We start from the raw sequence: 72089 nt of genomic DNA on the forward strand, positions 1-72089 counted from the left end.
TGTAACAGGGTTTGTACTAACAGGAGCAACACGACGGGTGCCACATGTGAAGCAAGATCTGCTTATCCTTCCAGAACACCTAAGATCATCCCCAGTGTTTTGGTGCTCGTGATGCTCAGACTTTAGTTTTCTATGCTTGTGGGTTTTGAGTACTATTGTTTGTCTGTTTGTCTGTTTGTCTTTTTAGCCATGGCGTTATCAATTTATTTTGGACTTAAAAGTTTGAATGTCCCTTTGGTATTTTATGTCCAAGAACACGTGTATTTTTACCTTCACGATTAATTTCTTGTTAAGCTCGTGTACAATCATTTTACTATTGTTGCCTCTAATAATATTTAATGATATATTCTATATTTATTTAATTAAATAGTGGTGGAATGACAAATCTTTGGAAATATATAATATATTATAGTTTATTAATTTAAATATCACATTAGTATTTGATAATATCTTTCTCGCGGTTACACAATTAGAATATGTAATGTAGTCAGACTTAGTCTTAAAGAACTACCACTAATTCCATAAAACAGACTAGTACAAAATGTTAAGTTGCTTCATTATGAATTAAAACATATACCAGGTCAAACAATAATGAAAACAATGATTCTCTATAAATACGAACATTAGTAGATAGGTTGTGGAGGGTATACGTATCCCAATATAAAAATTGTGTAACACCTAAAGATACACGTTTTGAATGTCCACTATGAAAAACATTCAACCGACTAGTCCAGTTCCTATATAATTATTCATTGGGCTGTTTGTGCGATATCCATGGTTAGGATTATTATCCAAATTCTAAGCTAAAGTTTATCCTTATTTAGCAATTTTATTATTCCAATATCAAAATGGGGCAACACCTAAAGATATACGTTTTGAAAGTCCGATGAGAAAAGCATTTAAACGACTAGGGAAAGAACCTTCCAGTTCCCTGAAAACTAATCATTGGACTGATTTTGCTATATTTATGATTAGAACGTCATTCTCATCATAATTCGAAGCTAAAATTTATTGTAATTTAGCAATTTTGTTATTTCAATGTTAAGGATAGAGACAATGTCATGCCAGTGTGACTATCGCGACTACAGCGACAATAAGACACACGAAAAATCCTAATACTACTAAAGGATGTGTGCACTTTTAAAACGTTACAGTTTTCTATTCCATTCATATACATCATGTTCTAACAACTGTTCAAATAAGAATCTGGAACCTTTGTCCGAGAATTCCCTTTTCTTTAGATAGGATCGATGTTTTTTACCAAAAGAATGAGTTACACTTCAACATTTTCAGGTTCTAAGATGATATGATTTGCCTGATAAGATTTTGCAAGTGAAGATGGTGAATCGCCTATACTTTGTTTATCAGTTTCGCCTTCAACTGAAGTTATGTCGCCTTCCACTGTAGATGAAGTAGACAACGTCCTTTGTCTATCATTTGGACGATTATAACCTTCAGTGTCCGATTCGTCAGGTAACGTTATACTTCGACTGCTTCTCAAAGTTCGGTCACCTTTCAGAACTTCGTTGTCGTCTGATGTAAATGCAGAATTAGCATATGTTAACTGATCCGTATCCCAGTCTTTGATATAAGGCATAAATGGGCGTGGTATTCTAAAGGAATATTTCCCACTTGATTGTCTATCAAATGAAACGACGGAGTTTTTGTCACTTGTCATGTCTCGTACCATTACTCTGAAAATAAGAAAGATCGTATACATGTTAGGAACCTACACGCTGCTTATGACAGTCTTCTTTATCATAATTTTCAATCAGACTTCAAACTATTTTTTAACCAAGTAGATAGTACTCGACTTTAACGTCAACCTAAAGAAAAGTTGTCTTATTAAACTGATTTCCAAATATAAGGTTAAGTAACGATAATGTGTATGAGTGCAGTTCATCGGTGTTCTTCGAACAGTGGTATATAACTGTTGCCTTAGTATAAGTTCAGTGACGATGTTAACCTATATGAAAATTTGTAACCGTTTACAGCGATTAAGATGCATTTGTATCCTCTTTAGTCTCATTTTTTTAGTTTTAACGATGAGAGACTTGTAAGAACACTTCGAAGACTTATAAAACAATTAACTTTTGCTGATTATTCTGTTTCAAATACTAACTTTCTCTGATATCTGCAGTAACAAATGCCACCGATTATAGAACAAATAGCCACTACTATACCAGCTATACAACCAAATATTATACCCTGCATTTTCCGGATCCCTGCAATAAGACAATTAGTTGAAACGAAGAGCACACATATTTCTTGTCTATCACATCCACGGTAAGACATTTCTGATCCTGTTTATGAACTTATAATTTTTTAAATATGTTATTATTGAGATTTTGACAATTTTACATAGTTTGTCTCTTTTATTCACGCATCGGTGTAAATATAATGGAATGTGATGTGACCGTCATACAAGTGACAGGTTTAGCGCTATAAAACCAGGTTCAATCCACCATTTTCTAAGTACCAAGTCAGAATACGAAAGTTGTTGTCCATTCGTTTGATGTGTTTTATCAGTTGATTTTGCCATTTGATTAGTGACTTCCCGTTTTGAATTTTCCACAGAGTGCAGTATTTTTGTGATTTTTCTTTTTTCAGTGTATCATAAGTACTATTGTGATTTTTTGTTTCATCATTACAGGTGTGTGGTAGCTCAAACGTTGCTCAATCGATGTTATTCGGAAGAACGACTGAAATCGACACACCACAGGTTTTATGGTAGCAAGCACGGGTTGGTTGTTGAATAACTATTTTGATCTGAGCGTCACTGATGAGTCTTATGTAGACAAAACGCGCGTCTGGCGTATTAAATTATAATCCTGGTACCTTTGATAACTTTCGACAATGTCCTTTAAGTGATGGTCGAGACTAAAATATTTCGAAATGTAAAATGTGTTGATAAACTATTAAAAAAAAAAACAAGGATAGAAAAAAAACATGCCTATTAGCATGTAAAATTCTCCTATTGTAATGTTTATTTGTGTATTTCATTGTCCTGAATGTTCGTGCATTTATTTCATCTGTAGTCCTGTCATGTCATGTTGTCATTTTAATGTTATATTTAACTTTGCCATAAAAGCGCGAGGTTTGGCTAGCCACAACACAATGTTCAACCCACCATTTTTTTCTTAAAATGTCCTGTATCAAGTCAGGAAAATGGCCATTGTTATATAATAGTTCGTTTCTGTGTGTGTTACCTTTTAGTGTTGTGTTTCTGTTGTGTCGTAGTTCTTCTCATATATTTGATGTGTTTCCTCAGTTTTAATTTGTAAACTGGATTTGTTTTTTATCAATCGATTTATGAATTTCGATCAGCGATATATTACTGTTGCCTTCATAAAACTCAGAATAGTATGGCGTTCAGATTCGAGATATTGTTACCGGTAGTAGAACTATTTGCAGTGTGCAAACTTAAATATAGCTATTTTATAAATAGTTATCAAAGGTACCAGGATTATAATCTAATAAGCTAGATTATTGTTTTGTCTACATAAGACTCATCAGTGACGCTCAGATCAAAAAAACATTATACAGCCAAACAAGTATCAAGTTGAAAAGCATTGAGGACCCAAAATTCCAAAAATTGTGCCAAATACGGCTATGGTAATCAGTTTGAAAATTAATACTTACTTTTGATCGCTGTATGGTAAATTGGATCTGAAATATCGTCGTCTGCACCACCACTACAAGCTCTTGGCTCTCGATGACCTATAATGTCAAACATATCAATTAAAATACTGGTCAATTAAACAATGCATTATACTATGTATTCTTTTCATTCAATGCGCCTTTTTGTCGTAGCCTTATTCAAGCAGGAAACGAGCTTTCAAACAAACCTAATTATTTGAACTTTTTATTATTTTGCGTAAAGTAGTATATACCTCACACAGCTCTCATGAAAGTTGATTGGCTTAAGACTTCAAAAATAAAAAGATTTTCATAAAAAATGCCTGTACCAAGTCAGGTATATGACAGTTTTCCATTCGTTTGATGTGTTTTGTCATTTGATTTTGCCATTTGATTAGGGACTTTCCGATTGAATTTTCCTCGGAGTTCAGTATTTTTGTGATTTTACTTTGTATTAACTTGTTTATATTTAGTGTAAATGTATCTATGTATCTTATCTGAATTTGTTCAAAAGTTAAAAAAAAAAAAAAAAAAAAACGGAACTGTCCATTGCGTATTATAGTGTGGAATGGTTGTCATTATATTAAAACGTTAAAAACGTTAACCAATTTTACCACATTTACATTAAAATCAGACTATCAAAACAGTTTGGAAAGGGAAAGTGGAAAGAAACTTTGTAGTCTTTTAAGTGTAACAATGGAGATGGGGAAATCTAAAGATGAAATATTAGAGTCTAACTTACCAAATTCTAAAGAGTCATTTCGGCATTGATGATATGTGTTTGAAGGTACTTGATTATCTTCGTCGGTTGCACTTCGTAAGCCTTTCTTACACTGACACTTGCCTTTTACACACTCCTGTTCCGTGGAATGAAAGCATTCGGCAAAGAAAGAGGAACAACTATCTCCAAGTAAAGGAAATTTGACAAACCACGAAGTTTTATGAGTGCACCACAAACCATTACTACTGGTAACATAATCGTCCTTACATCGACAGGTACCAGCTCTACATACTGTGAATGGCCCCATGCAAGACGCATCTTCTTCACAAACATTGCCTAACTGTCCCACTGTAAGAAACAAAGCATTTGTTTAAACTGTTTCAAATGGCAAGTGAGGTGAATCCATGAAGCCTAGATATTTTCTAAAAACTCATGATTAAACATATTTAAATTTACCGTTGTAAAATTTCGAAATTATTTTAAGTTAAAGAATGTATCTACCTCGTGCATACATATGATTTCTTTGGCATGTTTTTTTTCTATCCTTGTTTTTTTTTATAGTTTATCAACACATTTTACATTTCGAAATATTTTAGTCTCGACCATCACTTAAAGGACATTGTCGAAAGTTATCAAAGGTACCAGGATTATAATTAAATACGCCAGACGCGCGTTTCGTCTACTTAAAACTCATCAGTGACGCTCAGATCAAAATAGTTATAAAGCCAAACAAGTACAAAATTAAAGAGCATTGAGGACCCAAAATGTCTTAAAAGTTGTGCCAAATACGGCTAAGGTAATCTATTCCTGGGATAAGAAAATCCTTAGTTTTTCAAAAAATTCAAAGTTTTGTAAACAGGTAATTTATAAAAATCACCATATATTTGATATTCAATGTTCATATGGTGCAATTAAAAATGTTACCGTTAATGTTATTTTTACTTTAAAATATATATTCAAAACTTTTCATGGACATTAGAATAATATTTTCTTAATCTTTCTTGTTAACTACATATTTTTATAATACTTACATTTCAGATATTGGGACTTGTTCAGATTAGGTACAAACCCCCTCTGACATCGACATCTTCTTTCACCACATAGATCTTCCTCGCAGATACCACCTTTAATACATATGTGAGTAACACTGTTGCACTGTTTACCATCAGATACTGAAAAGTAAAATCACAAAAATACTGAACTTAGAGGAAAATCAATTCGGAAAGTCCATAATCACATGGCAAAATCAAATAACAAAACGCATCAAAAACGAATGGACAAGAACTGTCATATTCCTGACTTGGTACAGGCATTTTCAAATGTAGAAAATGTAAAATATTGTTGGTGTCAAAGATTTAATCTAATAAAAGCGAGATTGCTATACCACAACTATGTCCATCAAACTCATGATCATTATGGTATCCATTTATAAGCAAACAATATGTTGCTTAGTAAAAGTCCATTTAATTCGAAAATGAGAAAAATAGTGTTATTAATTGTTCACAAGACGTTTTTTCCGTGATATATCAATTTTCACAGTTTCTTATTTTTGTGCTACATATTTGCTTTACGGGCATCACAGTTTTTGATTATAATTAAGGAATGACTGTAAGCTTTTTTCTGCTATGCAGAAATAACAGCAAAAATGTGGTGCACACTGAATTACCCGCGTATTTCGAATAGACAGAAACAAATATTACAGTCACTTCTTATAATTTAATTCTAAATTCCATTTTAAACCGGAATAAACAATGAAAAAAACATTGACGACGTCACGGTCACATGACAAAATTATGTCTAAGAGCTGCTAAACAAAACAACGTCAGCCAATCGTCGACGCGTTACATCTAAAATTAAATTATTGAAAAATGCAATCAAATACTCATTTACAGATCGTATCATTCGGATCTTAGTTTGAGAAATATTCTTGCCTGACAAATAGTTTGTGTTTTTTAAGATGTTCATATGGTTGAAATTTATCTTTTAGAGTAACTTAAACGTCTTTAGTGGATACCAGCACCATCATGAGTTTGAATTTCCATTTGTTATTATGTTATTATTTTAAATCTAATTTTTCGAAAAACTGAATATAAAATTGAACATTTGAGGTAACATATGTCATTGTGCTATGTTCAGCATTGCCATAACGTTTTATAGCTTGTGACAAACAGTTGAAAATAAAAATAACATAAATTATCATAATATTCAACACATTTTACAACAATCAGTCCATCAACAGTCCTCAGTTCCGCTGACTGTTTTAAAATGGAAACTTTTCTTTTTACACTGTTGAAAACTTTAAAAGATTGTTTGATTTTAAAACTTTTGCTATTCTAGGCCCAAACGATGTTCTTATCTTGATGACTTTAATTGCATACAATAGCGAGATGGTACAGTATAGAGGGCATATCTTGCTTTTTTCACCCATATAATAAGTTTGGATTTTTAACGATTTATATGATTGTTTGGCATAAAATCGTCCAAAAAATATTACTCGATACGCTCGGCGGATTCAAATTCTTATTCTACAATTACGCCGCCCTATCAAAAATTACCCATACATTCGATACACAAAAATGTTGATATGCTTTACCTTTTGTTAGAGAAACTGTTGTTGTTGTTTCAGTGTTGTCAACAGTAGGCAAATTTTGTGTTGTTGTCTCATTGTTTTCTGCTGTAGGTAAATTTGAACTTGTTGTCTCAGTAGTTTTCCTTGTAGGTAAATTTTGAATTGTTGTTTCTCGGGCACTTGTAACCGTCTGCATAGAAGATGTCATCGAAATAGAAAATGTTGATGCAGGAAGAATATGTGGTCTGTCTGTCGTTGATTGATAACATGTAGTTTTAGATCTTGTAGCTACGACAGAGATTAATGATGGGGTATTGGAGTTGTTCTCCTCTACAGACGAAGAAACTGAGAGTGAATGAGGTGGCTCTAACTTGTAAGAAGTCGTTATTAGGTCTAGGTCAATAGTTTGACGGCTCTGTTTTGAAATCATTGACGATGATAACAAATTAAGAGAAGTTCCTGTGTTTAGAATCGAAACTTGTATCGACGGATGTATTGTCTTCATATGTTTTGACATTAGATGTGTTTCGGTTAGTTTGTAAGTATGATGATCCGACGATCTTTCGTCAATATCTACTGTTTGTGAAATTTGTAAAGATTTACTGGTGAATAGTGCAGCCTCACTTGACTTGGAATAAGACGACGTGATGAGTTCCTTGCTACTTATACTTTTCGTAAACGATTTTATTACTGGTGTACTACTGAAATTATCAGAGTTTGTATGAGTAGATTGTTTCAACAAGCTTGATGTAGGTTGTATAGACGAGTGTTCCAATAAGCCTGGTGTAGTTTGCATAGACGAGTGTTTCAATGAGCCTGATGATTGTTGTATTGACGATGAGGATTCTACATAATACTTTGCAGGAGATGAAGTTGTTGTAAGAGTCTCTTTTGTGATTGGTGGAATAGTCGATATGCTCCCTGTGATATAAGATGGCACTGTCCCTGGGGTTGTTGTGACATAGTGCTGTTTCCTCGTTGACGTCTGAGTACTTGTATTCTGTGATGTTGGTGTTGAGGTAGTGGTATGCGGTGATAATGTAGATTCTGGAAATCCTAAAATGAGATTTATCTTTATTTCAAATATTTTATAAAATGTTCAGGAAAGATTGAATCGGATGACCTACAACAAGCCGTCATTTTACAAGATATTTTAATTTATATTCCTATTTTAGATATTATATGCAAGGTACAGCAGTTTAATCAAGAATAAAACCTTTCTATGGAATTGTAGTCTTATAATTGGTATCCAAAAGAAATGATAACCAGAGAAGCAGAGAAGCAGAAATGACAAAACTGTTGAAATTATAATTGACGTACTTCAGTGTGTGAGGTGTTGTTTAAATAATGTCTTTACAATGACATAATACACGTGTATTGTCGTTTTTGATTTTTGACTTTTTGAATGCATTGTCCAAACAAATTAGCACGAAATTGAAGTTTTGTATACAATAGCACTTCCTTTTTTGTCTTTATATATAATGCCTGCTTTTAATGACACTTCTCGGAAGCATTATATGGTGTAACGCTTTTAGTTAAATAATAAAAAATCTGAATTACAAAATCCTGATGCTAAGATCTAATTTCATTGGCCATGAAAATTGTGTCGGAGGCCATGATGATGGTCATTCGATTCAAAATACTTTCTTTACGAATGTATCAAACCTTGACAATTCAATGATCCGAAATTATATTAAATAGACCTGCGCTAAAACCATCCATTTGGAGGATAACCTTAATATTTAAGCAATTTAAATGAATAAATCACTAGATACTCCAAACATACCTTTCTGGAAACACAGATTACTTGAAACTGGTTTGTCTGAAAACATAATTATAAATGATTAAATAATGCATCGTTCGAGTAATAAGTTGATTGAATGAAAGTATTAAAAATCTTCGAGTCGACGTTCCTCGATATTTAGATTTGGACTTTAATTTTCATAATGCTTAATCGCATGATGACTTATTTTTTTAAGACGATCGCATTATTATTCCTTCAACCACTCTTTCAAAAAAGTACAGATTACATGTTTTCGAGTCAAATGTTTTGAATGAATTTTTTTAAGGAAGGATAGTTAAATCTCACGTTTATAAATAGGTTAATTTTATCCCAGAAACCTACGTGATTTCAAGATCAACGCAGGTCTTTAACACGATTATAGTTTGTTCATGTGTTTCGTTACCTTCACATCATTTGTTTTCACATATTTTGATTTTAATATGCGTTCACGATGAAGGTTAATTCCAGAAAGATGTTTTGGACGCATATAATTTACTTTATATATTCATTTTTCATGTAGAATAATAACAAAACGGCAAATGACAGTACACTTCATTTGTGAGGATCTGGGTTTGAAACTGGTCTGGCATAACTAAAAGCAATTTGAGTCTAATAAACAATAAATTTGACTTGCCGATGCTGAATTCTACAGGTACACACTGTAACAAATGGAACGGATAAGAGTTTATTTCCGGTAGATTGGCAGGACGATATCCATTTATGCATTCACAAACTCCTCGTCTGCATTCTGTTGTCTGAAACCCATCTGCGCAGAAGCTGTTGCCATTATTACCACAACTCTGGCCTAGTAACAGGGGCTTTGTTTGAAAAATTGGTTTCTGTTTGCAGTATGTAATGTTTATTCTAGAAACGACCTCTGTGTAACCTTGGTTACAAACACAGTATCCAGTGTCGTTACAGCGACTATACAGCCCTCGACATCGCGAACTTCTATCACATCTGTCACCAATTTCAGTGACTAAAAGACAACAAAGGTATTAATATTAAGAGAATCTAAGAAAGGAAAAAGTATCATTATTGATTTTACAGAATTAGAAAGGGGAAGCCATTTGAATATTGGCATATTCACAGGAAACAAAGGCTATGTTACAGTTGTTATGCATGAGATGCCGATATTTTTTTATTATTATTAAACTGTGAAATCAATGAAGAGTTTTAAAAAAGATTTAATTTTAATGAAATTCAAAACTGTAATCTGAAATATATTGATACATCAGAAAATTGAGGAAAAACTATATTTTAAACAGCATCTCAAGTTTGTTGCCATAGATAGAGTCATTAAAACTAAGGACAAGTTGGAAAATTTATTTGGTCTGTGCTTGTATTTATTTGACTGCATGTTGTATTTGTATTTTTATATTGCATTTGTATATTTGTCAAAGGCTTATTAATCTCAAGGAATAAATATTTGAACTTGAAATCGTTACAATGTCATTTTTTTCAGGAACCTTTGAATGAATTTGTTTTTGATAAGGCTGTGATACAGTTGTGGTCTGTTTTTATATATTTAGTTCTATAGGAGAGGATATTTTGACAAAAACACTGGTCAAACATTGGATATAAAAGATCCTGTTATTTGTGCTTTTTCGGTATTATGCAAATACATGTAAAATTCGTAGGTATGTTGTGAAATAGAGGTTAACAAAATATACCGCACTGAGAAATGTTCATTCAATATATATGTTGTTTGTGAAGTTTTAGGGAAACATTAGATTTACAATGTCGAAACATTATAAAAGATGTCTTTTGGTGATTCGGAAACAGTTTAATCCTGGTGTTACAGTTGAAACGTCGTGTGTTTTGGTGCAATATGTAGTAAACGTTTTGCCTAGTTTGTCAATAACGGGATTTGAGATTGTGTTCATATTTACATTCCGGGTGTTTGAATTCAGAGAATCTTCCGTTCATTAGCTTGCGTCGCAGTCGAGAGATAACAGATGTACACAAACTTTCAAGGTGAAATTAATCCGCTAATCTATGTCCATCCGGGGCTGTTTAAATGTGGAGTAATTGATTGTTTGTAAATATAAGGGACAAATTCAAAGGTGATTAAAGGTGATTAAAAAGTTACTATTTATTGATAAGTCCTGTCAAAGTGACAGCTTTATGTGAACTAATGTAAGGGTATCTTTCTCATATCTCAAATATTTAAAACAGGAAAGAACATCCGACGTAGCAGATTTGGAATCGGTTTTTCAGTCATTATATAAACTTTTATGTGGGTCCGGTTTATTTGTATTCAGTGCTTTGGTACTTACATCATAAAATTATCAAAAATATATACTGAATAGTCAATTAAATTGATAAAATATTACAGAAATAAAATTGAGAATGGAAATGGGAAATGTGTCAAAGAGACAACAATCCGACCAAAGAATAGACAACAGCCGAATGCCACCAATGGGTCTTCAGTGTAGTGAGAAACTCCCGCACCCGGAGGCGTCTTTCAGCTGGCCCCTAAAAGGCTATATTAAAGCTCAATGAGCTCGGTTTCAGATGCAGACTGTAGGCGTAAGCTTAGTTGTGAAATGAATCGTTGTCGTAGCAATTTGATACAGTTCTATACAGTTCTATAAAAGTTCAAAGCATTTAGTATATGCCAAACTAATTTTGAATTTGAAATATACTGATAATCATTAATATAGATGTTACATGTAATATATTTCAATACTTATAGTGAAAATATAACAATTTTACAAAGAGGAAAACATATAAATGAGTTTTTAATAATGTAAATTAACAACTTTTTAGAGAATTTACTAAATAAATCCTTACAACTTTTAAAACATTCACCATTTCAATGCGTAAAATCCTCGAATATTTTAATGTCCATCCTTCGTTCATGCTCAACATTAATCTTAACTATTCTAGAAAAGGTTACTTTCAAATGTCATTTGGTATTGGCCATGTGTATTCGCACAGTTGAATGTTAGTTATCGTTCAACGTTATCTCACTAGCTAGGACTTTAATTTTGTACATCTATATAAACAATGGAATGATGTACTCTTTGAACTCGCATTTTAAGATGATTATATAGTGGCATTATTCTGCATTGAAGTTGAAATAATTACTGTAGAATAACTCAATCAGTTTGGGAAAAAATGTAGTAACACTTGAGTAAGTTTGGAAATGTGTAGTAAGCGATAGCTTCAACTATGAGGACAGAGTCTATCAAATCTCTATAAAAGTGTTGTTGCAAAGCCAACATGCCTGAGCATGTCAAATTGGTGTTTTGTAGTTTTCAAAATTTGTGTGATCAATTTAACCATTATTTTCCTCTATTTTCAATCTTACTAAAACCAAAATGTCCGGAAAAGGCGAGACATATCTTTGTATTAACAGTTTTCAACGCCAATAGCTCAGTCGTTCGCATTATTGGTAGAGAGTTTAGCTCCAAAAATTGTTACCCAACGTAGCTATATTTCAATGACCGTACCAAGTCTGGCATATGGCAGTTTTCACTTGTTCCGTTGGTTGAAAGCGCATGATTTTGTTAGTTTTTAGTGGCTCCCCCTTATTGAGTTTGCCTTCGGAAGTTCGGTATTTTTGTTATACTTTTTTCGATAAAATTAATTAGTCACGCAACAATGTTTTGACGTCTAAATAACAAAGCTAACAAAGTTCCTGGTTTGCTACGAAGTTAGGTTTTATTTAAATTTCATTAAATAAGATGTATATCCTTTGCTCAAGAATTTAAGTTATTTTCAACATTCAACAAAGGAAAGTGATCATGTAAATAGTATAATTGCTGACACATATTGTTTCATCAATTATTACTTGTTTTTCTCCTTTTTGAACGTCTTACACTTCCTTGTTCCTTGTTCATTGTTATCTGTCATAGGTCTTTAAAAAAACAGCTGATTTCATACGTTTGAAGAACTTTTCTAAGTTAATGAGGAAACATTTGAAAATGAAATCAGTTATTGTAGTTTCTCATTATTAGTCGAAACCTTTATCTATAGGTGAAATAGCAAACTTGCAATCATCTATAATTTAGCTGATCAGTTAATTGTAATGAGTTTTTTCTGTTCAATTTTAATCTAAAAGCACCGGTCCATTTGGAACCAAACTTGCAATTTGGGTGAGATAGTGATGATAGAAGACACGGTTCGTCTGAAATAACAGTCGAGACCAAACTCTGATGATCACGTCGGTTAATAACCAATATATTCTTTCTAAACGAAGAATATGGGTGGAAGGCAGGATAAATAACAATTTTGTAAATTTCTCTGTCGTCATCCTAAATATGACCACCAGTTTTGATTTTTTTTTAAGAATTCAGATATTGTTTAAACACTAGCATAGATAGAACTATTCTGAAAAGCTTGTGTAATTGGGTCTGATAGATTAATTGATTCAGCCAATTTTAATTATCGGTTATATGTTTCTAAGAAGACATTTTCCCCTCAAAATTGGATCATATGACCCTGTATGAATTATGATCGACACCATTGCAGATAGTGGTTTTTATCTAAAATAAGAGGTTTAGTAAAAAATATAATAAGCTAGTCAAGGAATTTATAGTGAGAGTCTCACTATGCAAATCATTGGGCTCGTTTATTAAATACTTCTTCAGCACAAAAATAAAAAAGTCATTTCAAAATAATATATCTAGTAATAAATAATTAAACTTTGTATTTTCATTGATACTACGTTCTCGATATCTTGATATTCATGTAATATTTGCCACTGAACGTCAAACAGATCATCATTGATACTTACTTTTGACACACGTTGGAGTATCACTCTCAGAGGGCATATAAGTGTTTTCACATATACACACTCTGCCATCACATCCACGTTCTTTACAACTAGACTGAGATGGACAGTCCTCGTTACTGGAACATCTCTCTAGCAGTTTTACTAGAATATAAAAATATATGGATTACAGTAAACCGGTAAATTTCATATTTTCATTATATTCAAATTGTTTAAAATCGATTTCTGGTACTCGTTTGATTTCCTTACACATTGAATCCAATGTCCTTGGATTGTCCTGAACATGAATGAAATATTTGTTTATCAATGTAAAAGAATACGTTGAAATTATGAAACAATTTCACGATCTTGTCAGCAATGCTGTGATCTGTTAGGGCATTGAAGCTATAACACTGAGTTATGGACTAATCATCAGAAATTTTTATAAACTTATAACAACAATAAAGCCCAAACGAACCATAAAAGGACATTGAAAACTGTCAAAAGTTTCTTTGCTTGTGTAAGTTTAAATCTTTTAAAATTAAACAGATATAGGAAGATGTGGTATGAGTGCCAATGAGACAACTCTCTATCCAAGTCACAATTTATAAAAGTAAACAATTATAGGTCAATGTACGGTCTTATACACGGAGCCTAGGCTCACACCGAACAGCAAGCTACAAAGAGCCCAAAATCAGCAAAAAATCGTATTTCAATGTTAAGAGTATAACCCAACAGATGTGATGCCTATTTGTAATAAAATTTTAAAATGCACATTCTGTATTAGATAAAATTCAGAGTATGCGATACTAGAATTGAAGTCATGTATTCACTAGCGACTCATAAGTTTGAAAATCCAAATGCTTATAAATCTTATTTAAAAAAACCAGATAAGTATTAACACGAAACCGTATAGGATCACTTGAAACTGAAAGAAAATTAAGTATCAAGATTTTACAATCATGCCGAGAAGCAAGTGTTACTGAATCTGGTTACGATGATTGAGAAGTGATAAAACATTTTAAAACAATATACAATATAAAATCTTCAAGTTTTAAATGCAAAAATAAAGGTATGCTAGAGCAGAGTTATTTCCCTTGAAGATGGAAATATGAAAAGTATAACTAGTATTAGTCTTTCAAAAGCACTTTAATGTTGCTTATAGTGTTTTGGGTTTTATAGTTTGGGTTTTGAAAACTGTTGTTTCACTTTTGATCGTGTTTCGTTTTTTCCGTGGTTTTGCCATTCCCCCCCCCCCCCCCCCCCCCCCCCCCCCCCCGACTATTCAAAGTTTGAATGTCTCGTCCCTTTGGTATTTTTCGCCTCTCTTTTCCCGAAATTTGCTAAAAGATTGTCTGATGGAAATTTATTTTCATTTATTTATCTAATTTTGTCTTGCATTTTTGCTTCCGACTTTAAAACTTTTTACGTCAAAGAAAACTGCAATATTCGTTTTTTAAAGATCTTTTCGCTAAATATACACGTATGAGCAGAATACTTACTCAAAAGATACGAGAGGTTGATCTCATACGAAGATGAAGATGTTTATCAAATGAATGTTTTGATAAGAATTGGCTAATATTGAATTTTGGCCAAAAAGGTTGGCCACTTTAAGTCAAATGTGCCAATTTTAGCATGCTTGTGGTGCTAAAGTGACATCGCATCTCAAATTCCCGTACCGTACAGCCAATTTTCTTTTACATATTGCAGTGTCAATAAAAAGCTAACTTGATTTTGAAAGGGTAAAAGTACTTTCAAATGGGTAATATTAAGATTGCTTTTGTCAAATAATAATTTTATCTCTCTATATATTTTCCTTTTTAAAAATTACTTGTTTGTGTATTATAACAACTTAGTGAGAACTTTTGAAGTGAAAAATAAAATTAAAATAAGCTAAGCTGACAATGAGGCTCGTATTGAAAAGTTTGTTTGTTGTCTATATGCATTGTTGCATTTTTTTAATTACGCGAATTGCTTTGCTTTACGTTGTTTTTCTATTGACATACCTTTGATAGACTGAACAGCTACAAACAATAAACAAAGAATAATAAATAGTTTCATCGCATCCATATCAGTATAGCAAATATATATAATACAAATAATCCTTTTTCGTATCAACACTATTGTTCCATTGATGATGTATTCCTTTGACACAAATTATGATAATAAGGCTCCATGATTTAACATGTTAACATATACCGGTATTATAGACAGGAGTTAAGGAGATGTGATAATCTTCTAGTTTACATAATGTGTATTGCCATCTCGTACTTATATCAAAGAATACCTATGTAGTACAGCATCCAGGTCGCCTAGCAAGCTTCCGTCAAGTACAGTAAAAATGGAATGAAATTTTTACTTTTCGTAGGCTCTACCCAACTTTGTGACCTCAATTTAGTTATAATTGTTTGCTCAAGATGAAATTTAAGGAATGTTAATTTCAAGAATGTTCAAATGAGATTTACATGCGAGAGTTTTGTATGACCAGCTTATAGCCGTATTACAGTTAAGACGGAAATTAGACCAGTAACGTACCACGAAGCATATTGGCGAAAGTTATTTCTGGAAACCTACATTATTCTAAACTGTGGCAATAAAACTTATACCTTAACATATGCATTTTGTCATCTCAGGGCTTTTTTAAGCTTAAAATTTGGTATGCGCAATATGATGACCATATGGTGATATGTTATTCATTATGCATAACTGTCTCTTCTTATTATTACGTTAGCAAAAACACTGAGACTAGAACTTGTTTTGGACACATATATTACTATAAATTCTTATAATATATAAAACATATATTTAAAAAAAAAAGTAAGGCTACGTACCAACACAGATGTCAGTGCATTACTGGAAACATAACTATTAAGTTAGTCTACAGAACCTCTAGTAATCCTATTTATAGATTTATATTAAGTACAATAAGACTGTAATAGTTTCATTTATTCTAAAAGAAAATCCAAATTTGTCTTTGGATATTTGTTAATCATAAAATTTGTCAATCTTAATTGTATTATACAAATGCACTTACTTATTAACAATCACAAAACTTACTAGAAATGGACATTCTAAAGACATGCAAAACTCTCAAAATTAAACAAATCTTAAAAAGTTCATTAGTGCATATTGACATAAACATGGGAACGATTGATTTTTTTTTTTTTATGGTGTGTTTTAAACGCCACTTTTAAAGGGAAACTAGCTCCGAGATATATAAACAAATTTTAGTATGTTTTTTTTTCAAATGTTAATAAAAGTAAAATAGTGAAATCATAATTCGCTTTTAGCAGCCAGTATGGTTCAATTTTGTCAAATTAAGCTAAGAAACATTGATGGTGAATTATTCACTTGCAAGTGAATTTATTCAATCCGTATTCATGTTAAATTCAATTTAATCCCATAGTCAGATATGGATAATACATGCATTGCGCGTGTTCGGTCATTGAAAGGAAAAGAATGTCAACATTGAAAATGAAACAGTGGCGGATCCAGGGGGGGGGGGGCTCCGGGGGTGCGCACCCCCCTTTATTTTTGCCGATCAATGCATTTGTATCGGGACATATGTTTTGCACCCCCCCCCCCCCTTTGCCCTGGGTGCCCTGGGTTAGCACCCCCCTTTCGAAAATTCCTGCATCCGCCCCTGTGAAACAAAGTTTAATCATTTGATTGACTGATTCGATCCACAAAAAAATCATTCTTATACAGGTAAAAATGATGATTAACATATTTTTTTAAATCTGTAATATGAAATTAAACAGACCTAGAACAATCCAAATGTACGAGTTATATTTCTATTTCTATTATGTTTGTGTTTATATCTCTTATATGATCGTCGGAGGTGTTCGGAAGTCAACTCGATATTTAATTAGATTGCGTCAAGACTAAAATACACACGAAACTAAGCTACATATTATCGAGCCCATGCCCGGTAACAAAAATTAAGACTTTTTATACTTTGGATAAATGTTTTACACGGTTTTAAATCAATAATGAGAATTTGAGTTAAATAGGTCAACATGAATTTAACAACTAGTGCCCCTTTAAGCACCACTTTTGGACTACTTCGTGGCGGCTTGTGTTTTTTTTTGGTGGAGGAATCAGGAGTACCTGGAGAAAACCACACAAATTCGATTGGAAAACTGACCACTTGGCTAACACGGGCCTTGAGAACGATTGAGAGCTGTAATTCATTATATGGAAATGTAGTGGTAACCCCGGCCGTATCCTGGTTTGTAAAGTAATGCCATAGAGAAGAATTAAATCTTAAGTCCCATTCTTCCAAAACATTGACAGATGAGATCAAGTTCATACAGTTATAAACCTATATGACCGATTAAATCAAGGTCATTTAGAAATAAACAAATATGACCAATGAGATCAATATCATACAGACATAAATATATATAAAAGGTGAGAACAAGTCAAGGTCATACAGAGTGAGACATTAACATGTATGACAGGTAAGAGGAAAGTCATACAGACATAAAAAAAATTATGATTGATGAGATCAAAGTCGTTCAGAGTGATACATTAACATATAAGATAGATGAGATCAATATCATACAGACATACACTTACACGACACATAACATCAGGGTCATAGAAATAAACATACATGACCGATGAGATCAAGGCCATACAGACATAAACATACATAACCGATGAGATCAAGGTCATACAGACATAAACATACATGACCGATGAGATCTAAGGCATACACACATAACAGATGAGATCAAGGTCATACAGAAAAAAACACACAACAGATGAGATCAAGGTCATACAGAAAAATACATGACCGATGAGATCAAGGTTATACAGACATAAACATACATGACCAATGAGATCAAGATCATACAGACATAAACATACATGACCGATGAGATCAAGGTCATACAGACATAAGCATATATGACAGGTGATATCAAGGTCATACACATGACCATATATGAGAGATAAGATTAAGGTCATACAGACATAAGCATACATGACAGGTGAGATCAAATTCATAGACATAAATATACATGACCGATGATGTCAAGGTCATACAGACATTAACATATATGACCGATGAGATTAAGGTCGTACAGACATTAACATGCATGACAAGTGAGATGAAAGTCATACAGAAATAAAACAAGAATGTGTCCAAAGTACACGGATGCCCCACTCGCACTATCCTTTTCCTTGTTCCATGGACCGTGAAATTGGGTAATAATCTAATTTGGTATTAAAATTAGAAAGATTATACTATAGGGAACATATGTACTAAGTTTCAAGTTGATTGGACTTCAATTTTATCAAAAACTACCTTGACCAAAAACTTTAACCTGAAACTCCCACTTTCATTTTCTATGTTTAGTGGACCGTGAAATTGGGGTCAAAAGTCTAATTTGGCTTCAAAATTAAAAAGATTTTATCATAAGCAACAAGTCTACTAAGTTTCAAGTTGATTGGACTTCAGCTTCACCAAAAACTACCTTGACCAAAAACTTTAACCTGAAACTCCCACTTTCATTTTCTATGTTCAGTGGACCGTGAAATTGGGGTCAAGTCTAATTTGGCTTTAAAATTAGAAAGATCATATCATAAGCAACAAGTCTACTAAGTTTAAAGTTGATTGGACTTCAGCTTCATCAAAAACTACCTTGACCAAAAACTTAAACCAGAACGGACGGACGCACAGACGGACGCAAAGACGAACGGAGACACAGACCAGAAAACATAATGTCCCTCTTCTATCGTAGGTGGGGCATAAAAATATGATCGATGATATCAAGGTCATACAGACATTAACATATATGATCGATACTGGCGGATCTAGAAATTTTCATAAGTGGGGGCCCACTGACTGCGCTAAGAGGGGGCCCGCTCTAGTCACGCTTCAGTGATTCCCTATATAAGCAACCAATTTTTTTCCCAAAAAGGGGGGCCCGGGCCCCCTGCCCCCCTCTAAATCCGCCTCTGATCGATAAGATCAAGGTCGTACAGACATTAACATATATGATCAATGAGATCATGGTCGTACAGAAATTAAACTAGGGGCTCTAAAAAGCCTGTGTCGCTCACCTTGGTCATTGTGCATATTAAACATGAGACACAAATGAATTAATGACTAAATTGTGTTTTGGTGATGGTGATGTGTTTGTAGATCTAATTTTACTGAAACATTATTGCTGCTTATAATTATCTCTATCTAATGAACTTGGCGCCGCAGTTACAGTGGAAAATATTTTGTAAAAATTTACAAAAATTTACAAAATTTATGAATTTTTTTAAATATTGACTATGAAGGGCAATAACTCCTTAAGGGGTCAATTTACCATTTTGATCATGGTGACTCATTTGTAGGTCTTATTTTGCTGTACATTATTGCTGTTTACAGTTTATCTCTATCTATAATAATATTCAAGATAATAACCAAAAGCTGCCAAATTTTCTTAAAATTACCAATTCAGGGGCACCAACCAAACAACGGGTTGCTTGATTGGTCTGAAAATTTCAGGGCAGATAGATCTTGACCTAATGAACAATTTTATCTTGTAAGATTTGCTCTAAATGCTTTGGTTTCAGAAATATGAGCCAAAAACTGCATTTTACCCTATGTACTATTTTTAGCCATGTCGGCCATCTTGGTTTGTGGGAAGGGTCATCGGTAATGCATTTTTTCAACAAAATACCCTAATGATGATTGTGGACAAGTTTGGTTAAATTTGTCTTTATAGTTTCAGAGAAGATTTTTGTAAAAGATAACCAAAATTTATGAAAAATTGTTAAAAATTGACTATAAAGGGCAATAACTCCTTAAGGAGTCAACTGACCATTTTGGTAATGTTGACTTATTTGTAGATCTTACTTTGCTGAAGATAATTGCTGTTTACAGTTTATCTCTATCTATTATAATATTAAAGATAATAGCCAAAAATGGCAAAATTTCCTTAAAATTACCAATTCAGGGGCAGCAACCCAACAATGGATTGTATGATTCATCTGAAAATTTCAGGGCAGATAGATCTTGACCTGATAAACAATTTTACCCCGAAGTCAGATTTGCTCTAAATGCTTTTGTTTCAGAGATATAATTCAAAATCTACATTTTACCCCGATGTTCTATTTTAAGCCATGGCGGCCATCTTGGTTGGTTGGCCTGGTCATCGACACATTTTTTAAACTAAATACCCTAATGATGATTGTGGCCAAGTTTGGTTAAATTTGGCCCAGTTGTTTCAGAGAAGATTTTTGAAAAGGGTAACAGACAACGATGACAACTGATGCAAAGTGATGAGAAAAGCAAAGGGCCAGGTGAGCTAAAAATATGATCGATGAGATCAAGGTCATACAGACATAAACATGTAGGACCGTTAAGAACAAGGTTATGCAGACATTAACATCTAACACCAATTTATTTGGACCAAATCAAAAGTCATTCTATTTCCTTTAATAACCGAGAACATCACGTTGATCACTGAACAAGGAGATATGATTATTAAATATGATTAAATTACAGATCAGGAGTTTAAGCTTGCAAACATGATCTGTATTTGAATTATATTAGATGACGATGATTTGCGTTAAATGTCTAATAGCAAATGCCATATGCTTATCAGAACAAAAAAAAAGAATTTGAAAATGAACCATGTTTTTTTCTAGAGCAACACAGTTTCTGATCGTTAAAATGTTAGTTCAAAAGTAACAGGAAGTAATGTCCCCTTCCTTTTCACCTTATTCTGACTAAGAACCAGACAGACTTTGCACAAAAGCATACATGTCACGCAATTAGAAGAGACAAAGAAAATACTATTTTGGAAGTCTTTGGTTCAATCCTACCAATCATAAAACCCATTAACACCTCTTTAAGATGATGGCAAGACTGGGACAGGGTGTACTGATCAAATTTAGGTGACCTTCCATCAGTAAATAGTGCATATTATCGCTATTTTGTGCATTATTCCTTTGATCTTTTTTTATGATAATTTTCCATATCATGCTACTCGCTGGAGATGGAAAATTATCGCTAGAAACTAAGGAGCCACGTGGCTTTACTAATGAAATTGACATGAAATTGACAACGTTGTCATAGGTAAAATAGCGATAGACAGATTATCATTGGTCATCTCAACTCGATTGTTTCTCTCGCTTGCTGTGACCAGCTCAAGCCAGAACATCAATCTCGTTGAGATAACCAACGATAATCTATAAGTAAATGTTGATCCAGGATGATAACGTGCTTCTAAGTAATGACAATATAATGTTCTACAATAACAACAGGCTAAGAACTAACAAAACAAATTATTCTAACTTTGGCCTAACAGTTCAATGCTTTTTATCTACTTATCTATACACTGTGTGCTGGGCAGAGAACAATCATATACGACCTGTCAGGAATCCAACTGATACCGCAAAGCAGCCAGCAACAGTTAAACTTGACTTGTGAAAAGTATTAAGTTAGGGGGAAGGTTAGGCACTCACGAACTTGTTTAAACTATGTCACATTCTTTATGTGCCTGTCCCAAGCCTGCAGTTCATTGGTTGTTGATTGTTCATGTCTGCAGTCATATTTGTATTCATTAAATTGTTTTGTGATTAATTAGGCTTTTTGTTTTCTTCATTGATTTTTTCCATGTGCTTCATGTCAGGGCTTTATATAGCTGACTATACAGTTCTGTTTTCTCTCATTGTTGAAGGCTGTATGGTTCACAGTTTACGATAATTCCTTATAATCCCTTCATTTGAACTTTGGTGGATAGTTGTCTCATTATCAATCCTATCTCCTTATTTTTATGTCAAGTTTATGTGAAAGTTCAAGTCAATGTTAGAATTAGAAAATTCGTAAGGGTTCCACGGAACCCAGTGTCTTGCCTACTTTTGCTGTTAATCGCAGACTCAACAAAAATGAGGAAAAACATCAATAAAAATTTCCCTCTCGATACTGTCTTTTGATTGAAAGAAGCTTTCAAGTTTGGTAAAAAATCCAGGATAGTTTATGAATCTAATAAATGTTTTATAAACTTTAACTGCAGACTGTATGTATTGTTAACTGGAAGAAAAACTAAGTCCATTTATAAGTAAAATACGGAAAAAGTGATTTTTTTTTTTACAAAATTTACTTCTGAATAATATCTTATGATCAGAAACAAGCTTTTGTCTAAGTTTGGTAGAAATCCAGGATAGTTTAAGAACATTATAAAAATTTTAAAAACTTAAAACACAGAGTGAATGTTTTGTTTCTGGCAAAAAAACTAAGCCCATTTATAAGTAAAATACGGAAAAAAATGGAATTTTATTTTTACAAAATTTACTTCTGGATACTTTTTTATGATCATAAACAAACTTCTGTCCAAGTTTGGTAGAAATTCAGTATAGTTTAAGAAAGTAATTAAAATTTCAACCAGATGCTCCGCAGGGCGTAGCTTTATACGACCGCAGAGGTTGAACCCTGAACGGTTAGGGCAAGTATGGACACAACATTCAAGCTGGATTCAGCTCTAAATTTGGATTGTGATTAAATAGTTGACACAGCATAGGTTTCTGACACAGAATGAATGTGTTCTAATGAACTTAAAATTTTTGTTTCTCTTAGAGCAATTCACTATGCTGTTGAATATTAATCCTCTCAAAAAAATGTTTGAAGAAATTTTCTTTTTTATTTATGAAATTTCAAATGAGAAAAATTGAACCCAATTTTTTTAATCACATCCCCCTTTCCCTTATTCCAAAACTAATCTCAATTAAAATTTCTAATGGAGTTTGCAACAATAACTACTCATTTAAATACATCATAAAATATTAAGATGTAAAAAAACTGCTTGTTATCACTGAATGGTAAAGATTATTTTAATTTATCAGTTGGTAGTAAAAAGTGAATATACATTGTATATTGTATATAACAAAGATTTAAGTTGATTCTGGACAAAGAAAGATAACTCCAATTAAAAAAAAATCTTGCTATTGCACAATATTTTGCAATTAGATATTTCTTGCTTACTATTCTGGACAAAGAAAGATAACTCTAATTAAAAAAAAATTTGATATTTCACAATATTGTGCAATTAGATATTTCTTGCCATTGCGCAATACTGTGCAATTGAAAAGACTTGCTATTGCACAATACTTAATATAATAATTTTAGATCCTGATTTGGACCAACTTGAAAACTGGGCCCATAATAAAAAATCTAAGTACATTTTTGGATTCAGCATATCAAAGAACTTCAAGATTTCAATTTTTGTTAAAATCAGACTAAGTTTAATTTTGGACCCTTTGGACTTTAGTGTAGACCAATTTGAAAACAGGACCAAAAATGAAGAATCTACATACACAGTTAGATTTGGTATATCAAAGAACCCCATTTATTCAATTTTTGATGAAATCAAACAAAGTTTAATTTTGGACCCCGATTTGGACCAACTTGAAAACTGGGCCAATAATCAAGAATCTAAGTACATTTTTAGATTCAGTATATCAAAGAACCTAACTGATTCATTTTTTGTCAAAATCAAACTAAGTTTAATTTTGGACCCTTTGGACCTTAATGTAGACCAATTTGAAAACGGGACCAAAAGTTAAGAATCTACATACACAGTCATGACAGTTAGATTCAGCATATCAAAGAACCCCAATTATTCAATTTTGATGAAATCAAACAAAAGTTTAATTTTGGACCCTTTGGGCCCCTTATTATGTTGGGACCAAAACTCCCAAAATCAAACCCAACCTTTCTTTTATGGTCATAAACCTTGTGTTTAAATTTCATAGATTTCTATTTACTTATACTAACGTTATGGTGCGAAAACCAAGAAAAATGCTTATTTGGGTCCCTTTTTGGCCCCTAATTCCTAAACTGTTGGGACCTAAACTCCCAAAATCAATACCAACCTTCCTTTTGTAGTCATTAACATTGTGTTTAAATTTCATTGATTTCTATTTACTTAAACTAATGTTATTGTGCGAAAACCAAGAATAATGCTTATTTGGGCCCTTTTTTGGCCCCTAATTCCTAAACTGTTGAGACCAAAACTCCCAAAATCAATCCCAACCGTTCTTTTGTGGTCATAAACCTTGTGTCAAAATTTCATAGATTTCTATTAACTTAAACTAAAGTTATAGTGCGAAAACCAAGAAAATGCTTATTTGGGCCCTTTTTGGCCCCTAATTCCTAAAATGTTGGGACCAAAACTCCCAAAATCAATACCAACCTTCCTTTTGTGGTCATAAACCTTGTGTTAAAATTTCATAGATTCCATTCACTTTTACTAAAGTTAGAGTGCGAAAACTAAAAGTATTCGGACGCCGGACGACGACGACGCCGACGCCAACGTGATAGCAATATACGACGAAAATTTTTTTCAAAATTTGCGGTCGTATAAAAACTTTAACCACAGAGTGAATATTTGTGGACGCCGCCGACGACGGAATGTAGGATCGCTTAGTCTCGCTTTTTCGACTAAAGTCGAAGGCTCGACAAAAATGGGCAACTGTTGGAGGCAGAAAATAAATTAACTACTTCGGTTTTTTTTTAACTTCACATATACTGCATTTGAAACTTTATTTAGAACATCATTATAAAGCAATAATGTAAACAAATACCTACACAGACATACATTCATATACTTGCTTCATTTGGTTGATGTCTACCCTACGTATGGTTACCATGAGATTTTAATAATCACAAAAAAATATCACGATGTAGGACGGCCTTCATAACTATTTAACAGAACACAATAATGAAACAGTGTAAAAACTACTATTTAACATGGTTATGAGTTTCTCTGGTATTCATTGAAAGGCACTACAATGTGCTACAAAAGACAATGTCAATGTTTGACTATAAAAACTTGAAATGAAACTGAACTAGGAGATTACAATCCCCAGTAAGTTTATTTTCTTAACTTTAAAAAAAGAACTGATTAGAAAACAATGAAGCTCTTTTATTCCCAAGTTCAAAATATTTCAGAAATGTATTTTAATTACTTTCACCCTTACATTTCAGGCAATTTTTTCTCCTAGTGAATTTTCCTTTTACCTGTATACCTATTTGTTGCATTGCTATAAAATCAAATAATTACTTTTATGTTGATGTTATAAGATGCGCTCAAAATTAGGTTTATTTAATTACAAAAGCAGACAACTGGTACTTCTACAACCGTACAGTTATAACAAGTTATTGATACAACCAGACATGAAACATAAATAGGAAAAAACCAACTCTGCCCAAATGCTGAACATTTTGTTCACTGTCCTGTGTTTTCATAACAATCAATAGATGATGAGAGGAGTTAATGGCTATAAGCATTTTGAAAAATTAGCATGTTTTTATGGCTGTTGTCAAAAATGGTATTCATTTGGGAAACATCATGGAAACATATTAATGGAAATGAATAATAAATTCCAAGAAGTATGCTTACGAATAGGTTGTGTTAAATCCAAAACTGGTCTTATTGAATTTGTGACCATTTGTAATACACATAAACACTTAAAATTTATATAATGATTTTTTTTTTTAATCAAACTGAGAATATATGTTTTCTGACCTGAGGAATACTTCCAACAGATATACTGTTAATTCATGAACAGCAAAATGTTCTAAATATCAATGGTTAAAGTTATAATTTGGACAATAGCATTGTCATTAAAAATCTGACATTTACTGACATCTTCAAAACATGCTATAATTAGCCTAAGTTTTAAGAAAAGGTTTTTATAATTGCACAACAAGTATCTGATAAATTCTAAATCAAACAAATAAAATCATAAACAAGCCCTTTATAAAGCTTTCAACATGTTTATACAAAACTTGCACCATGTCCCTTTTAAAGACTTCTTTAAGGTGGTACCTTACAGGGAGATAACTCTGTAAAATCAACTAAACGGTTTAATCATGTTGTATTGTTAAGGAAATATTAAGCTTCAATGATCAAAATAAGTATTTGTCAAACTGCTATCTATCCAACAATTTTTTTCAGAGAAAGTGATTGGTTCAAGTTTTCTGAAATTTTTATATTTTTTTCAAAGGATCAAAGCAAATATTTTGTGAAAATTTTATGAAAATTAAACGACCCAAATTAATTTTAGTCAAGGTGTTGGGTACCACCTTAAACAACTTAGATTCAAATTTTCAAGTGAACAACAACTTTTAGGTCAATAATGGCTGTTCAAAAAATAATGCTCTGTTATCAAATCTAATCTAATATAATATATGGGATTTTATCATGAAAAACTATTCAAATTTATACACATCAATGAAAATAAACAATTTACTCTAAACTGTTAAATATAACCTGCCAATGAGATACAAATTATTTAGGATTATAAAAATGAATGCTTATGGAATGGTGGAATTATAATAGAGGTATAAATAGGCATCAGTGGCAAACCATGGCTCATAGAATCATATCGGTCAATTGACATTCACCTACAGTTACAGGCTTTAAAGTTGTCAGTATATAATAGCATAAGCTTAATGGGATGTGATGCTGGCATAAAAAAAAGCCAAGATGCAACATTATAGTTTACACATTTCTTTCACCTTACATATGTTTGGTTGTCAGTAAGTAATTCCTCTTAAAATTTACATTTAACTGGAACAATTTGATGCTTAAATTTGGATTTTAAAAAGTAACAATATATTTTCTGCAAAGTACAAAATCCGTAACTTTTTATGTAACGTGTAATAAAATGAATTAAATTTTATCTGCAACTGAGGTAATTCAAAATTACATGCCATTTAAATCAGACAATATCACACTTTCATTTCTTATGGAAGGTTCTAATTTACCACAAACTTTTCCAACAAATTTTTTTTTAAACTATCATCATATTCAGATTTTATGCCAATCCCTCAAATATTATTTTGATTTAGGTAAGTTATATGCTTATGCTTCATTTATGAATTTGGACATCATTCTTGTCATTTTGGTCCTATCTTCAATATTTCAAGATAATTTTTGTAAAAATTTTCCATATATATTGTTATCTTCCATATTTTGTTATACTTTTGGAAATGTCTTATACATGTAATTTATTTTTATTAGCATTCCATTTACATTTTATTAAAATTATTGGTTATATTATTCAAAATTTCACAAAAATTTAGGTTACATTATTGTACGAAGACTTGGGACATATCCATCACATTTTAAATAAATATGGCACATTGAAATATCCTCACACTGTTGGTACTTATAAATCTTTTTTTCAGGACACAGCAGTCTTTGCATCATATATAGTTTTACTTATTCTTAATTAATAAGCCCCTTCTTTAAAACTATTGGTTTTGATGAAACAGCCATATTAACTGATTTTTATTTATGTATATAGAGAACTCGTTACTTTTTTAGTCTAATAACACCCCCTAATCAATTCCCAGTTTGAATTAAGGAAATCTAGCAGAGTTTCTTCATCAGTGTTAACAACCAAAATCAACAGCAATTTCTTTGCTTCACTATAAATTACTTCAACACAACATTTAACACTAACAAAATCATTTTAACATCTTTTTTTTTAAATTATACAATTTTGATAGAAAGTAAAAAACTAAATTCAAAGTTAAAACAAGTACAAAGTTATCTTTCTTTGGACAATGTACAATACTGTATTACTGCAGCAAGGAAAAATCAAACAACAAATCACAGCAGCAAAGGAAACATAGCTATTATTATTAAACAAAGTAAGTTTTCTTCAACTAAATCTTTTTATAACTTAAATAAAACAAATATCAAGGAATGATATTTAACCCTGCCAACATGTAAATCCCTGTGATAGCTTATAAGTTTAACTTATATTAGAAAACATTTTTTTTTAAATATTTTTAATGAACTGACCAATGGCTAAAAAAGAAAAAACTGTAGCGAGTGATGAAAAAATCAAAAATCTAAGTGGGCTGGGATTCAAATGAATTTTTAGATTTTAAAAATATTTCTAAAGTGGTGTAATGAAGAAGATTCCATTCCAAACCACCCCTACATTTTTTTCTTAAATAGCCATGACATCAAATTGATCACAACAATTATATATAACAAAATACTATGTAATAAATATATCTTATACGTAGAATTTCAGCAAACTTTATTCTGCAATAACTTTGTATTCATGACAAAATATGATTAAACAATCAACATATACATACTGAAAAAACATAAAAAAGCTTGAAAAAATATAGAATACAATTGGTTTCATTTTCTGAAGAAGACAAAAACACCAAAAAGATGTAATCTATAATTTTACAAAGGAATACTAGCATTTATTATTAAGTCATCAATGCCTGAATAACATTGCAAATTTATCAAGAAATATAGGCAAATTCATTTCTTTAAAGCTATAATCCTAATTTCAAAAAAGATGAGAAATGTACAATGTATAAATATCAGCAGATAAATGGCTGAGTGTTTTCACTATTACATCTTGTTATCAACTTCCTTGATTAGTTGACCAGATAGAAATTATCGATAAATACAGAAATTGGGTTAATTCCTATTTAAATGCTTCTAAAAAGTTATGACTGTTCCAAAATTTATCATGATGGGTGGAGCCACTCAAATTTATTTATTGTGGTTACCGGTAGTTGCATTTTCTATGAATTTTAAGTTAAATGAGCATTTTATATAATGGATGATTGGAGCCTTAAAACAGTGCCTCCAACGTCCCTGTTCTGGAACAGCTATACTAGTGAGATTCTCTTTAAACAATGTCTTAACTTTTATAGTAAAACCTGATAATCAAACAGACATAAAAAGCTATATTCTGTTAACTTTGGTTTATTCTGAGAACCTTTGCTTTAATCCACATATACCAGGACTTTTTCTATATTTATAAATAATGCTCATAAATACTCTAAGATTAAAAAAAATCAGACTTTTAACATGTCCTAAAGCAAGGCTAAAATCATCATAATTCTATTCCATTCAAAAAGCACACTCAACCTTATAAGGGAGACAACCCTACTTCTAAAAAGAAAGGGAGACAACCGTACACCTATAACTTTTTTATTCTGAGTGAACACTAACAAACGTTATAGTCTCTACAATTGAGTTAAATTTCAAAGGCAGTTAGACATAGAAATAATTCTAATGTGCCTTCATAGAAGTGAGTTATATTGAAATAATTAAATTCAACTCAAGATACTTGTTTTTTTAATAAAAAAAAAATAATTATTTTTGAAAATTAGCAGTTTCTTTTCTTTCTGGAATGGTTATATTATTATATGTGCAAAAGGAGATTTTTAGAACAAATCTTGGGTCATTACAGGTGTCCAATCCAATACCTTTAATTAATACAGGGACCAAGAACAAAACAATGAAGGAACCCAGTACAATACACCTAAATGAGGCAATTTCAAGCCAAATACATTTTGGTTGCTAATATCAAGTACAATATTTTGAGTTGCAGGTACCCAGTACAATAAGTTTTGGTTGCAGGTACCAGCACATTTTATTTGGGTTGCTGGTATCCAGTACAATACATTTGGGTTGCAGGTACCTAGTACAAAACATTTATGGTAATGTCAGATTATTTTTGGCCATTTAGGAGAAACAAGTGTCCAACAAAGACTAGCATCATGACTGTGTCAGCTGGCTAAAGTTAAAGGTTAAGCTGTCATTGCTGCTGCACAGATTATAGATCACAAAGGCAAATAACTCTTCATAATACAAACAGACACAACTCTATCTTGCTCATTTGATTCCAATTACATTCTTTATCTGAAAAACAGAACAAAAATGTTTTTAATGATTCAGCAATTAGAATTTTATAAAAAGTTAAAAATTCATTTTGTAAGTTTCTACACATCTTTCTTTTTTAATTTGTGGTGTAACGTAAATTCAATTGTTTAATGGGTTTCAAATCTGGAAGATGTTTCCCAATCAATTCTTCAAGATTCTGATGTTGCACTAAGAAGGCTTATTTTAAGTCTTTCATTTGTATATATCTGTATCACATGATACTACACATCTCCAAACTCATATTTTTGTTGTTGTCTGTAAACTATAGCAGAACAAAATACCAATAAACATTGTGTTTCTGTGGATACTTCATATTCTAATTCTAACAAATTTTATGAGAATTTCTTTTTTTGTTGTGCTCTGAATTATTTCTTAACAGCAAATGTCAATATGACTCAGATGATCAAGATTTTACGTGATTTCATCATTACCCCAAATTTACAACTAGCGGTAAATCTCTTGAAAAGAAAATATATTGTAGCAGGACCCAAATATTGCTTTTACTCATCAGAGTTTTCGACACACTAGAGTTTGACAAAATGAGGTTCCGACAGTATTTCAAACATAAACAGCAATGTTCTAATACAGAAGTGACATGTACATAGATGTACACTGAGAAAAGATTGTGTGTTTGTGTATTTTTAATTGATTTATACACTAATACAGTCAATATTATACATATCTACTTACATGGTTTACATGTACAACTGTAATAACATTAACTGATATCAGGATAACATATCCAATATATTGTACAAAGTTCAGGAACTCCTATAAAATACAACAATACATAAATACAATATACTGTACAAAGTTCAGGAACTCCTATAAAATACAACAATACATAAATACAATATACTGTACAAAGTTCAGGAACTCCTATAAAATACAACAATACATAAATACAATATACTGTACAAAGTTCAGGAACTCCTATAAAATACATTTATATAAATACAATATATTGTATGGAGTTCAGAAACTCCTACAAAATACAACAATACATAATGTACACATTGTACAAAAATTGAAAGGGACCTTTTCCATGTTATACATGTATGTGACCATTAACATTAATTTGATCATTAACAATCATACCACATCTTATTCTTATATATATTCAAGTATGTTTGCAATCCCATATATTGGGTTTGATTCAGTATGTGAAAACGACTTAGCTGCAGAAACATCTTTTTTAAGGAACTACAATGTATGACCTTGGCCTAAAAATCAAGGTCGTAAATAGATCTTATGTTGTACTGTTATAACACTGGCCCAGGTTAGGAGAGGGTTGGGATCCCGCTAACATGTTTAACCCCAACACATTCTGTCTGTATGTGCCTGTCCCAAGTCAGAGGCCTGTAATTCAGTGGTTGTCGTTTGTTTATGTGTTACATATTTGTTTTTGTTCAATTTTTGTACATAAATTAGGCCGTTAGTTTTCTCGTTTGAATTGTTTTACATTGTTATTTCGGGGCCTTTCAAAGCTGACTATGCAGTATTGGATCTGATTATTGTTGAAGGCCATATGGTGACCTAGAGCTGTTAATTTCTGTGTTATTTTTGGTCTCTTGGGGAGAGTTGTCTCATTGACAATCATACCACATCTTCTTTTTTTTTAAATGATTCCATTGAAAATCATATTTTTTTCTGTAAATAAAAGAATTGAGAAGATGAATCCAACTGATCATCAATACCATACCAAAGTTCTTGATATGTTTTTCCTTGGTGGTTCCTGACTACTACATGTATTTCTCAGGGTCATAATCCTCAGAGCACCATTTTTGAGAACTCTGCAATACAGCTTTACCTTTTATATCAAACTATTTTAATGGCTTTGCTATTTTATATGAAGTAAGTGATATGGTCAATTATATCGATCGATCTCTTCGACTATCATCTTCAATTATGTAAACTATAACTTACCCAAACTTTATCCATAAAAATAACAACCAGGAATACTTGGAAGAGGGACTGTCCATCACACAGTCTCCACATGTACATAACTAACCATGTACTGAAGGAGTGTAACATAGATGTCTGTAAAGTCTGGAAAATATAAAACATATAACTAACCATGTACTGAAGGAGTGTAACATAGATGTCTGTAAAGTCTGGAAAATATAAAACATATAACCAACCATGTACTGAAGGAGTGTAACATAGATGTCTGTAATGTCTGGAAAATATAAAACATATATATACATAACTAACCATGTACTGAAGGAGTGTAACATAGATGTCTGTAAAGTCTGGAAAATATAAAACATATATATACATAACTAACCATGTACTGAAGGAGTGTAACATAGATGTCTGTAAAGTCTGGAAAATATAAAACATATATATACATAACTAACCATGTACTGAAGGAGTGTAACATAGATGTCTGTAAAGTCTGGAAAATATAAAACATATATACATATCCAACCATGTACTGAAGGAGTGTAACATAGATGTCTGTAATGTCTGGAAAATATAAAACATATATACATATCCAACCATGTACTGAAGGAGTGTAACATAGATGTTTGTAATGTCTGAAAAATATAAAACATATATCCAACCATGTACTGAGGTAAAGTAGTAAGAGAAAAGCATCCAAATGTCACTGCTAATTCATATAATTTAGCTGTCAAAGGGCAGTAACTCAAAAAACTTTTTTTTTCTTCAAAACTTTTTTATAGATATTCTTAAGGTGGTACCCAACACTTTCACTAAAATTGATTTGGCTCGTTTAATTTTCATAAAATTTTAAAAGTATTTACTTTGACCCTTTAACAAAAATATAAAAAATTCAAAAAATTTGAACCAAGCGTTTTATCAGAAAAATTACACTGGTTATATCATTGTATATAGCAGTTTGACAAACACTAATTTTGATCATTGAGAAGCTTTATATTGCCTTTAATACAAGGCAACGTAATTAAAACGTTTAACTGATATTACAGAGTTATCTCCCTGTAGTGTTAGGTACCACCTTAAAGAGAGCTTACAATGTTCTTTCCATATACTTGTCGTCTTTCTCTTCTTCTGGGTAAGGAACTTCATCCCATTATTGAATGTCTTAGTTATTAATGTACATGTATCTTATTTCCAAGAGGCATTTACCCCTGTATAATGATTTGGAAGAACCTGCTCATATGAACCTTTGACAAATTCACTAAAATCTGACAAGAAAAATTAAATGTACACAACTTTTTTCCAGACTACTTTAAGTAACAATGACCTTGACTATAGACATGGTCACCTCCTATACAAATAGCTGATCAGATTTGGAATGAGAAATATGTCCTGCTGAAAATCATTTACAAACCATTGTTGGTATACAGTTGTACTTACTGTTTGTGCATCATTTTTAAGGTTGGTTTCCAGTGCTTCTCCCATCTGCTCTGTTCTCTTGTCCCAAGAACCTGAAGCCATAAAAATCTGGAATCCAAAACACCAACACTTCCAGAAGATAAATTTTTTGCTTGGTTTTGTGTATTTTTCTCCATTTCCATTTGTCACACCATTTTCTGTTGGCACAGCTGGTTTACAAAATGGTAAAATGTATTCCTGAGTTTTACTTATCAAAGGTGCTCCTTTGAAAAGAAAGAATACAACTCCGAGATTGAATGCAACTCCCCCTAACACATCCAGTGTGGTGTCCATATAATATCCTAATGTTGATTTGTTAGATTTATAAACAGTTTCATGAGCATGACTCCTGTAAATAACACCATCCAAACTATCCAGCCAGATACGAAATTCATAAATTACAACAGCAATTCTTCTGTGTTTTAAATTTTCTGAGCTGACAAATTTAGATGCCACTAATGCTAGGATAAAATGAGTGATAGTCACCATATTAGGAGTCACAAAAAAGAAAACTTTACTAAATCTTGTCAATTCATCAAAAATTTCTGTAGTGGGTACCATGAAATAATGATTTGTGTGGTCACTCATGACAAGTTTTGCACTGAGCGGATGAAACATTGAGTATGATTCTCCGCGTGTCTGATCGGTAAATGTTGTATCCTGTATAGTCACATACAATATGACGTCCATTGTTATGTAATAACTGAACAATAATAAGAAAAAGAGACAACAAAGGTTACGTTCGTTCCGTAGAACCTGAGGTATCAAGGTCATCATCTTGGAATCTTTGTCACAAATCTACCTGAAAAATAATAATATATGTTGTTAATATTTTATGTAATTAAATCCAATCTAGAAATGAACTTGCATGAAGTATTCTAAACTTTTTTCTTTCTAGCTTCTGTATTTACTGTGAAGCCCAATAAATAAATCACAGTTTCCTCCTCTGTATATACTAGAAATTCTGCAATTGTCTTGCAATGATCTAGAAACTAAAACCTTGGGTAGTCATTTTGAGGGGGGATAGGGTCAGTACATGTAATAAAACCCTTAACACAGGTCTTTTTCAATTTCAAATTATTTGCTTATAAACAGTGACATCATCATACCCATATCTATATGTACATGTATAAATAAATTATAGTCATTGATAACAACATTATCATGATTATTGATAATTAACACTATTCTGACGTCACAATTATATATTTAATAAATTATTCATTTATTAATACGGGTACTTATTTACCTTTCTAATTATATGTAAATCTAATTATAAATGTTATACAAAATGTATGTAGTACATATGTACCCTAGATCAGTCAATAAAAATATCAATAACCTACTTAAGAGGTTTTAGTCCTAAAATCCCAAACACTCTTATTTAGAAGTAGGTAAAATTTGTTCCAACTCTGAAATGATGTAATAAATCTTCATTAAAATCGATTTTCACACATGTTGGTTGAGCCTTCTTTAAAGATTACAAGATTGTATTCCCAGTGCTGTTATCATACTTGTATCTACTAGTTAAACAAAGTTTCATAAGTACATTAATTTGACCTTTAAACAACAAGGCAAACTTAAACTTTCCATCATCATCATGTCAACATAATGGTGTACGGATTCATATTATCATGTTTTTCTCACGGGGTTTCTTATTCATCAAGCATGTCAAATAGCCCTTTTTTGTTCTTTTTAGCCTCTTTAATGATAAACCATACTTTTTTTACACTCCAATTTTTCAATCATCTTAAATTTAATTCCAATTCAATACATTTTTGTCATTTATTTGAAGACTTTTTTTATTTCAACTTTTCTTTTTTAAAACACAAACAAACATGCATCTGGTTTTTATCGGTATATTATATTGTATTTTTAGAAATATCCATAAATCTAGTCTACTGTATAGTATGTGACAAATTGTAACTGATATACAGATGATTAAATGTCAAAATTCATTGAAGTCTGGAATGGTCGATTTATTATAATTCATACATTTAACATTAATAGTGCTTTTTAAAATCCTTTAATAAATAATTCACCATTTATATACATTTGTATGTTCTAGACAAACAAACATTGACATTGTCCTAAACTATGTTCCAAAAAAGGCTCACACTATTACAATAACAAAACCTAAGCACTTTTTAAAACTAACTTCCATACAGATTTTTTTTTAAAGAGCAGTAAAATGCTTCTATATTGAGTCAGAGTTCGCGAAATCTTTTTCCCCTGGTGGTCCTTGAAGAAAATCTACTGGTCCTTACTATTAATTCTATTGAAAAATACTACATGTAAAATTGTGTCAAAATTTTGGTGGCAAATCCTGAGGACTGACACTTTTCGCGAACTCTGTTGTGTGTTGTAGCACACTGCATATATGGAGAGGTAATGAATGACTTGTTTCCCAATCCATCAGAACATATATAAAGTTGTGTAGACTAGAGTACAACAAATGGTCTTTGTATTTACTAAACATATTGCATTATGGAATTGTTGATTTGAATTTTAAATATAAAATTAAATATATTATCAGATTTGCAAATATAACAGTGTTTTTACTTTGTCTTCAGTAAGTCTATTAATTATCTATACTCCAGTTTAAAATTTGTTCTTCTCAGGTTCCAATAAAACATGTACCTCCATTTCTTAAACCATCTCGACCATGCATGACCCTCATGGGTAGTCAAGGTCATTAAAAATCACCCCATTTCAAATATTATTATTGTATTATATAAAATAGTTATAAATTCATTTGAAAAAACATAAACTTACATATTGGTTGCCAATGATCCAATGATAACTTACTAGCTACAGCTACATTTTTATAGTAGATTTTATGATTTGAATATATTTATGACAAAATCATATGGCATGCAAGGTACATATATATAATACTGAAATAAGAAGGTAAAGAAAATGTAGATTATGTAAAATATTGACCTACATCTTGGTTCTTTTCAATGAATGAAATCATCCAATTTCATTATAATGACAACAAATTTTGCACAATTCTTTAGACTCTCAGTTCTAGTTAATAATTATGGCACTTAAGCAGAAAATAGAAAACTAATGCATGCATTATGGGTTCAACCTCACAACCTCAGTGTTGGCAGGCTATTGATACCGTAAATGAACTTATAAGACAACTTGGCCAGCGAGTCTCAAGAGTTAATGTTTTTTTCACATGAACAAAGTGCAGCTAATTATTAGTATATATGTTCCAGACCATATGAGTATTTGGACCGTACGCGTACGGTCGAACCGTATGAGTATACGCGTATGGTCCTGTACGAGATAACCATTTATCACAATCTTTATTTTTAGTTTTATAAATTGTTATCATTACAATAACTTTTAGATGGATAAAATGAACAATTGAACAATTGACATTAAATAAAATTGAGAATGGAAATGGGGAATGTGTCAAAGAGACAACAACCCGACCAAATAAAAAACAACAGCAGAGGGTCACCAACAGGTCTTCAATGTAGCGAGAAATCCTGCACCCGGAGGCGTCCTTCAGCTGGCCCCTAAACAATATGGGCAGGAATTTGCTAATGCTACTTTAGTGTGACATTGTAAGAAAAAAATAAAAATCATTATAAGCTTCTAAATTTTTTACAAATTATTGCTACAAATGGTGTCCTTCTATTTGTAACCAAAAAAATCATTTTTAAACTTGCGTCAGTTTGGAACCAAAGCAAATAATGAATTTGGAGCATGTAACATGGACACTTTTTCCAAATTGAGATTAATGATTCCTTAACTTATTCAACATTCAATATCATATATATTGATCACAAAACATTGTCTATCATCAAAACTCTAAAATTTATATTTTCATTTCTTTCAGAAATTTTGTGAAAGCAAGTTTCCTCTTCTTTTCTGTCAATGTTACATGCAATGTTTAAGAGATAAATACAGTAAGAATCATTTTCTTTCTGAACATGTAAAGGCTCTTTTTCATTGTGTTACCCTCACATTAAAAAATTGTATTAATATTTTTGCAATTATCTCATTTCTGTCATAAAATAGTGACTTAAATGTTGCATGCAACATGGACACAAAAAATATGAATAATGAACCATGCCAGATTTGACCTTAAAAGATATAAAAAGCCTCCAAACAACCATCTGAATGTAAATTATACAATTAATACCGCCACATTTCTCATATATGATATTATTTAAATAGTGGTTAATACCAAAAGCATTCACCTAAATTTCAGACAACAGACATATTTTTTAACTATACCAGTAGTTATGCTTGTTCATGGTGGTACACTATGGAAGGCTAAATTAAACGATATTCAAATGTCAAAATAACCAGAAAAATAAAATTAAGACCAAAGATAGATCAATTGATGAAGGAGTCATCCAAAATTTCCACAACATGAAACATTTTTATATCAGTAAGTAAGCAACCCGTTTTGTTATGCACAGGGATGAGATTGATAAGAAGAAAACCACACAACCATCAACATCCACGAAGTTTCTCACTCAATAACTAATACTGACAAAGTAAGGGTACAAAATGATTACATGTATCCCTCATTCATGTGACACAGTTACACTTAAAACTAATAGTATGAAAAACCAAGACAAAATATGGACAAATCTACGAGAGGTTGATACAGCTGCATTTATTTAGAATCTTTTTTTCAATCGTTTACATAACTTCTATAAAGAACAATTTGGGTTTCATCTTTGAGGTTGTTGTCTGATAGACATAGTACCCTATATCTCGTTTTATTTCTGCTGGTTAATCTTACATTTATGATAACTTTTTAAGGTTTAAACAATAAATTTTATTTCAAACATTAAAATATTCAAAACAAGTTTCTTGTTTCTTGTTTTCTGTCTCCAACATCTTCAACTATCTATCTGAAAAAAGAAAAAAACAAAACACAATTAATCTACCCTCAATCAGAACCAAAATCCATGCATAGATTATAAAATTAACAATAATATAGAAACTCTCAAATATCTTGTTTCGATTTTTCAATGCCATTTCATCTTGAAAACTTGTTACCTAAACTACAGGAAACCACAATTTAAAGGGCCCCATAATGACCAGTGTAAAACAATTCAGAAGAGAAAACCAACACCCATTAGACCATAGTCCTGTTTTCAACTTTATTTGGCCTTCTTTTACTTTTTTGTTTCATTAGCGTCACTGAATAGTCTTTTGTAAACGAAAAGCGTTTCTGGCCTACAAAATTTCAATTCTGGTATCCATGATGAGTTTATTATTATTATTTTGAAATCAGAAGGAGCCTGAACCTCTTATAATGCAAAAGATATTCTGGAATGTCAATTATTGGCATAACAATTAAAAAAAAATGTTACAAATTGAATTCCTCATGATTTCTATAATGAGCATCAGTAAACACACATGATACATGTGTTGACTGGTGAATGAAAAGGGATAAATAAACAAGATTTTGAAATAACTATCTTCTACACTGCTGTAGAATGGTCAAATTGGATATCACTAGTATGTCTGCATACACAGTCACCATCATCTGGTTTTCTGACACAGAACTACTATCTGACTGGCTGAAAGGACTGTCACCACCTGACTCACTAATAGGAACCTTATCAGACTGACTAACACAGACATCATAATCTGCCAGGCTGATAGGGTTATCACCATCTGACAGGCTGAAAGGGATATCACCATCTGACTGGCTGACAGGGACATCACCATCTGACTGGCTGACAGGAACATCACCATATGACTGACTGACAGGAACATCACCAACTGACAGACTAATATGAACATCACCATCTGCCAGGCTGACTAGGACATCATCATCTGTTGGCTGACAGGGACATTACCCTCTGACTGGCTTACAAGAACATCACAGACTGAATGACTGACAGGAACATCACCAACTAACTGATTGACTGATATGTACATCACCATCTTCCAGGCTGACAGGGACATCACCATCTGTCTGGCTGCCAGAGACATCACCATCTGACTGGTTGACAGGGACAGTATCTTTTTGCAGCATCTTCCTGAGAGTTTTCTTCATCACATTTATTGCTGATCATCTTTTTCTTTCTTAGGTTTATATTGCCTGTAGATTTTTTTTATTAAAAATTGCATGTAAATTTTCAAGACCGACACCAATTTTGTTGAATTTTGTCAATGAAGAAAATACACTTCTAAAAAGAATATCTATATTTAGAAATAAAGATGAAGTTTGATGGTGGTAAAACCAGTTAAATTATCAATATTCTCTTTATAGAGCAAAGGAGTAAGTTAATGTTATCAGTTCTGTTCATGCGTGTAACATTGACAGAAAAGTAAAAGGTTGTATGTCAATGTTACATACATGAAGGCCAGAAGATGAAAGTGGTGTGCTTAATAGTCAACTTTGGAGAAATAATATAATTGCTGCCCAGTAATATCTAATTAATCATTTAGGTTATAAAATATTATATAAATGTCTGACTTTAAGGAAGTAATACCTTTGCATGTAACATAAAAAAATCTTGACACAAAATATTGTTGTCAATGTTACTAACTAGTGTTAAAAGACAAATTAAACAGGAAAACATGAAAACGCTTTAATTTTGTAAAATAAAAATAAGATAATAGCTCCATATGGCAGTAAGTTTTGTTTACACATGTAACACTGGCCTGAACATGTAAAAGTCTAAATAATAGACGGTCAATGTTACATACACAATTTCTTAATGAAAAAAAAAGTTTAATTTGGGTTTACTTTATACATTATTTTTTAAAATAGGTATGATAATAACTTTGAATATTAAAAATTAGATTAACTGTTGATTTCAACACAATAAAATCTTCCCATGTAACACAAAAAAGACCTGATACAAAAATTGTAGTCCATGTTACTCATAAAGTTATCATAGGAGCATCAAAGAAATTGTGTGATGACAATATTTCAGATGTTAGTCATTTATAAACTCAGATAAACTCATTTTAAAGCTCATAACAGAGGTTTGGAAATCAATGCTTTTAAAACATTATAATTCTGGGTTATGTATGTAACATTGACAGGAACACCAACAAATGATGAGGAAAAATTGCTAGTCAATCAGGAAAAAAATAAACACAAATAATTAAAACTCATTTATTTCTTTAATATCATTTTAATGAAGCAAATTTAAATTTCAACAAGATTTTATTGATTGAATAATTGTATGCACATTTATTAGGTTGTTGCATGTAACCTGGACGCAGAAGATGGTGTCAATGTTACATGCCTTTAAACAATAAGAATTACAAGTAAATATTGTAAAGTCTAGAAATCAAGAAAGACCAACAACTTCTCTGTTAAGAATTCAGCATAAATTTACATTTGATTTAATATTATGCACTGGCCAATTATGCATTAAGTGTAATAAAGTAATATTGTTTATATTCTGGTGTCAATGTTACATTTTATGTTTTCAAATTAAGTGGCCAGTTATCTTTATAATGCTGAGAAAGAATACAAGTACTAGTTAATCAAATTGGCAATTAATCTGTGGTATTTCATGTAAAAAAATTAGATTGATAAGGCAAACTGTACAAAAAAAAGCTCTTGCATGTATCATAGACACCAATCCTTGGTAAATATTTTCGTGTCAATGTTATGTACAGAAATCTCTCCAGCAATAAAATGAATATTGTAAGGGTCAAACCTGTTTAAATACAAGATCAACTTATATTTTTTGACAAAATTGCAAAGCAAGTCACACATCATTATCAAAGAACCTAATCTACTCAGAAAGTGCATGTAACACTTCATAGTGAGGTCAAATTAACCTGGTCCCACTCTCTTATCATCTGCTTGATCACTGGTAGATGCCAAGTGTGAAAGATGACAAAGCCACCTTTTAATGTAATTGTCAGCGGGTTGAAATGTGGAAAAAATAATTATGGTAATGCTTACTATAAAAAATATACAACTGATATAAAACGATGAGTATTATTGGGCAGTATTGACACGAAAATGAAATAAATTTTCTTACCTTCTATATTTTTTAAACTTCAGTTGATTGATGAAAATGATGAAATCCAAATTGTACCCATTGTTGACACCTTTCAAAACTTGCAATGCTGGACCAATAACTTGTTTCCAAAGCTAATTAGCTGATAAAAAGGTGCATGTAACATTTGTTGACGCCAAAAGTTACATGCACTTGTCCATTTTCAAGCGTATTTTATTTGCAGAAATAATCGGATTCTGTACAAAATGGGGTTTCTAATCGATAGACAGATCATTTTGCAGTTGATTTTCAACTATTACAGTAGAACAATTCTTCAGGCATATTCTAAATATGACTTGGGGTTTTGCCACTGCAGAAATGTCACACTTTTTGTCTACAGTTTTCAACTACCAGCACATAACAAGTGTTGATTTTTTGTTGATTTTTTTAATTGGATCCATTTTTTTTGCATTTGGCAATAAAGACGAACCCACTTTGATATTTAAACAATGTTTATTCTCCATATTTGCATGATTTCTTTATTTTTTAATTGGATAAACACTATTGACCCTAAAATTTCACTAGTGAATTCCTGCCCATATTTGTTTAATTGTATATCTGAATACTATTTTGGTACTCTCGCCCAAGGTGACACTTACTACCACAATTAATGATATATTTTTTACATTTACATGTTTGCAGTTCATTCATGTTCCTTTGCATTTGCTTTTTTTTGTAAAGTTTCTAATATTCTAAAATTGTCGTCCCACAACATGTTAACTTCCGATATCGTAAATTTCTATGATCATAATTCAATTAATGTATTACTGATCGACATACTAAATACAAGATATTAATAGATTTAATAAGCGTGAATTTTTTTATTAGTTAACAAATAAAGCTTTTATTCCAATTACAATTGAACTTTTCCATATTAATTTGAGAGTTAAGTTATGTTGATCTGTACATGAACTTTACATGCATTTGTAACTTAGAAACTTAAGCAACTTCTTAATGATATTAATCAGACCGTACGTGTACGCTCCGACCGTATGAGTATTTTGAAAAAGTACGCATACAGTCCAGACCATACGCGTACGGTCCCGAACATATATATACTCACTCTACATTTTCAATTTGAAATGAAAGCAAAAGTAGTAAATAAAATAGCATGCATTCAATAGTCATGATTTGATTAAGCAAACATTAATCAGAGAAACAAACTAAAATGGAGTACCAACATATAACAATTTCCAGTATACATATAGATAATATAAAAAAGAATACTGGTATGTGGTATAATTGCCAAGGAGACAATTCTCCACAAGGGACCAAATGACACAGAAATAAACAACTATTGGTCACTGTACGGCCTTAACAATAAGCTCATTCAATATTAATATTCAATAAATTTGTATTCTACCATTGATGAAATGTCATCTATTATATTGGCTAGTAATCATGATTTTATCTCTTTTTAACTCCCTTGAGTAACTTTGTCAGTAGGTCAGACTATCAATGTCTACAACAGGGAAAGAAAATAAGTTTTATCTATTTAAAATCTGTCCTCGAAAAGATAAATTATATCACTTCAAGGATGTCTTTTAGATAATTATGTTAACTTAAAAATGTCAATGTTGAAAAATTTATATCTTTTTTTCCTTTTTCCTTTAAACTTTTTAAAATTTTAACTTCAGAACCTTGCAACTGATAAGTTTTCTTAAAATCTTGTGGATTTAAATAATTCCACTTGTACATGTTATAAACAATGAATATATAAATACTTTACATGTTAAGTGGTGTCGAACAGTAATATATAATATCTTTTTACATACCTATCTAGAAACAATGTCAATGAATTCAGGCTTATAAATCATTCAAATAGAACTTTGAACAGTTTAGCTTACTCATTTAACAAATCTATGTAAAATACATTTACTATAAATGTAAATAAACTTAATACTTGCCAATAATTTCAATCTCAGTATTTCAAAATATTCTACTGCACTCTATTTTGTATCCTTCCTTTTAAAAAGTTTACATAGGTAGAATATATTCCATTGTTTTCAATAAAATGTTTATGATTACAATCACTTGTTTCTAATTGTACAGAATATACCCTGCTAATGTAATCAATAATGGCCTGTTTATCAATAAGGATTAATTTGACCTTTGAACTTGTCAGATCATGAATCAGACCATGAAACATCCAACCAAAATTTCAAAATCAAAAACAATCCAGCTTAGGAAAATATTTGTATTTGGACATTTAAAATGAAAAATAATTCCCCCAGGTAAAGTTTAAACTTGAAAGAAACATTTCAAAATCAATTTAAATTCTATTGGCTAAAAGAATCTTTAATTATAACAAAATGTGTAATTTGTTAACCAATTTTAGAATTACCTGTTTGAACAAGCACTAGACACCTGGGTTGTGTCATAAACTGAATACATAGCTTTAAAACAATTACCTAAATCGATTTTTGGTAAAGTATCTTCCAGTTATGAATGTAATTTTCAAAATCATATAAATTATGTACACCAATATATGTTAAAATAAATGCAAAAACATGGATATTAATTATATAATCAATTTGTCTATTACAATTGGAAGAGTAGAACACAAGGAAACAATTAAAACCTCTGGATATTTTATTAAAAAATATATTCTTTTATATATTTTTGAAAGACAATTTTTCAAAACACACTACCATTAAACATGTTAAATGTTATATGAATAAAGAGTTTGAAAATTTATGTAAAATTCAGGTTGAAATTTAAAGCATTGGGGAGAATAAAACTCTATATTTATCAATATTGTCTGTTTCACTCTGAATTTGATTTTCATATTCAACTATAGTAAAGCTAAAACTGCCTATACATGACAAACTCAGAAAAGAAGTTAAACATAAATTTAACTCTTCAAACGAATGAGAGACAAACATAACTATCTAAAAACCATAGGTTTAATTGATAAACAAATAGAAATACTGACCTTTATTATAGAACAACAATTGATATCATAATCAATGCTAGTTAAATAAAATTACTTTTTACAATTTTGTTATGTAACATGATCATTGGTATCTATAGCTGATATATCTACATTGTGATTTACATAACCAATTACAAGTACAACTCTTTTTCACACCTGTTTGGTTTCAAAGAGAAAATGAATACTATCACATTTCTATCTTATTGATCCTGTTTTTCTGGTTATGGGCCAGTGGACATTTATATATTACAGGGGCGGATCCAGCCATTTCTAAAAGGGGGTTCCAACTATATGAACCCATTCAAATGCATTAATTGTCCAAAAAAAGAGGGATTTTCAACCCCTTGAACCCCCACCCCCTCTTGATCCACCACTGGACTATCATTGGTCATCTCAATAAGATTGATTGCAATTGAGTTGAGATGACCAATGATAATCTGTTTATCCTTATTTTACCTATGAGGATGTTTATAATTTCATTGACAACAGCACTTGTGCCTTTATTTTCCAGCAATAATTTTTCATATACTCGACTGTGCTAAGAAGGGAAAATATCAGTTAGTAAGATCAAGGAAGTATTATATTGACAGGAAGTCCATCCCACTGATTTCTTTAAGAAAATAAAAGGTTCCGACTCAGTTTGTCAAGTACGTGATAACTCCTTTGTGGGGTATCTGTGATGCCGCCTTCGCCTGTTCTTTTAACTGAAGCTGTTCTTATCACGTGATTTGATATGGATTGTCTTATCTACCTACCAATGTAAATAAACACAGAAACTCCTGTGGTTATTTGTGAATCGCTACATCATAGAACATGGATAACAACACCTGTTTCCGTTCAATAAATGAAGAACAACGCTGAAAAGATCGAAAAAATCGGTCCATATTTAACAGAATGACATAAGAAAATTAACTGCATTCGGAAAGAGGGCAAGCTTATTTTTAGTTTTGTTGAGTATGTTTTAATCATTAGAACTTGGAAATCGGAAATATCCGATTATGAAATTACATGATTCTGAAGTAGAGTGTTTGCAGAAAATAATGTGATGCGCTTGTAGTGTGCCAGATAACTCAAATTTTAAGTTAAAGATTGTAAACTTTTATCAGGTGTTACACAAACATTTATGGTTTTCTCTATCCTAAAATGTTGTTAACTTATTTATCAAATATGTTTTAAAGACTAAAAGAGGTTAATGATTACACGCATTCGATGACCTCTCCATAGCAATATCAGCTTACAAGACACGCAGATGAATTGTTACACCTTTTATGATAACAACCTTAAACATTCAACCTTAGTCCGAGATTACTCAATCTGACAAGATTTATTTTTTACGGATGGTTTTTAAAATTTCTGGATGCATTTAAAGAACGATCACCATGATGGGCCCTAAGCAGTTTGATTTTTTTTTATCATGGAAACCAAATTAGAATTTATTTACCTGTATGTGTTTAAAAGCTGAACAGTTCTGAAACATCTTACACCGTATGCTAAGCAATTTATGTTTCTGTTTCTTGTTTAATTGCATGAAATATTTGCCATTGGACTTTTAGTAAACAATAAATCAAAATATATAAAAAAAAATTCGTTTCAAAGCTCTTTAACCCCGTCACCAACCCCCCCCCCCCCCCCCCCCGCCAATTTTTGGATTAAATTTTTGTTGAAAATTCTTTCATTAAACACTTCATTAAAATAGTTGTCAAAGTTAACAGTAAAACGCGATAATAATTACTGATAAAAACTTTTCCATTTACTTTACATGAGAATTTTATGATTTTCAATCATAACATGCATATATGTATATAACAGTTACGCGTGTTTAGCCAACCGTATTACCGGAAGAGAAAGAAAGTCATTTTTGGAGAGTTGCACAAATAAACGACCTTTTAAAAAAAAAAAAAATAATTGTTTCAATCTTTGAAATTTCGTGATACAAAACGTAGATTTCGAATTGTTTTGTGATTGCATTTTTCCATGTCGATTTGGTGATTGCAGACACGTGGTATTAGTCATGTCACAAGTGTCAGCTTGGGATATTCGCATCCAAACAGTTATCACCCTGAGGGCAATTAACACCTAGCTTTTTAATCTCTTAATTGCCTTAAGTGTCCGACTTAAAGGGATTACAATTAAAGGTGATATAATTTTTATGATCATAATCGATATATAGATGAAAGTTCAAAATTGAGGACAAGTAAAATAGCATCTTCAAAATAATTATAGCGTCGCGGGTATAATTATAGCGTCGCGGGAATTATTATAGCATCACGGTGAAAAAATATAGCGTCACGGTACCGCGACGCTAAAACGGCCTGGGGAGAACACTGCAACGGCTTTCTCATGAACAGAAATCTTTCTATTTTAAAATTGATTGCAACTTAAACTGAAATAGATATGGCTTGTGAGTATTTTTACTCTTCATTTTTTTTTAAAATGTCATTTCCTTGACAATTAAGTATACATCAGGTTATTTCGGTATGTTCCATAATTACGATCATTCATGAGGTTCCAAAAATTTGATCGGAACCCATGCATCCATAAGACATGTCAAGTTAATTAATAGATACTTAACGATTTTGCGGCATCGCACTATAAACGTTTGAAGTCCGCTTGTTGGAGTTCCTGTCAATATAATACTTCCATGGTAAGATCAAAGGAAAATTTGGTAAAATAGTAGTTATTAATGTTATAGGGACAGTATTTAAAATTGGGCACTATCCTTCTACTCTTAGTCTTGAAATTGAAATATTTTGTTTTCTGAATAAATAATTCTAAATTACATTTGTACATGTAACTTTTAATTGACATTTATTTCAGGTCAAGCAAGTATCTCACTGAATACTTCATTCTTTGAATATCTATATTTTAGTATAATGTACATGTATTTGTGCCAGTTCAGCATTTTAAAACATTAAATTCTAGTCAATTGTACATATTGCCTCTGGCTGTTTGCAATCCTCTTTAAACAATTAAAGTGAATTACCTTTACTAAAGAATAACAATCAATGATCTATTACAAATACAAATACATCTTTTTTTCTTCTTTTAGAATAAGAAACCCCAAACCCATACATTAAAAACATAAAAACTATTCTTGCATCTTGAAGAGAAAAAAGTAATGTCTTCAAGATCAATGTACAATGTATTTCTTTTTTAAATACTGACCTGTTATAATAAACCAGACAGGCATGACAAGTGACCACTTGACAGAGATAAGAGGTTATTGACATTCATTGATTAAAGTCTAATTGACATGTAAATCACATGACACACATGCATGTCTTTACACTTATAACTGTAGACTTGAGGTAGAAAATTCTACAAAAATCAGAACAATTAAAAGCCTTTTTCACACTAATGGTGCCCAATTATACTTATTAATGTTATCAAACATCAGCAAATGATAAATAGCTTTGAAAGAAAACTTGTTTATCATTTCTATGCAATTTTTTAAATGAAATGTCCAATAATACACCATAATAAACAAAATAGTGATGAGTAATTACACAGTATAATTTATTATAACATCTTTCAGTAAACTAGATACATCCATTCAGGCTTACACTCTCAAGGTGATCTACTATATACAAATTTGTTATTCAGCAAGTAATTTTAGGAGAAGGGAGCATTAAGGCTTGGTTTAGGCCCAATAAAATAAAGTATTTTGAGAACTGTTTTAAATTTGAACATAATGATTCAAAATTCATGAAAAAACAAATATGAATGAATAGTATCAGTGTTCTTCCCAGGATTTTTTTAAGGCGCAAAATTCAAGGGCGCGTAACTCTTTTTTTAGAGTGAACTTTTGTGATCTGAAGCAATCAGTCATTAATCCATGACATGCAATATGAATTATAATGCTTTGTGTTATGTATTTGATATTGCAGAGTATTTAATAATGAATTACAAGAATATATATATATATGAAATAAATTGATTTTAAACACAAAAGTTATTTATAAGTCAAAATATAAATATTCATCTCTGTACTCTCTGCTCCTTCTAGGGATAATGTTTCAAGATAGTGTTATTTTGTTGGACAGTCTGTTCCTCAGTTTTGTCTTTATCCTCTTTTGCTTATACCCCCTTTAACATTTGTAAGCCATGAAAACTCAGTCAGCCACTTAATTGTCATTGAAACCAGAAACATGGTGCTTGCTGTTATCACTTGCTAAAACTTTAGCTAGGTTGGGATTAGGAGAAGCAATGACATCTGCTTATACTGACAGTGAAGAGGAAGGTGTATTCCCCTTTTCACTAATAGAAGTCATTAGGCTGAGAAAAAAAACTTCTACTTCCATCATCTGCCTTTTGCTTAGAAGTCACCCTTTTGTTATTTGCAGAGAACATGTTCATTCAGAATTATTAAAATCGAATATGGTTAAGATATTTGATCATATTTGGTATACAACTTTTTAAAATAAAAATATGTAAATGAACAGCTGACAAGTTTTCGTAGTTTTACATTACGCTTCCCTGTGTATTATTGTTAAAACCTATCTCTTGCAGGTAGATATAAACGAAACTTTGCAAGTTTTTTTAAAGTTAAGACCATTGAAATTATCAACTAGTGACATTATATAGAAGCTGCAGCAATTCCGTTGATTGTCACATATTTCCCGACGAACTGAATTTTACGGTCGATGTTCAATGATCATTTTATTTCTAAAAACACGACAGTTTGAGACAATTTACCTTGCAAGTAACATTTTTTCACTTTATATTAAAATAAATCACTTCTCTTTATTTTATTTTTATTTTATTTTTTTCAATTACAAATACTCTCATTCATAATTTTCATCGTAAATATCTTTAGTAATGTGTATTCAAATTTATCACGTGTATTCATCACGTTCATTGGTCGTGTTTAAAATAGATTCTTCTTCTCGACCAATGAAAAAAATCGTTATTTAAATGGTCAAGTGATCACACACACAATGCGTAAATACAATGTATTTGCGATCTATTTCTTCAATTTCTGCACTGCAGTTTTTATTTTTTTTTTATTTTCTTCTACAAATATCTATCTTCTTGATGATCATGTACGCTATTACATGATAACATAGTCCGATAAGACTGAGATAAGCGTGGCTCAGGTAAAACTAATTATCAGTTATTGCGTAACACTGACCGACCTCTCAGCGGTGATGAGCAACTTGACAATTTTAACCAACATTTATAATGAAAATGTGAAAATTAACACGCTGCGGGATCAAGTATTAAGGGACAGCGGACAATTAAGGTGTAACACCACTAATCCAGGCCCGGCCAGAAAGCACATACCAGAAAGTAGTACATATTTAACACAAAATAGTTCCTACGCATGAGTGTAACTTTCAAAATATGTAGAATATTTAGGTATTTTTGGTATCAAATGAAAGCTGAAGGACTGGTGATCATTGTAGAACACTTTTGGACTTTTAATTTTGAATAGTAAAAAAACTGCACCAAATTTTAACCAGGTGCTCCGCAGGGCGCAGCTTTATACGACCGCAGAGGTCGAACCCTGAACAGTTGGGGCAAGTATGGACAAAACATTCAAGCGTGATACAGCTCTGAATTTGGATTGTGATCAAATTTTTGACATTACATGGTTTTTTTTTACACAAAACAAATGTCAAGATTTTACAAATCAATTAAAAATTTCTTCTTCAAACTTTTTAAATCTAAAATTAAATAGTTGACACAGCATAGGTTTCTGACACAGAATGAATGTGGTTTAATGAACTTAAAAGTTTTTTTGCCTTTGAGCAATTCACTATGCTGTTGAATATTAATCCTCTCAAAAAAATGTTTGAAGAAATTTTCTTTTTATTTATGAAATCTGAAATGACAAAAATTAAACCCCCCCTCCTTTTTTTCACATCCCCGTTTCCCTGTTTCCAAAACTGATATCAATTCAAATTTCTAATGGAGTTTGCAACAATAACTACTCTTTTAAATACATCATAAAATATTAAAATGTAAAATAAAGTGCTTGTTATCACTGAATGGTAAAGATTGGTTGGTAGTAAAAGTGAATATACATTGTTTATTGTATAAAACAATAAAAAAACTTCATCAGCAACATTTTATATTGGCAAATTTCCAATGAAGTTATTTACATAAAGTTATTGGCAAATAAAAATAGAAAATGACATCATAGTCATGTCTGGCAAATGTCCAACATACATTATCTAAAAACATTTTAGATAAGATAAGGAAAAAAAGCTTCATCAGCAACATTTTATATTGGCAAATTTCCAATGAAGTTATTTACATAAAGTTATTGGCAAATGAAAATATAAAATGACATCATAGTCATGTCTGGCAAATTTCCAACATATATTATCAACTACTATTCTATACAAAGAAAGATAACCCCAATTGAAAATTAATTGCTATTGCACAATATTGTGCAATTAGATATTTCTTGCTATTGTGCAATACTGTGCAATTGAAAATTTCTTGCTATTGCACAATACTTGATATGGAATCCTGATTTGGACCAACTTGAAAACTGGGCCCATAATCAAAAATCAAATTACATATTTAGATAAAGCATATCAAAAAAGCCCAAGAATTTAATTTTTGTTAAAATCAAACTTAGTTTAATTTTGGACCCTTTGGACCTTAATGTAGACCAATTTGAAAACTGGACCAAAAATTAAGAATCTACATACACAGTTAGATTTGGCATATCAAAGAACCCATTTATTCAATTTTTGATGAAATCAAACAAAGTTTAATTTTGGACCCCCATTTGGACCAACTTGAAAACTAGGCCAATAATTAAAAATCTAAGTACATTTTTAAATTCAGCATATCAAAGAACCCCAAGGATTCAATTTTTGTTAAAATCAAACTAAGTTTAATTTTGGACCCTTTGGACCTTAATGTAGACCAATTTGAAAACGGGACCAAAAGTTAAGAATCTACATACACAGTCATGACAGTTAGATTCGGCATATCAAAGAACCCCAATTATTCAATTTGGATGAAATCAAACAAAGTTTAATTTTGGACCCTTTGGGCCCCTTATTCTGTTGTGACCAAAACTCCCAAAATCAATACCAACCTTCCTTTTATGGTCATAAACCTTGTGTTTAAATTTCATAGATTTCTATTTACTTATACTAACGTTATGGTGCGAAAACCAAGAAAAATGCTTATTTGGGTCCCTTTTTGGCCCCTAATTCCTAAACTGTTGGGACCTAAACTCCCAAAATCAATACCAACCTTCCATTTGTAGTCATTAACATTGTGTTTAAATTTCATTGATTTCTATTTACTTAAACTAAAGTTATTGTGCGAAAACCAAGAATAATGCTAATTTGGGCCCTTTTTTGGCCCCTAATTCCTAAACTGTTGAAACCAAAACTCCAAAAATCAATCCCAACCGTTCTTTTGTGGTCATAAACCTTGTGTCAAAATTTCATAGATTTCTATTAACTTAAACTAAAGTTATAGTGCGAAAACCAAGAAAATGCTTATTTGGGCCCTTTTTGGCCCCTAATTCCTAAAATGTTGGGACCAAAACTCCCAAAATCAATACCAATCTTCCTTTTGTGGTCATAAACCTTGTGTTAAAATTTCATAGATTTCCATTCACTTTTACTAAAGTTAGAGTGCGAAAACTAAAAGTATTCGGACGCAGGACGACGACGACGACGACGACGACGCCAACGTGATAGCAATATACGACGAAAAATTTTTCAAATTTTGCGGTCGTATAAAAAGAGGGTACATTTTGTCTGTTTGTCAGATCTGAAGTACCTGTTTTGGTACATCTGAAGTTCCGGGAACCAGTTCTTTCTTATATGCAATGTAAGGTATGTTGATTTTTTCAGTACAAGACACCATAAAGTGTTGCTTTGAAATGCAATGATTGCCACTTTATTTGAACTTAAAATAAAAGAGGTGTGCCTGCTTGAAACGGAGGAATTTAACATAGAAAGCAATGGGACCATGAATTAGTGGTGTACTTCCTATTACAGAGAATCACCAGAAATCCAATTTTTAGAAGTTGTACCTATTCCAATGAAAATAAGTCAAATAGGATGTTAGTAATCATGTCTAATCATCTTTTTTGGGTCAACCGTCCTGCTTATGGGAAATTTAAGCTCTTAAATTGGCATACTCAAATATGTTAGCCTTTTATGGTCATACAACATGCATGCAGTTAAGACTTGACTCCAAGTTCTCATTTTTGCATTTTTTCTGATTCAAATCAATAAAACATGTATTTTATGACTTGTTTATGGAACAAAATAGCTCTTGGTCAAAATAATCTCATGATTTTTCAAGTTTTTTTGTTTTTCTTATGGTAGCCTTTTACAATCTAGGCAAATGGTATATACTCATATAAGAATTCTTAAATCTCACTGTACATGTAATTTTGGACCAGTTTAGCAAGTTATCTAGCTGAGGGATATATAAATTGCTCTTATTAATCTATGTTTTACCACAGAATTATATTTCATGCAAAAAAAAAACCTTTTTTCAATTTCAAGAAAAAAGGGGGGATAATTTCTCATTTATGTCTTAAGTTTGGACTAATGTATTGTTATTTAATGAAGAACCTCTGATAAAAATATGACTATTAGTAAGCACATAGCTTTCCTAATAGAAATTAATAAATAAAACAATGATATTGAGAATAAAAAAAATATATTGGCCAATGGTAATATACATATGCAGTTTTCTTTGAATAACCCATATGTTACTACCAGTCCAATTTGAGCTTTAAATTAATAAAATAGTATTTGGACTAAGGCTTTATATGTTTTTTATTGCTTGAAATAGATCATAGAATGAAATAAAGTAATGCTCAAGTCAATATAGCAAGTTTGGTTCTGTTATAGGTGTAACACCACTAATCCAGGCCCGGCCAGAAAGCACATACCAGAAAGTAGTACATATTTAACACAAAATAGTTCCTACGCATGAGTGTAACTTTCAAAATATGTAGAATATTTAGGTATTTTTGGTATCAAATGAAAGCTGAAGGACTGGTGATCATTGTAGAACACTTTTGGACTTTTAATTTTGAATAGTAAAAAAACTGCACCAAATTTTAAAAAGAGGGTACATTTTGTCTGTTTGTCAGATCTGAAGTACCTGTTTTGGTACATCTGAAGTTCCGGGAACCAGTTCTTTCTTATATGCAATGTAAGGTATGTTGATTTTTTCAGTACAAGACACCATAAAGTGTTGCTTTGAAATGCAATGATTGCCACTTTATTTGAACTTAAAATAAAAGAGGTGTGCCTGCTTGAAACGGAGGAATTTAACATAGAAAGCAATGGGACCATGAATTAGTGGTGTACTTCCTTAAGACGCTGCGGAATCTTCGAAAATATTATGAATGCGCTGTGGCACCGCAGCGTCATATCGGCCTGGGGAGAACACTGAGTATAAGTATTTTAATGTTCTGAATTCACATTAATGGGATAACATATTTGTCCAATGAGTTAAAAGATTTTGTTAAAAAAAAATTGGAAAACCATTTTCCTTTTATTCCGGCATTCTAACATAATCATGTGTTTGTGATTTAAAATGGGGTAATCATAAAGGATACAACAGAAAAATAATATCAAATTGCAAGAAGTTAATTTTTAATTTCTGCTTAGCTGTTCATTGCCCCTAAATTTATAAACATATATTGGACAAAAACAATTTGAAAATTCACCATTTGTTTCTTGTGATGAATCTGTAAACAAAAGGAGAAGCTTAAGTAAGGGCTTATTTCTGCCTAAAAGTATCTCCTCCTTTTGAATCAATTAGTTATTGTTAAAGATTTTGACAGACTTGGTCATTAAAAACACCCAAATACAGGCTTAAATATATAAATCTATCAAATATGCCATTTAACGTCACTATTAAGTTTTCAGTGAGAGACCTTCTTGTTCAGAAATAAATGCCTATTTATAATTAGATATGTCTGAAATGGAAGAGGCTGCATTCGTGTTCACTCTCAACTCTACAATATATACCATTACAGCACTTCTATAAAGCATGCAAAACAAATCATTGATTAACTTGCTTGCTATATATGTTTACTATTTACTGGAATTTGATTGGACAATAAACATTAAATTCATTTCATGTCAATTCTTATTGTCCAATCAAATCCCAGTATATACAAAAACTGACTGAAACTCCACCTACCTATTGTTTGCAAACATAGCAAGCAAGTTGATCAATGTTTTGTTTTGCATGCTTTTTTAGAAGAACTGAAAATACAGCATATATTTATATACATACTAAGAATAAACACAAGTGTGGCCACTTCCATTTTCGACAAAAAACATCTTAATATTAGTACAAATGTTTAAATTGTAAAGATATCAGTATTTGAAATATTCAGTTCATAAAAATTGTCCCAATTTTCTTTCTCTGCTGCAGTAGCACTTGTTCCTGCTGATGACATCGTGAAATCAATTGAAAAGAAATTAAAGCTTCAAGTCAAAAATTTTAAATCATAATTAAATAGTAGAAGAAATAATTTTTTATATGCTGGATTAATAGTTATGTTTTTACAGAACTGAAATATTTAAGGTAATGTAGTCATATATGGTCTTACAGAACGGAAATGTTTTACAGACATGATAATTATATAGTAATAATAAATTTAGGTTAATTTCTATGGTCTCTCATAATTTTTTATAGGATGGCACTTGTATTTAAATTTATATATTCAATGTTTATATTATAATGATTATATTACAAGTGGAGAGGCTTTAATAAAATATTGAATAGATCTGAATCTGAATCTTTTAATGAGATATTGTCATAAAATGCTCTAAGAAGTTTCTGTATATGCATGATCCTGAAAGGGTAACTAGTTGTTTTGTGTCGCCAGAACTATTCAACTAGCTGCTTTTTTTCCGGAACTTTTCAACAGCACTCGGAATAAAACAACTAGTTGGAAAGTTCCATCGGAACGAAATAACTAGTTGAAAAGTTACGACGGAATAAAGTAACTGACGGAACATAGTGGCTGTTACACTTTAATACTTACATATGTTTATAAACTATATGTTTCATATCTGTTGATAGTTATCAAAATGAAATATAAATAAATAAATTTATGATAATAGTCGTTTATTGTGCACTTTCGAATTACAATGAAGTATTGATTTAAAACAAATAAAAGTATCATAAAGTCAAAATAACCTTTCAAAAAATACACACAAAAAAGGAAGAAATACAAAGTTTTGTTTTAAATCCTACAAAACCAAAATACACACATAAACAAAACATATAACATGACAAACAAATAGGTGTAATTATATATAAGCCGTGTAATTTTAATGGATCAGTGATTTTATTACCTGGTTAATTACTGGCACGTGCCATCAAAACCTTTGATGACAGAAAAAATCAAATAACGACTTAACTACAATTTTTAATGACTAAAAAATTCAGATACATTATCTTCATGAAAAACTACGTCCGATGGTATGTTTTTTTCATTCATAGCACCATCCCATCATGGGCTTAGTGCACCAAGGCGGCCTTGGTGATGTTTAAACGCTCCCAACGTGTAGGGTGCAAACGTGAACCAGCACGAACATGTTTTGGGGTCCCCGATTCCAAATTGATAGCTTTACTTTTAAATATTAAAGGGTTTTTGTTAAGGGTAGAATTTAAAGTGTAAACTCTTTAGAGGTTAGGACCCTAAAACTTGAAAGAAGGCACCCATATGATTATGACAAAATTATGTATGATAATAGATATATGCGAAACTTTATTCAAGTTTATGGTTCAATATTGTATACTCTCTCACTACAAATTTTGATGTAATGCCAGGAGATAGCCCTTACATCTATTTAACATGTATGATAAACAATAAAATACCAAATTATACACCATGCCACTCAAGTGACTTGACACTGACAGTGACACTCCCGGGGCGAGTCCCAGCTTTATCCAAAATGTAATGGATTAATATGGTTTTCTATGAGAATCTGAATTGTTAACTGTAAAAATTACTTTGTGATAGTGAAAATTGTTGCTTTTGTTACTGGAAACAAACGAAAAGGATGTTTTATCACTGTCACTTTCACTCTGTACATCGGACAGTCCTGTTTTTTCTTCAACGCATGCGCCAACGGAATGTTGAATCCACTACGGAGACGGAGATGTACAAATCCGCATTTGATATAGTGTATTTTTAAAATTACTATTTCCACTATTGTTGATATACATAGGCAGTGGCGGATCCAGGGGAGGGGGGGGGGGGGGTTCCGGGGGTGCGCACCCCCTTTATTTTTGCCGATCAATGCATTTGTATCGGGACATATGTTTTGCACCCCCCCTTTGCCCTGGGTGCCCTGGGTTAGCACCCCCCCTTTCGAAAATTCCTGCATCCGCCCCTGATAGGCGGATCCAAGTGGGCCGGGGGATTCCCCCTTCCCCTTTTATGGGAAAAATTTGGTTGATTATATAGGGAATAACTTTATCATGACTGGTGTGGGTCTATTTTAGGACGGTCAGTGGTCCCCCTTAATCAGTTCAGTGAAAATCTGTCAGTTTCTGGATCAGCCACTGAATATATAGATACAGGAAGATGTGGTATGAGTGCCGATGAGACAACTCTCCATCCAAAGGGGGGGGGGGGGTTCAGTCGATGGACTCGTCTTCTTCTTCTTCTATCGTTAAGGAGTTGACCTCATATTTGAGTGATTTACTAACCGGCTCCGCTCGGTAAAACAGGAGGCTTCTCCATTGATTTAAAGTAAATATTAACAAAATAATTAAAACTATATACACTGTACAATTTGGGGGGTCAGACCTATAATCCGACAGTCCCATAATCCGACAGTCCGATAGTCCGACAGTCCTTTAATCCGACATCCCGATAGTCCGACAGTCCTATAATCCGCGACAGCCCGATAGTCCGACGCACGGTCACTTGTCTCTGAAATGAAAAGTATGCCTATATAGACATGGAACGTTTATAAATTGGTATATTTTTTCACACAGAAAATTAACAAATCAGTCAATATGACGTCTTGTACAGGACCGCAATAATCCCATACGAATCGGAAATGAACGGAATCCGAGTCCATTCACCTTAAAACATGATCGCTCTCATTCAAATTCGCCCTCTTTCGTGACTTCCACACCCTACACGTTCTTACCAAAAGTCCTGTTTGCACCCTATACGTTTGCTTTTGTTTATCATGAAAACAATGATAAACATATGTATAGCAATACTTTTACTGCCCAATTAATATACTAACCAAAACTCGATTTTTATTCATTATTTCATAATAAATTGACATTCTAAAAACATTTTTTTGTGTTGATGGTTTGGTTAGAGACTTGCAATGACTATATATTTTTTTCATTTTTTCAAAATGAAAAGGCATTCTGGCAACGGTTTTGTGTTGAATAAATCTAAATCATGTTTTGGTTAGTGTATTTGTATAGCTATAAAAAAATCATTGTTTCTTAATAAAGTGCCTTTCTTATTTCGTGCTGTCATTTTAAAAACTTCAGCACTGCTCTTTTTAGAAAACAAAAGAAAATATGAAATAAAATATTGATACTTTTATGTTATTCTAACTGAAGTAGTCGTTTCATATCTTCGGGGCGAAACCCCTCAGATATAAAAGCATACTTGTGACATATCACATTCAACCAGATTATACGTTACATCTTGGAACAGTATATTTAACATTAACACATGGTATGGGTAAAATCCCTTTGTTCTTACTGTGCTATAATCTGGATAATGCACAGCAAAGGTGTGCATTAACTACCTCAGATATACTGCACAGTTCAAATCTATTTTTACCTTAAGGGGCGGTTCCTAGATTTTAAAAGGGGCGTTATTCTATCAAATCAAAAAATATATCACCGAGCGTAGCGAGACTAAAAACAATTTTAAGGCAAAACACGATAATTTGTCCAATCCTAGGGTGAACGACATGTTCGTCCCCACCCCCCGAATCCGCCATATGCCTTGAAATTACGACAAAACTGAACTTTGTACAAACATCGTAGTTTTAGAATAGGAAAAAAGAAAGGTTTGTCATTCCTTTTTTTCATCTTAGCTTGAACATAAAATGTTTCAGTATTATATTTTGCGTACAACATAAATCTTAAATCAGTGTTTTAAAGTCAGAAAGAAAGTTAAAACATTTTTTGGTAACTTCCGCCAAAAAAGAAATGTAACTAAGAATATCGATCCGAATAAAAGAAATCTGATTTGGACTAGTTTTCAATTCAATGGAATTTATAACGACTTCTTGAATATCTATTCCCCATATTTTTGGATCGAATTTAAAGGGGGTCATATCTAAGTTTGTTTTAAAACAGGTAGATTAGCTAGAGATCAATCAGACTTCATTTAGATGGACGTGTCTGTAGACACAAAGAAATTTGGGGGAGGGGGAGTAAAAGATTGGAAAGAGAAACGTATTTTCTGTTTATTCAACAATTAAAATTTTAAATATAACATCTAATTCTTCCTCGGTTTATCTTTCTCTATTAAGCATATCATTGGTGGAAAGAAATTCAAAAGCAATTAATCTAAACTCAATAACCCTTTCAGTTATGATTTTTTTCATACAACGATTTGAAAGTACTCAATTTGTCAAAGTCTTAATCGTCATTTATTAAAAAAAATGGGAATAGATTTAATAGAAACATTTAAAAAAAATTTACCATTAAATTACAATTTTACAATACATCTAAACCTAATAAAAAGTTATCAATTGAAAACTTACCAATAAAAGTCGTATTTCCCCCTTTTTTTACCCTACAATAAACTTTCCTAGGATCCGTGGATTGCGGAATATCGTCCACATCCAAAACGTTCACGTAAATTAATGACGTCATGTGTTAAAACAGTTATTGGCCAATCAAATCGGTATATAGAATTTAATCTGCACGCGCTCAGGATGACCCTTTAACCCGAACTCCTACGTCGTTCGGGTTAATAAGGGTCACCTGAGCTGTGCAGATTAAATTCTATATACCGACTTGCTTGGTCAATAACTATAACATATATGTGCTCCTGGTTACATGCATGCGCTTGCGCATGTACAAAATGTATGTAACCAGACATTCTCGTTATCAACATCGACATGATGATATAAGGAATCTTATATTAATTGTTCAAACAAGAAGGGGGGAGCAATATCTTTGTGTGTTAACCTGTTATGGCCCTTTTCAAGGTGTTGTTAACTGGGTCATTTTCAAAAAATGTCGAATTTTGAAATTGAAAAATTTATTAAAAGTTACTTATTCAAACAAACCTCTATATAAGCAAATCATAACAAACAGTACTTTAAGAACAACATATTAAAAGATGCAATCTTAATGATGTCAAACAAGAATATCTTGAAACATTTTTTGATCGATGGTACAATATTTTGTCTATCCTGTTACCATTTTCAAAAGAAATTTTGGGTTATTAAGAAAAGGTTTAGATAAAATGTTAAAACAAGGATTTATTTAATACTGGAAAATACTTTTGAAAATGGAATGTCAATTTTGTTTTCCAATTTTTTTTCTACGTCAGCCTATTTTTTTTCAAATTTAAATTATGCTTTACCAAAACATCTTTGTATCATAAACTAATCTTGTAATTCATGATAGTTTTTAAGGTGTGTGTGTGTGTGTGTGTGTAAGGTTTATATCCACGTGCATGCACAACTTAGTTAACTAACCCTGTGCATGCATGGCCTTAGTCAACCAACCCTGTGCATGCACAGCCTTAGTCAACCAACCCTGTGCATGCACAGCCTTAGTCAACCAACCCTGTGCATGCACTGCCTTAGTCAACCAACCCTGTGCATGCACAACCTCAGTCAACTAACCCTGTGCATGCACTGCCATAGTCAACTAACCCTGTGCATGCACAGCCTTAGTCAACTAACCCTGTGCATGCACAGCATTATATATATAGTCAACTAACCCTGTGCATGCACAACCTTAGTTGACTTACCATGTACAGCATTTAGTTGCAGAGTAAATCAGCTTTTGTGGACATTTGGTCCATAAACCCTTTAAATATAACTGGACTAGACAGTTCTTTACTGGACATCTACATGTGCTGTTTATAAAATTTGTATTACACTACTTATAAAAAAGAAGATGTGGTATGATTGCCAATGAGACAACTATCCACAAAAGACCAAAATGACACAGACATTAACAACTATAGGTCACCGTACGGCCTTCAACAATGAGCAAAGCCCATACCGCATAGTCAGCTATAATAGGCCGCGATAAGACAATGTAAAACAATTCAAACGAGAAAACTATGACTATTAGATGAACTAATGACATATCTGAGCAATATAGACTGGTACAACATAATGAATGGAAAGTCTCAAATGAACAATAGTTATTTTTAAAGACAAACTCCATGAACTTCAAAATAAACACATATCACATGAGAAGATAGGACAATCTAGGAAAAAAAATAATGCTGTAGGTCCAAGAAACATTGAAAGAAATTAGGGAAAACCTCAGATGTTGGACACGTTATATGGAAACAATAAGTAGTGAAATATACAGAGAATTCTGTAAATCCCGAAACAAGGTCAAGAGCCTTACCACGCAGATAAGCAGTCAAGATGAAAGAGAAGGAAATGCCAAGTAAGTTTAAAATATCCCGAAAAAAATCTGGCACTACTAGTGTTTAAAATCAAAAAGTTCGGATATTCCGGTTCTAGTTGTAGTTTAAAACTACAACTAGAACCGGAATATCCGATCTGGTCATGAGTACACAAGATGGTAATGATATACTAACAACCAATGACAAAGAAAAGACAGAAATACTTTCGAGTTTCTTTGCCAGCGTCTTCACAAAAGAGGACAGTTGGGAAATCCCAAAACCTAAATGACAAACTGTCAAGGAAGCCATGAGTTATCTTGTAATTAAACAGGAGAATGTTCAATTAATAAATCACAACAGATAATATTCCTCCTAGACTCTTACACGATGTGTGTAATGCATTATCAACTCTAATAACCATTATTTTCAATACGTCACTGAAAGAAAAAACTATACCGCAAGACTGGAAAGAGGGATGTATTACAGCCATATACAAGAAGGGCAACCGAAAACAGGCATCAAATTACAGACCAGTATTAAAGCTTAACGTGCATACTTTGCAAACTCTTAGAAACATTTGTTAGAGACCATATGGTGTCACACATGAGAATAAATCACAACAGATAATATTCCTCCTAGACTCTTACACGATGTGTGTAATGCATTATCAACTCTAATAACCATTATTTTCAATACGTCACTGAAAGAAAAAAACTATACCGCAAGACTGGAAAGAGGGATGTATTACAGCCATATACAAGAAGGGCACAAAAAGGAAACAATTTAGGGATTTCTATCAGGAAGGTCGACTACATAATTTACAGCTACTCCAGTGTTCTCGAAAACGGACTAAATTCTTGATAACGGAGGTTCCATTGATATCGTATACCTTGATTTTATGAAGGCATTTATACTGTCCCCCACAAACGACTGATTGGAAATTAAAGAGTTACGGAATAGCAGAGGAGAAAATATCATGGGTATAACATCATTAGCAAGTGGTAGAAAACAACGTGACAAGTACGTGTCCTTGAACAGCAGCTTCTCAGAATTCAAACAAGTTACAAGCGGCATCCGTAGCTCACAGCAGTGTACTTGGACCAATATTGTTTGTCATTTACATAAATGATTTACAAGAAACGCTTGACTCATACTGCTACATGTTTGCTGATGATACCAAAGTCTTTCGACCAATACCAACAACAGATGATAATGATGCACTTCATACAGATTTATCTCATCTAGAAACTTGGTGAAATACTTGGTTGTGAAGATTTCACCCAGATAAATGTCAGGGAAACAACATGATAACAACGACAAATACAACCTGTGTAACACCACCCTAGATCATGTAGACAAAGAAAATGACATAGGAGTAACTATTGACAACAAACTAAACTTAGAGTAACATATGAACGAAAAGATAAATAAAGCCAACAGTATTACGGGATTAATTAGAAGGACATTTACCTGCCTCAATGAGGAGTGTTCCTATTACTGTTTAAAGCATTAGTAAGTCCAAACCTCGAATTTGACAACGCTATATGGAGCCAATTTAAAGTTTAAGATTTAACAGCGATTGAAAATGCTCAAAGGCAAGCAACGAAACTGGTACCAACATTGAAAGATTTAGAATATGAAGAACGGTTGAAGAAGCTTAAATTACCAACATTTAAATACAGACGCATGAGAGGTGACACGATAGTCATAAGGGACCGTTCAATATTTATCAGAATTAATCACAATTATTCTAAAACCAGTTGTTGGCATGACACGGGTTATGTTCTTCTCGTATATTTCATGATGGTATAATACTAAACCCTAACAGGAGGGATTGTGCCTGATATTCATATGATGAAGACATCATCTTTCAAATCAGTTTAATTGAGGTATGGAGCTGGCAAGTCAGTAACTGCTAGTAGTCCGCTGTTATTTATGTATTGCAATGTATTGTCATTTTGTTTATTTTCTTTTGTTTCATATTCTGACATCAGACTCGGACTTCTCTTAAACTGGGTTTTACTCAGGGCCGTAACTACATTGAGGCAAATGAGGCAAATGCCTCATGTTTTAAATTTAAAAAAAAAAAAAAACTAAAACAAAAGATTGTCTTCATATGATTGTCTTCATATCAAATTGTTTTCACTGAAAGTGTCTTGCAAGAAGCAAGTTCTCTTCACTCTCTGATGTCGCCCCTGCATATTTTTCGCAATCCATGTTTCTATTTTACTTTTGGTTTTCAGAGTTGATGGTCTATTGTTTGTACTTCTGTGTCCAGGGTTTGTCTTTTGTTCATTTATTGTTCTACTTAATGACTAGTCTGAGTGTTGATTTTCATTTGTAAACGTGTCACACTGTGTAATGTTGCATGTCCACCGATGTCCAGGCATTATCACTGGCGGGGGTAAAGCTGATGACCGTAACTGCATTCACGGTCATCCCAAGATGTCGGAAGAAACATTAGGTCAGTATCTGTATTGTCTGTTAAAGTGTTTCTATATCATTTTCTTTACAAAACATACATTGGTACGATGTAAATGTATAAAAGATTCACATGGAAATCACAAATTACTACCGAGAAATGTGTATGAAAGAGGAAATTGGATTTGAAAAAATCGCTAAGATGACCGCAAATCATCATAAAAATATTTTCAAGATGACCGTAACATATAACAAGGATGACCGTGATTGGTAAAAAGATGACCGTAATTTGTAAAGGATGACCGTAATTAATAAAGGATGACTGTCAATTCTAGAAATATCCGTATTTGTATTACCTTTTTTGTATCAAATAATTAATCGTGTTGGGATTGGTATAAAACGAATTTATAAGAGAGTATTATCCTATAGGTAGAAGAAAATAAGACGTGCTTCAAATAAATACACAAGTTTACCATATGAAGCCTCCAAATACAAGCCAGTAGATTTTTTTTATTTCTTGGATTCCTTTTAATGTCATATAATTACATTAGATATATAAAAAAAACAAACAACCAAAGATGTGGTATGATTGCCAATGAGACAACTGTCCACAATAGACCAAAATGACACAGACATTAACAACTATAGGTCACCGTACGGCCTTCAACAATGAGCAAAGCCCATACCGCAAAGTCATCTATAAAAGGCCCCGATATGACAATGTAAAACAATTCGAACGAGAAAACTAACGGCCTTATTTATATAAAAAAAAATGAACGAAAAACAAATATGTAACACATAAACAAACAACAACCACTGAGTTACAGGCTCCTTACTTGTGACAGGCACATACATTAATAATGTGGCGGGCTAGACCGGGCCAACTATTGTCCTCAGTGTAAGCCAGTACGAGTTATCGCGCATGATTTTAATTTCTTATCCGTCTGATCAGTCTTTTCTGCATGTGTGCGATATCTTATCAAGACAACATGCTGAGTTTGTAAAGACAATGTTGACACTCGTAAATAATTTGAGAACCCTAGGTGAACAATATTATAAATATATGACACTGTAGCATGCTAGGTTTCGCGGCATGAATATGAGTTGTATATATAAACTGACTTTATTTCCGAAAGATATACAATTCGATTTTACCGAATATCAAACCATGCATACAAAATAAAAAGTCGAAAAAGGACAAATATGAGATCATGATTACCAACCATATATATATATCTTTCGACGTAAACACGAATATGCGACAGCGTAGAATTTGAATACAAATACACAAACACAAACTCATTGCAACATTTTGCTTTTTTATTAAAAGAATAAATTCAGTCTTTATTAAAAGAATAAATTCAGTCTCTGCTTTTACTCTTATTTTCAGTTACCCCCCAGAATTGTTTGTTTATCAATTTTTTCTCTAACTTTTCAGCCATGATTTCTGAGAGACATTTCTAAATTGGCCTTCAACACTAAATGTGCCCGCGACGATGCAGTTTGTTTATAAATCACAATGAAAAACACGCTTCAGTACATAAACGTATTGTCCTTTAAATAGCTTTAATTTTGCTATGTGAAAAAAAAGATAAATGTCGTATTAATAATGAATAAGTATAAATGTACAGCTAAATTTTCAAATTTCTTTAAAAATGTCTTCAGTTAAGACAAAAAGTTTAACGATGTGAAAAGCAGTGTCTTCTATGTAAAATAATTTGCAGATTTTGGCACTTCTATCACATTCACTGGCTACCTATAGAACAATAGACAATTTTTCAAATTGGATTGTTTTTTAAAGTTTGGATATTCCGAAGTGACACAGTTTTTTCTAAAAAAAGATCAGTTTGCAGGTCATCTTACAATGGACACTCTATCAATACATGTTTCTCAGTTTCAACAATATTTATACACGCTTCACATGTTCGTTGATGGATGGATAGGTCTCTCACTTGCAATAATGATATAATCTTAGATTACCTTTTTTTTATATAGATATAAGCCAATGAATTATGTACTGATATACTCAAATTTTCCTAAAACCGTAAAGAAAGTCCCACAGAAAAAGTGTTTACAATAATGTTCCGAGTATAATATATAAAAAAAAGGGGGGGATGCCCTGCCCGGAAAATAATATTACTGATATGTATAGGAAAGTTTTAACCACGGATTTGACTGAACTTGACAGTGTTATCTGAAATTCATAACAGGTGATCAAATAAATGATGAAATTTGTGAACTTCACGCGTATATCTTTAGAAAACATGCTTATCGAAACAACAGGGGTCGCAGGCATGTTTGCATGTATAATACTAAATTTTAACGATTCCAACTATCTCATTCATTCGATAAATAAAAAAATAAAAAATCCTGCAAATACATGTACAATATAAATGCAAGAAGATTTGGTATGAGTTCCAATGAGACAGCTCTCCGTAAACCTTACATTAACAGAACAATAATTAAAATAAGTTTCCTTTTTTAATACAAATTTTACATAAATGTTCAAGTAGAAAAAATAAATATATTTCACGATAGAAACTTCTGAAAGGACGGAGACAAATTAAAATTAATTTTATTTTGTTCTATGCGATTTATTTTTCTAACAGTTAAAATGATAAGGAGAATGTACGTCAAACAAGTTGCTTTCTTTAAAAAAAAAGAAATGCAATCGTAAACCCAAATGCTTGTTTGGTATTAAATATTAGATAATTGTTTACTTAAGATGTATTGTTTTATATAATTATTGTGGTATAAGAATTAAAAACTGACATTGATTGTTTACTTAATGAAATTACAATTCAATGTGGGTTGATATATTTTCGCTAAAGCTGTGATCACACATTCACGATTTGTACTGCCGTCCTTGACAGGACCATTCCCAATTAAAATTTGTCAAAAGTCTGATCAAGATCCTGTGAATCGTGGAAGGAAATTCAAACATTAAGTAATTCATCACGACAACAATCAGATATTGTTCAGGAAGCGTCTATATTCAACCGTTTCCAAGAGAATTTTTTCACGATAATCGCGTTCTCAATCCGCTTCTAATCCGATTTGTATCTTTCGCAAAGTAAAATTCGACCGAATTGGTCACAACTGCATCCCGATTCTACCGAATGTAATCCGACAGAGATCAGACAGTGACCAGACAGTGAACCGACGCTGACAAAAGTTATCCGTTCGAAAACTGTCGACATACTCGGGATGATCAGGTACTGTCGGAACGGAATTCTATCACGATCCTCTCTATCTCATTGCAAACGTCTTTGTCTGGTCTCAGTCGTATTGTATTCTGTAATTGTCGGGACTCTGAGGTGGGTATCATTGGCGAATTTCGTATTAATAACAGGACTGTTCCGGAACGATTTCGGCAAAGACGGTTTGAAATCGACTAGATCTGGATGCAATCTGGACTCAATCGGCAGAAAAACATCAATGAAAAATTTCTCCATATCATTCCCGTTCCACAGGACACCGTCCAGAAAACACAGAACAATGTTAGAATTTTTATCCGATACAGCAGAATCTGCCACGACATAGTCACGCTTGTCATCCGGCTAGACAAAGTCGGCTGAGTTTCCCCGAATGTTACGGGACGCACCTAAATGTCGGGGTGCTTCGCCGAACTATCAAGACCATTCCCGACCCGTAGCCTATCTGTTACGAATTTAAACGACTGCGTTCAGACAATGATAGGACATTCCAGATAATTGAGGATAGTAATCCGACTTTTTCACTTTTCGTGTCTTATTGCTGTCTGATCTCAAACGGGAGCAATAATCGGCAATGTGTGATCCCCGCATTAAGGAATCATTGCCCACGACCAAGGAATATTTGTTTCTTCTCTCTCCCGAAAGACAATATGCTGAGTCAACCACTGGATGTTCCATTTTAAGGTGCTGGTTTTTTATAAGAGTTATTTTTTTAGGCTAAAGTTCAATTACAAATGTGAAGAAATGTAATTAATTGATGATAACTTGTGTTCAAGAAATGCAGTAAGTGAACCTGTAAATAGCTGTGGTGGTTTTTTTTTTTTTATAAAATTTGATATGTTCATGGTTATTTGAACAATGGCTTGATATTGATCATTATTAATAGGCACTGACTACGGTTACATGGAAATGTAACAATAATAAAAATATTATTGTTACATTGGAGACTAATTGCCGGAATGCAAAGTTGGGTGAGGAACCGATTAATTACAAATGTAACAATGATTACTGAGGCTCCGGTTACATTTAATACGTTATTGTTACATGAAAAACAGCAATGTACGCTAGATTGATTAAACTTAAATCTTCTATAGTTGTATTGCTTCATTATTTCATATGTACTAAACAAAACTTGTAATTTAATACTGATAAATAATAAAATATTATTATTCAACAAATGGTGTACAACTTGAATAGTTTTACTACGTATTAATGGTTTTGATGTTCTTAAAGATACTACTCAAGATAAGAAGTGTGACTGTCAAAGGCGAAAAATATAGTTAAATAGTTTCACTTTTTTAAAGTATTTAACTGCACACCTACTCTTATTACTGTCATTATACTTTGGACCAATTTTGTTTATGGTGAAAATAAATGTATGTAATAAATGTCCTCAACTTTTATTATTTAGTACATATTACTAGTCCCATCGTGCATTGCTTTTTTTCATGTAACAATAACGCAATGTAACCGTAGCCTCAATAATTATTGTTACATTCGTAATTAAACTGGTCCTTACCCAACCATGCATTCCGGCATTTAGTCTCCAATGTAACAATAATATTTTTATTATTGTTACATTTCCATGTAACCGTAGCCAATGCCTTATTAATATCTTTACACCTGCTCTGCAAGATTTTTGTGATGCTTAGGGTAGTAAGCATTGGCAATTTTAAGTTGTGTGCTTTCTGCTCTTAAAAGTTTTAGATGGCAAAACGCTTTTGTTAAAAACAAAAACTTATTAAAATTTTTAACTCGCTTTGAAGATATTTTCTGAATGTTCCAAGTATAAGAAGCATGTTGTTTGGTGGTTGTCTTTTTTTGGTGCAGTTCATATTTGCTTTTTGTTTCTGGTTTGAAGTTAGCAGTTACATGTATAGTATACATGTAACTGCTAACTTTGACTACACTGTGTCTAACACTTCATGGAGAGTTGTCTAATTGTTTTTCCTGCCATATTTAAAAAGATATTCCCTCTGACATTTGACTTATTCATTAGAATAATCTATATAATAATACATGTATATATTGAAATTGAACTGAAGTTGCCTTGTTAATTTTTCTATATTGACCCATCTTTTTCTCTCTTGCTGGATAGTTTTATACTGTTCATTTGGGGGTACTGTGTAGCCTACACTGATCAGTGAGATGGCTCAAAATCCCCTTGCACAATTTTTACATTGTCTTACTTAATATATATTAAAACCGAAAAATCATCATCTGATCGTCTTCAAGAAATAATAATTATTTATTTTTATTTTTACGAACATTTTGAAGAGCCTTTAAAATTACAATAGGAACATTTTGAAGAGCCTTTAAAATTACAATAGGAACATATAGTTAGATAATCTGTTCCCTGACCATATATGATAGAAATTATTATTGGTTATCTCTGTCTACATCTATCATCACTCGGTGTCTATAAAAAAACATTTGATATCTTAACGTCGATCCTGTTAAGTCTGCTAAAATTGCATGCATGATTAATTTTAAGGTTATCAATCGTTATATGAATTAACACAGCTGGTAACCAGGTTTCAACGTTTGACTCTAATTAAAATAATTATTACGGATATATGTAAGGTAAATATTAGCAGCTTGCAATTGCTCATTAACATAGCTTGTGTCATGATAAATTTTGCATCTCTATAGCAACTCATGATGCTAATGCTTATTCAACAGGTCAATTGATAAGCTATTGCGCATGTATATGAAAGGTGGCAATAGAAGGCCACAGACCACAATTAATTCCTCTATTAGTTCTTTATAACTTTTTATCACATTAAAAAATTTGCACCATGCACTTTTGTCCAATCTTTTGTGTGTGTAATGTATAGTACCTGTCCAAAAGTATATCCAAAATTCAGAAAGATTGAAGCAATCACTTTTACAAAATTAGCCAATACACATCCCTACCCCTATTGACAAGTCAAGAGATGTTCCGAAAACTGTAAATATCACCTTTTTGCACTTAGCCTAATCACTCTTTCCATATCATAATAAGTTAAAATACAACATCCAAAAGTTTATTTCACCTATCTTCTTTCATTTCCAACCCATAAAAACTAAATAATCAATGAGAAAGGCAAAGAAAAAAAATAAAGAAAGAATACACCTTAATTAAAGGGAACTATATTCGTGAACAACGAAAAGTAGGGTCATTAATTGTGGTCTTGGGCCTATTAGACCCTTAATCTTCAATTAAATGCCAAAAAAATTAGCATGCAATAAGTTTATTCTATATCGAACCAGCATACAAAATATCAAATCAATCCGACAAGTTTTATGGTAGTCCTGATTCTTTTAATAACACTACCCTCATGTTAAAATTTACAGGAATTTTATGGCAGGAAATTTACAAAACATGTATCTACTAGGAAAAGTTAAAGTTTAATAACTTTCTTGTTAAACAAGATATTTTAAAAAAAGTAAGGTGTCTGTAGCAGCTAAATGGCTAAATTTCAAGAATTTGAAAGAAAATTTTTAAAAAATCATGTTTTTTTAAATAAAAATTGGGTTTTTTCAAAAATTCTTGTATTTTTAGCTAAATTAAATTAAATAAAATTCCTTTAAAAATACTTAAATACAAAACTCACTTTCAAAACTTATCTTAAAAATAAGCTTATCTTATCTTTAATAAGTAAAATATAACTCAAACAATAATTAGACAAAATTCACAGGTACTTGACCTGTTTACCTGAGGTACCAATATTCATGTGAAACACCAGGTCATGTTACATGTAATAAAAATTTCAAACTAGTGTAATTTCTTTATTCCTTGAAATATCACATTCAAATAAACTTTTTAGTGAAGTTTAACTATTTGTTTATTTTTATCAATAAAGAGATTTAAATATTTTAAAAGATTTTTGTAAGAATTTTTTTTTATTAAAAATACATCCACATGATCAAATTTGACAACAAAAAATATTTAAAAAGTTAATTGAAAACATCCAATATGCTTTCTTGTTAAATTGATTACTCAATAAATTATTAAGAAACATATTTTCATAGATTTGATCAAACAATCTTAATCTGGACCCCTGAAAATGAAATAATTGGCTCAACTGGATACTGTTAAGAAAACACTTAATTTAGAGTTGCCTCAGAAGGTGGTCTCTGTAACACCATACCACATATTGCATCAAAGAACAAATATGTACATCAAAGCAGATATTGTACACCATTTTATTATAAATATCAGGGTGTCCAAATTTTATGCCATTAGTCCAAGTTGGGATATAACTGATCCAATTTAATTTTTCAAAATGTTCACTAAAGGTCATACCAAGAAATGGTCAAAGAAAGACAACTCTCCAAGAAATCCTGGATGCTTCCAAGCAGGCAAACCCAGTGGTAGAAGCAGAAGCCAGACGTCAATACAGATCCCTGAATCAGCTAGTGCAAGTACTTCCTATGTGCGGCAAACTTTTAAATCTTCTGACTGCAAAATGGAGACGACTGGTAACATCTGTAAACTTCGACCGCTCGATAATGCTGACCTGAAAAGAGAAGAAAATAAAGAATTACATTCTGGCATGAGGTGGATAGACAGTCAACTAAATATAAGCTTGATCAACACTAATATTAATAAGCACCAAGTGGACTCACCATCCTGTCCTATGTTTATTGCTGACTATTATGAACAGAAAAAGTGGGGAACTTGCTGGCAGTTTACCTTAAAATGCATAGCCTGTGGTTTTATTGGAGACAGAATGAAGATGTACAAGGAAATAGCTAATGGCAAACCAGGACCCAACCCAGGACAACCAAATGTAGCCCTAGCATCTGCTTTGCAGGACTGTCCAATTGGAAATACAACAGTGCAGCAACTACTTGCAGGAATAGACACACCACCACCATGTAGAAGCAGTATGCAACGCACATCCAGCAGAGTAGCAGCTGAAATGGTCAAGCTGAACAAAACAGACATGGCACAGAAACTGGAACTTGTAAAAGAAGTGAACAGGAGGCGAGGTGTCCCAGAAAATGAAATTAACATAACTGTGGATGCACGATACAACAGCAACACAATAGTTAGTAAAAAGAAGCCTGGTCAGAATGCGACTCAAGTTTTTGCATTGGGAATAGAAACAATAACAGACAGAAAGTTTATTGCAGCTGCTGTTGTACAGAATAAGATGTGTTGGAAAGGGGCATGGCTTAGAGGGTAAGGCTTTCCAATAGAATGTCCTGGTCATGAAGAATGTACAGCAAATATATACAGACCTGCTGCCCTGTCAGAGTATGAGCTGGGAAAAGAGATGGGAAACCAGATAGGACTCCAGAAATGTCTGGTACGGTATGTGACCACAGATGGAGATGGACGTTCAGCTAAAGGTATTGAAGAAGCCCTTGCAGCTGTGGAACCAATGTGGAAAGTAGAAAGACTGGCAGACCATGTACATTTGGGACAGTCTCAATTCAGGGCCTCT

At 32.1% G+C, this 72089-nt stretch overlaps 2 protein-coding genes and 1 long non-coding RNA gene across 5 annotated transcripts in view; all 3 read right to left on the bottom strand.

Annotated features, from left to right (window-relative positions):
• Nucleotides 1-432: 432 nt before the first annotated feature.
• LOC139486109 (uncharacterized) lies at nt 433-15640 on the bottom strand. Its single transcript, XM_071270821.1, has 10 exons — nt 15439-15640; nt 13457-13597; nt 9347-9691; nt 8716-8751; nt 6954-7985; nt 5392-5532; nt 4382-4708; nt 3643-3720; nt 2123-2225; nt 433-1694 (listed from the first exon to the last, which is right to left on the bottom strand). The coding sequence occupies exons 1-10, from the start codon at nt 15500-15502 to the stop codon at nt 1274-1276; spliced, it is 2688 nt and encodes an 895-aa protein (XP_071126922.1). The 5' UTR covers nt 15503-15640; the 3' UTR covers nt 433-1273.
• Nucleotides 15641-27097: 11457 nt separating this feature from the next.
• LOC139486828 (ceramide phosphoethanolamine synthase-like) lies at nt 27098-56575 on the bottom strand. Of its 2 annotated transcripts, XM_071271829.1 has the most exons (5): nt 56437-56575; nt 33493-34312; nt 32077-32199; nt 30841-30921; nt 27098-30129 (listed from the first exon to the last, which is right to left on the bottom strand). In XM_071271829.1, exons 2-5 carry the CDS (start codon nt 34285-34287, stop codon nt 30103-30105), a joined length of 1026 nt encoding a protein of 341 aa, XP_071127930.1. In that variant the 5' UTR covers nt 34288-34312; nt 56437-56575; the 3' UTR covers nt 27098-30102. The 2 variants fall into 2 exon arrangements, with proteins under 2 accessions (XP_071127930.1, XP_071127929.1); XM_071271828.1 differs by lacking the exons at nt 27098-30129; nt 30841-30921; nt 32077-32199 and adding an exon at nt 32345-32548 and having other exon boundaries at nt 56437-56567.
• Nucleotides 56576-70826: 14251 nt separating this feature from the next.
• Nucleotides 70827-72089, bottom strand: part of LOC139486113 (uncharacterized) — a 63998-nt gene continuing 62735 nt past the window's right edge. For both annotated transcript variants that reach the window (XR_011655479.1, XR_011655478.1), the window contains one exon: nt 70827-71156. This is a non-coding gene — a long non-coding RNA (uncharacterized lncRNA). The remainder of the gene's footprint in view (nt 71157-72089) is intronic.

This window comes from Mytilus edulis, chromosome 8 (assembly GCF_963676685.1).
Source record: "Mytilus edulis chromosome 8, xbMytEdul2.2, whole genome shotgun sequence".
Lineage (NCBI taxonomy): Eukaryota > Metazoa > Mollusca > Bivalvia > Mytilida > Mytilidae > Mytilus > Mytilus edulis.

Excerpts from the sequence above, each read along its gene's own strand:
- LOC139486109 (XM_071270821.1), bottom strand. The coding sequence starts at position 15,502 with ATGGATGCGATGAAACTATTTATTATTCTTTGTTTATTGTTTGTAGCT. Across the intron at positions 4,709-5,391 it reads CAAGTCCCAATATCTGAAAT|TGGGACAGTTAGGCAATGTT; the intron begins GTAAGTATTATA and ends TGTTTCTTACAG. Across the intron at positions 1,695-2,122 it reads TACTGCAGATATCAGAGAAA|AGTAATGGTACGAGACATGA; the intron begins GTTAGTATTTGA and ends TCTTATTTTCAG.
- LOC139486828 (XM_071271829.1), bottom strand. The coding sequence starts at position 34,287 with ATGATGACCTTGATACCTCAGGTTCTACGGAACGAACGTAACCTTTGT. Across the intron at positions 32,200-33,492 it reads TTAAAAATGATGCACAAACA|ACTTTACAGACATCTATGTT; the intron begins GTAAGTACAACT and ends TATATTTTCCAG. Across the intron at positions 30,130-30,840 it reads CAGTTGTACATGTAAACCAT|ATAAAGAATGTAATTGGAAT; the intron begins GTAAGTAGATAT and ends TCTGTTTTTCAG.